Source organism: Melospiza melodia, chromosome 1 (assembly GCF_035770615.1).
Source record: "Melospiza melodia melodia isolate bMelMel2 chromosome 1, bMelMel2.pri, whole genome shotgun sequence".
NCBI lineage: Eukaryota > Metazoa > Chordata > Aves > Passeriformes > Passerellidae > Melospiza > Melospiza melodia.
In genome coordinates this window covers 46,523,586-46,595,345 of record NC_086194.1, presented here as the reverse complement: position 1 = coordinate 46,595,345, position 71,760 = coordinate 46,523,586, and the positions used below count along the sequence as shown (strand labels likewise).

At 40.2% G+C, this 71,760-nt stretch overlaps 3 protein-coding genes across 4 annotated transcripts; 1 reads left to right on the top strand and 2 right to left on the bottom strand.

The window, feature by feature from the left end:
* Positions 1-1,111: 1,111 nt before the first annotated feature.
* On the bottom strand, positions 1,112-8,163 carry LOC134424183 (uncharacterized). The gene is made up of 5 exons (XM_063168155.1): positions 8,016-8,163; positions 5,421-7,313; positions 4,316-4,441; positions 2,343-2,468; positions 1,112-1,149 (listed from the first exon to the last, which is right to left on the bottom strand). Exons 1-5 carry the CDS (start codon positions 8,161-8,163, stop codon positions 1,112-1,114), a joined length of 2,331 nt encoding a protein of 776 aa, XP_063024225.1.
* A 3,389-nt stretch (positions 8,164-11,552) lies between these two features.
* KBTBD2 (kelch repeat and BTB domain containing 2) lies at positions 11,553-25,150 on the top strand. Of its 2 annotated transcripts, none has more exons than XM_063156725.1 (4): positions 11,553-11,712; positions 18,567-19,094; positions 21,834-21,999; positions 22,424-25,150. In XM_063156725.1, the coding sequence occupies exons 2-4, from the start codon at positions 18,925-18,927 to the stop codon at positions 23,957-23,959; spliced, it is 1,872 nt and encodes a 623-aa protein (XP_063012795.1). In that variant the 5' UTR covers positions 11,553-11,712; positions 18,567-18,924; the 3' UTR covers positions 23,960-25,150. The 2 variants fall into 2 exon arrangements, with proteins under 2 accessions (XP_063012795.1, XP_063012804.1); XM_063156734.1 differs by lacking the exon at positions 11,553-11,712 and adding an exon at positions 12,048-12,069.
* Positions 25,151-29,316: 4,166 nt separating this feature from the next.
* Positions 29,317-70,516, bottom strand: AVL9 (AVL9 cell migration associated). The gene is made up of 16 exons (XM_063156710.1): positions 70,383-70,516; positions 54,708-54,828; positions 52,574-52,659; positions 50,346-50,417; positions 49,448-49,537; positions 49,014-49,080; positions 48,335-48,375; positions 47,185-47,223; positions 43,608-43,677; positions 42,456-43,003; positions 39,104-39,238; positions 38,114-38,333; positions 37,053-37,170; positions 36,230-36,283; positions 34,318-34,406; positions 29,317-33,159 (listed from the first exon to the last, which is right to left on the bottom strand). The coding sequence occupies exons 1-16, from the start codon at positions 70,446-70,448 to the stop codon at positions 33,065-33,067; spliced, it is 1,911 nt and encodes a 636-aa protein (XP_063012780.1). The 5' UTR covers positions 70,449-70,516; the 3' UTR covers positions 29,317-33,064.
* Between the last annotated feature and the right edge of the window lie 1,244 nt (positions 70,517-71,760).

The window sequence follows — 71,760 nt, the reverse complement described above, 5'->3', positions numbered from 1 at the left end:
AGGAGGCAAAAGACAAGTTCTGTCTGTCCATTCACCCCACCCTATTTTAAGGCAAACCAGATGGGGTTTTTTTTGGTTTGGGGGTTTTTTTTTTTGGGGGTTTTTTTTTTTTTGTTTTTTTTTTTTTTTTGTTGTTGTTGTTTTCCCATTTTCTTCACTGATGCTATAATTTTATTTGCAAATCATTCAAGATTGGCAATATCATATTTATTCTTCTCACACAGTAATAATAGCCTTCCTAGACATGAAAAAAAAGAAATGCATATTTTTTGAGCTATCCACCTCATCTAGATCAGTCTGTTACCATTATTCCTAAGACAGCTCAGCGCAGACTGAATTTTATCATCTTAGTTCTGTAAAGAGACTTCCAGGGACAGTATCACCTGTAAGTCATAGAAGTCATCAGTAGGAAGTCAGAAAACAGGGCACACCACTAAAATCTTCTGTTTTACCTTTCAGATCCATATCTCCAGCTCAGGGTCTCCATAAAGGACTCAAAAATCTCAAGAGACAAAGGGGAGGAGAGGGAAGCATCACATCAACTCGGTGCTTTAGTTTTAGTCCTCAATCATGAGAGTAAGATTTGAGGAACTGCCTTGAAAGTTTGAAACAGCACTTAACTTCATACAGCTGTAACTATATTCCTCTATATTTTGACAAAAACAAATCCAGCCGATAGAAAAGGATCTTGTACTTATGTCTAGATCATATGACTATGAGATAACAGGGACAGGCTTCACAGACCTGCAGAGTTTAAGGACAGGGCAGCAATAACTGTCATGCTGTAATAGCAGTTGTGCACAAACATGGCCATCTCAAGTTTTTTTTGTTATTGTGTAAAGATGGAACACAAGAAGTCTCAAAGTGCAATTCCATGAAATTTATTATTTAAATAGTGGATGTGCCAGTTATAAAAAGGTGTCTTTGGTGTTAAATACTTCATTCTATTTTAATTGTGTACTCAGTCTTCACAGTGTCACTTCTTGCCCTTTTAGAGTGAACAGCAACTTACAAAATATGCAAGAGAATTATAATCAAATCTTGGATTTATACAAAAAACCACTTTGGTATTCCCCTCTCCCCCCACACACTTCTGCCCCAATATTTGCAATTATCTTTTCTTAGAGAGGGACTTCTTTGTTCCATGCCCTAAAGGTAAAAAAAAAAAAAAGAAAAAGGTTAAGGTATGTATATATTCCACCTCAAAATTATATCAATAAAAAAAGACTAGATATTAGTGATTGTCTTTTCCTATTGCAGGCACTGATGGTTGATACTAGAATTATGTACTCAACTTCCCAGCTAGTATAAAATGTGCATGAGTGGTTTTGGACTTCAGAATATCTCAGCATAACAGATAAGAGTTCCATGTGAAGCTCACATCACATTCTCAGTGTGCTCATATAACTGCATTGTTGAATGTACCCAAGAAACATCAGCTATTTCTGGGGAAAATACAAGGAGTGTTTTGGGATTATGCAAGCTTCCTGGATGCTTTTAATAAAAGCTGGTCAGCAATTAAAGTTTTAAGACCAACGTTCAAACAATCTGTCTTCAGGGCTGGTGCAGATTTTCACTAGTAAGATACTTCAGCCTAAGTTTGTTTCCAAGCTTCCTTACATTTCTAAGATGAAAGTCTAAGCCTTTGTCTATTATATGAGAGAGAGAGACACTATCTTTTACTCATGTATTTCCTGATGGAATATGTGGGTTCATTTTTCTGCACTAACTTACTCTTTTCCAGAAAGAAAACTGATCTTACAGATAGCTTCTTGTAACTACTGACCCTTTTCAATATATAACCTTTTCAGACTCACACAAATGCACAAAAGCATATTTGTTGCTGACTCAAGTTGATTTTGATTTTTCCCTCCACTGTTTTTCCCTGTCCTCCTCCAAAATAGCCAGAAGTTCCTTATTTAGAAAGTTGGAGATCTTAAGAATTATCTATATGCATTTTTGTTGTAGCAAATTGCAAATCATTTGGGCTGAGGCAGATTAGCAACTTAAATAAAAGCACGTACTGCAAAGTGACACAGGACCTAGCACTTCCAAGAGACAGTACAGCAGTCTGAAGAGCAACTAGACTAAAACAGCAGGTTTTGGTGTGAGTTTCCTCCCCCATCCTTACATTAAACAAAGAAGGAACCTAGCCTGGTCAAAGCTGCACTGCATTCATAGCAAGGTGATTAAGTGCTCATAGTTTAGCTTCCCTTTCACCTTTTCTGCATATTTCACAAGCTATCCAACATCCCTGCAGTTCAAACCAAGAAAGATCAGTCCCCAAGATAGAAAAAAACACTTGTAACAGTAATTTTTGTAGCTTGTCACTGTATACCAACCTTTGTGTACACTGTGTTTAGGCAGCTCCCACATTTCTGCTTCTTCCACCTCATGTCTTGTGTCTCTGCCTTTTGAAGGTGGCTTGCCCATTCTTTTCTTCTTTGCTTTAACCAAAGGTGGGCACACTAAATAACAAGATACAAGTGGTGTTATTTCTCCAATGCATAGTCTCAAGGCAAATTTAACCATGATTTTCACCAGCTGGTCTGTGGTGTTCCTCCCTCCCTTTTTTGTACCCGCTTTAAGTAGCGGATAAAATTGACACTACACATGCCAAGCAAGTCTTGCACATCTACAGCATTTAATCACTTCTAACCATAATTCTGGATGCACTGTATTTTGAGTTATAATTTGGATAGGTGTTAACGTGATCAAAAAGGAACCTAGAACATTGGATAATTGTGCCTTAGTTCACTTTTCAGGTGTTCAAGACTAGTTGGTGCTGTCCAAGTGACCCAATTCACCCACTGTCTTTAAAAAGCTTCAGACCTGTGAAGTTAGGCACTACAAGTACACTGGTCAAGCAGTCAAATTTAGTGCATGATATTACTGCTAAAGCCATATATCTTGTTTAGGCAAACCTCCTTACTTGTAGGGCACTTAAATTTGAAAAAGCAAATACTAATATAGGCAACATTTTTAAAGATAATGTAATTTTAATAGCACTTCTGCAGCGTCCACTGGCACAAACAGTGTTCAGAAAAAAACAGTTCCTGCATCCTAACACTGAATGTGATGACTTCTTCCAGCTACCTGGGCTAGAAAAAGAGGAAGAGTAAGCAAGGAATAGACCAAACATCCTTAGTTTGCTGCACCATCTGTGAATTCAAAGATGCAGAAGAGACATGCTGAAAGTTAAAGGTCATTTATGGTTATTTTAGAAATATTACCATATTGTTATACATTATTGTAGTGGAACCAAGAGCAGTGCTGCTAAAGCAAAATTCTTTCAAGCCTTATAGAGCATGCTAGCATTAAAAAACAAAACCCTGCAACACTGATCTCTGCATACAGAAAGCCTCCAATGCAAGAGGCAAATAATCCCAAACCCCAATGTGCTCAAGCAGGAAAGCAATGCAAAGAAAGAACTAAGGAAAACACTCTGTCTACTTGGTTGTTGATATAGGAAAGCTGATGTATATTATCAGTGAACTGAAGAGAAGCAAATCATCTGTTCTGAAGATAGCCTCACACCCCATTATTTGATAGGCTGATCCTGAGACACTTGAAATACATGACCCAGGAGAGTGGCAATCCACACTACAGCAAATTCCACAGCTGTTCCAACAGCACCTACACTCAAACACCTTTGAAAAGCATCAAAACCAGATCTGAACTCCAAGTAAGACATTAACTATAAAGAAGAAAAAACAAAACATTCTGCTTCATGAGCTAAGAAACTATCTAAGCTATTACTTTTTAAAATAACTGTTTTCTTCATCTTTTCCTTAGCTAGATCACAATGATTTGCATTCCATCATTCTTCAGCAGTGACACAACTGTTGGTCCATGCTAGTTTTTCTGAGCATTGGCATATGAAGCTACCACATAGAACTCCCTTCATGTTTTACTGATCAAAATTAGGAGCTACCACTGCACATGCTATCAAGAGTAGCATTATCTGTATAAAGAGATAATATTACAGTTTGTGGCAGTAACAACTTTACACAAATAAGTCTTTGCTTTGGCCACATCAAAGCATTTAATGCTTTGATTTTCTATAAAATTACCTTTAAAAAAAATCCCCAGAAGTATCTCTGATGCATCTTTATTACCATGTTTCAGTTTGAAAAGGCTATAAATATATCCAAGATAAACTTATACACTGACTGAAAGGCATTTTATAAATAGCAAAGCAACAAGGATTAGTTTTATTGTTTTCAAATCTTATGCAACTATCACATGCTTGCTATTTTGTATCATATCCTTCTGGATGTTCCTTAGGAACAAAAACACACAGAGAAAGCTGTACCTTGTTCTTTGCTCCTTGCTGGAGGTGAGAAACTACCACGTATTTGGCTGGTAAATCTGGGTTTAGCACCACTTCTAATCCAGTACTCTTCAGGTGGTATCCCCATGTTCTCTCTTAACAGCCTTCCTAATTAAAATTAAAAAAAAAAAAAAAAATTAAGGTCAGTATTTAGTCTTGGTAATGCTGATGTACTGTTTGATCCACAAGCCAGAATGCAAAGCCAGCTACTGGATCTGATTGTAGGAATCTGTTGAAATAGAAACAGTTTTCTGGAGATTACACTTAAAAATTACAAGACATATTAAGTGTACAGATTTTGAACAAAGAAAATAAAGTTTAAGAACACTAAGCCTGCTATTAGCAGTAAATCACCCTGTTTTGGTTGTTTTTTACAATGCAAGACACTACTAAACAGCAGCCACCTGCTGAAGTGACCATATAACCAGTTGCAAACTGATAATTCTTCTTATTCTCAGTTTACATTAATCAAATTTCTAAGAGGATCTACCTTGGAATAAATAAGATGTCCTTTCCCAGGTCAAATTTAATAATGTTTCACACCAATTTTCTGAAAGTACAAAACTGTTTTTGCTAAGAAAGCAGCAGCTACAATTAAAAAAAAATGTTTGACTCCTCAACTGCAGGAAAGTTACACAGGGTATGTCCACCTGGTAATAATAATTCTGTTTAATGCACCCAGCATGAGTCTGTGATAGGAGAGTCAGACTGTATAAGCTTAAATGCAGAGCTTCTAAGATATTAAGCAACAGTAAACACATAATCCAAATTATCTTAAGCTTTACAAATTAATAAACTGCCATTAATGTCAGACAGTTAAATATATCTAATCTAACACAAGGAGAGTTTCTGCATTATTCTCTGCTAGCTGTAAAAATGCAGAGTCCTTATACAATAGCTAAAAAGTTGCAGCAAACTTCCCTCTGCTTCAGAAAAAAGTATTCTGCAGGACTTCTGGCTCTTGGCCAAATTTGAAGCTGCAACATGCTCTAATCTTCCCACTAGTTTAAGCTACAATATGAAACTGCAATTAGGTGTTCTTTGTGTATGCTACTAATCAGCACTTGGCCCTTAGCAATTAGCTCACCTCTCAAGAATTTCCGTAGCAGTCGCTGGTGTTCAAGTCCTTCTCTTCTTGTCATAGGCCTCTTTCTTCCATAATACCCATAGTCACTGTATACAACTTCATCTTGTTCTCTCTTCTTTGGCTTGTAAACTACACCAATGTTTTCAACAAGCCCACTCCTAGTCTTTATTTTCTCTTGAGCAGGCCAGCTAATTAGTTGTGCTGGTACAGCATTTGTAGGTGGTTTCCAAAGCACTCTCTGGCCAACTTGGTAGAAATTTCCTTTACTTGGCCTCAAGATGCCATATGGAGGGGCTTCTTGAAAGAAATACTCAATTTCATCCATGTCATCATCCTCATCCTCCTCATACTCATCCTCTCCATCTTCATCTTCCTCTTCTTCCTTCACAGAATATTCTTCAGAGTCCTCAACTTCTGACAAACTCTTAGTTGCTTTTTTGTTGGGAGGATCGACTTCTTTCCGACTAGAGGACCTAGAAATGGCTCCCAGCTTTCTACCTTTACTGGAAGTCTCTTTGATCTTTGTGTTTGAAGAGTCGACATCTTGATCATTCAGGCTGTTCACCTGCTCCTTTCCTACCACTTCATCTACGTTAGGGGATCCACCACTTTTAATTTGCTCTGAGCCCTCTGTACTTTTCTGAAGAGTGTACATGCTTTTCTGAAGCACATAGTCAGGCACAAAATAAGACTCTGGGGCATTATCAGTTGATGAGCCTTCCTCTCCAGAGGACATGTCATCAGAAGACAGACTGATTACACTTCGACGCTTCCTTTGTGGCAAACAAGCGTTGTAGGTTGTGTCCATACCGTCCAAACAAGCCAGCCAGCTGCTAGAGGGAGCAAACTTCTCAACTGATTTGTCACACCAAATACTTTTTTCTGTCTGACTTTCATTGGTTGCACTGTGGCTTAAATTCAGCTTTTTCTGCTGAAAGTCATTCATTACCTCCATATTAGATGGAAGCAGTCCTGCTTGTTGAATAAAGCCAGGCTCTTCTTGAGAAGTTTTTGATCCTGCAGACCTTTTAGTGTTACATTTCTTTGCTATTACCACTGGTTGGTCTACACCAACAGATCTTGCCAGCTCTGCGATTTGCACTGCCATGGTTTCACCTGGGGGGGACTTTGCCATCTTTTCTGCATCCAGCTTCACTTCATTACTTTGCACATCTTTCTCTTGCACAGCTTCAGCACCCTGTTTAGAGGTGACAATAGCTTTTCTCTCATCTAAGGAAGATCCTGGCAGCATATTCTCCCCTTCATGAGGGCCATATATCATGCCTTCACACGAGCTAACAGAAAACAAGTCACGTGGCACTATGTTCTCTGGAACTGGTTTACCACTTGCCATGTCATACAATGGGATTGTTTCTTTGAAGGATTTCCACAGCTGAATAGCCGGAGAGCCATTTCCATATTCTATCCTCACTTCTTCCTTCTCAAAGGCATAGCTTCCAGTAGGAAGATTTCTATACTGTGTAGAGCTGGCAGGGTTCTTATTATGAAACTCTCTGTCTACCACAATAGAAGAGCCAAATGAATTTTGTTTCTCTGAAGTACTTTCAGTCTCTGTACCTATACCAGGAGAAACACAGGCTGTATTTCCTGCATCACAACCTTTCGTTTCTGTATGGATATCTTGATGCCTTTTTTGCTTGCTTTCAGGCTGTCTAGGATCAGTCTGTGTTTCTTTTGTCTCCATTTTCTTCCCAGGGCTATTATAATGTCTGAATCTTGTTGCATGATAAAACATAGGGGAAGGTGGGGCAGCATTAAAATAAGGCCTTCTGTTAATTCTTGCATGCACTGGATGCTGTGGGACAAAAAATCGAGGGTACTCATGGAGCGCAACAGAATAAAATGGAAAATACGGATTTCCACTTCGGAAGCCTAGACATTGGTGACAAAAAGAAAAGACAAATATCTTTCTGAAATTAGTCATCCTGAATCATATTTACTTGCATAGACAGGGACAGCTACAAGATCAGACACATTGTAAATAAAACAAGCCACCTTTCAATGCTTAGTAGCAAATCTGGTGCAAAAACAGAGTTCTTCATTAGGGAATAGTTTATCTCAACATCTACACTTTAACCAGAGCTTGTTTTCATCCCTTGGCCAATTCATCAAGTTGTTTTCTGTGCTTTTTTTGGCTATTTCACAGACTATTATAGAGCATGGATTTTGAAAAAGACAGTTCCAGGTAGAAGTTCACGTAAGTATAGCACTTACAAGGTCTATTTAATAATATCTTCCTTATTTTCTTAAGTTTACATTTATCCATACCGATCATGCATGCACATGTGGAATTCATATATACCCACACATATTAATTGCTAAGTATATTCTGGAGCTCTGTGTCTGCAGGATGACCATTACTTAATATTTTGCTTAGCTTCCCTTCTCCAGAAGCACCCACAAGCTACATATTTAAGGCAGAATTAATGTAGTGCTAGAGCTGTCAAAAATCTGATTTATTAAGTATTAGTTAAACTCCCAAGAGGCTCATTAACACAGATACTGCAAGAGCAGGGGAAAGAAGAATGTAGCTAAGTAAGCAAAGATCCCACAGAGAGCTGCTGTTTGTCTTACCTGGAGCAGGTACGCAGTATGGACTGTATGCATAACTGAGGTACCATGGATTTGGATAAGGCTGTTGAGCTGATGGCTGTGCATAAATAAAGGGTCCTGGGTGGTTTGTGGAATATGATCCACTTTCTGAAGTTGGGGCACTATTCATTTTTCTTTAAACGCTGAAAGAGAGAAGTAATCATTATCAACTACTTTAAGAACGGCATGACTTAATTATTTTTGTGCTCTGTCAGAATTTAGCAGACATTCCTCTCCCTGCCCAGAGAAAACATATCCTTCTAAAAGAAAGCTGCTGCCTTCCAAACAGAAGGTAACAAACTGACATGCTATCAAGGTCAAATATTTCAGTTGGGCTTTGCAAAGCAAGCTTTTGTACACAGCTCTTGATATTAGTCCTTCAAGGCAACCTTGTAACATGCTCTAAAGCTACAGAGCTTCAGTAGTCTTAGATGCATACATCTCTATAAGTAGTATTCCAGCTAATTAAATAAAAAAGCCTTCAGTGAATTAGCCTTGAGCAAGAGGCCCCACACACACACAAAGAAAAAAAAAAGCTTCACACAGTCAGACATTTAATGCTTCATGGAGAAAACTCTTCTTAATTTCTTAATGCTAATGCATATGTTGTTACACATTACAATAAGAACTCCATTAATTCAGGATTTGTACTTTATACTATACTTAAGAACGACAGCTAACTAACATAGTAAACCAAGTATTTCAGTGACACCCTGCTTCCTACGCTTAAACCAAATGATAGGTAGCAAAAACAACCCCACCAAAATCCTTATGTAGAAGTTTGCATTCAGAGCCATATAAAATTCACAAGACAGAACTTCCTCCCACACTTGGATGTCTCCTCAGTTAACTAATACTTGCAAGCAATACAACACTATCACACAGAGCTTATAAGCAAGACTATAAGAAATCAGAGGACTCTTAACTCTTTAGAAGATTCAAGCACTTCAAAGCTACAAAAGTACCAAAATTATTTTGAGACCTGTTAGAAATTAGCACACTGTTCAGCCTAGAGTTTCAGAATGCCTTAGGAATGCTGGAGCCCTCTTCAGCTTCCATCTAGGGTGGTGTGGCCTGTGCAGCTCTTGAAAGCACCAAAAAGCCCACAGACTCCCTCAGGCCAAAGAATTACTTTGACCTTTGAGAAGGAGGGTGGTGCAGAGAAGGCAAAAAAAAAAAAAAACCCCACAAAAACAAAACAAACCACCAAACAAAACCCCCTACAAGAACTAATCTATTCCTCCCCCCCTTAGAGCCCCAAAACCTACAGTCCAATGCTGCTGCTGCCACCGCTGCTGCAGCTTACATCCCAGAAGAAACCTGGTTAGGTCCTCTTTATGGCAGGCAGCTGCTGCTTGTCCACTCCTCCTCCCACCTGAGGCTCATTTAACAGTGATGCAGGGAACGTTTTTCCATCATTGTGTGGGAGGAAAATCAAAACACAAGGATAGGAATAGTTGTAAAAGCCTTCAGCTGTTGTACAGAAAGCTAGCAGTTTCATCTTGCAGATGTTTAGGCTGCATCTCTAAGTAAATCTGGTATTTCCCTTTTATAATGTTGGAAATTACTTTTTTTTTTTTTAGTAAATAAAAAAAGAAAGGGAAACATTACCAATCTTTTGATTCAAACTGCAGTTAAAAACACTTCTTCCAGACAAAAAAACCCTCAGAAGACACAAGGCCAAGTTTACATTTACTTTCAGGGTTTACCTGTTGTTCAGTACTGAGTAAAGGAAGCAATGCTCTTCTATCCTAACATGGCTGAGGGGGCTGACAAATGTAATGTTATTTCCATATGCACAGAAGCACTTCTTCCCATACAGTGTACTCCACCATGTGTCATGGGAATTTATGAAATGTGAAGCTGCAGTTTGACTCTACCCTGCCTTTTTACAGGAGGCGAGACTCTGAGTTGCTGCTCGGGAGTTGCACATCTCCAAATGAGAGGCTGCAGGTACAGGGGCAGGTGGAAGGAGAGGAAAGCACGGTGCATGTGCTATGCAGGCTGGTGAGTGGTAAACAAGGGGGAAAACAAGGGGGTATGGTTGCTTAGGGATTGTTTGTATTCCTGTGTTGGGAAGTTCTCAAAATTGATGTGTTTTTTCCTTCTATAACATTCAGATTAACCAACTCCTTTGCACCATAACACAAACCATAAAACGTTTGAGAAAGGTTACTGATCCGTTCCTTGCAGACCTTCCTAGCCAAAGCTTGTCCTTTCCACTGACAGCAGCTCTTGCACTTTGTATGACTGGTAGTGACAGGACAACAAGCAATGGGTACAAAGTGAGATGGGGAATTTAGGCTAGATGTTAGTAAGAAATTCTCCATTGTGAGGGTGGCGAGGCACTGGAGCAGGCTGCCCAAGGACATTGTTGAATGCCCTATGCCTGGAAGTGCTCAAGGCCAGGTCAGATGGGGCTTTGAGCAACCTGACCTGGCGGGAGGAGTCCACGCCTGTGGCAGTGGGGTGGAACTCAATGGTCTTTAAGGTCCCTTCTAACCCTTAACAGTCTATGACTCTCTGACTTGTCTGGTATGTTTTAAATCCCCACCTCTGCTCTCCATCCATCATACTTTCAGCTCTTTGAAGTGCACTTCCCAGCCTTTCTATTGGTGGATGGACCCAAAGAGAAATAAAGAAAATAAGTAACACTGGATGGCTTTTAAAAAGGTATGTGTTCTCAGGATTTTCCTTTCTCTCGTACCTCCCTTCAGCCTCCTGTGCCCCTGTCAATTCCTTCCATCCCAGAGTAAGCTCCATTCCCCACAAATTCTCCCACAGGTGAACTTTGCTTTTAGGGCAGCAAACCCACACTTGGCCAAGGGACATTGCAGGATTCCAGAATGGCTGAAGGACCAAAGGGAGGTCCCAGGGGGAGAGGAGCCAGCCGGGTGTTAGCCCTGGAGGCCTGTGGGCTCCAGGTTGCAGCAAGTCTGGAGCGCAAGTCCCGTGAGGAGCTGGTGTTGTTAGAGAAGGAGAAAAGGAGGCTCAGGGCGGACTTTATGGTTCTCTACAGGTACCAGCGACAGGATGAGAGAAAACGGCACCAAGTTTTGCAAGGGGAGGTTTAGGTTGGACATCAGGGGGGATTTCTTCCCAGAAGGATTGATTAGACATTGGAATGGGCCGCCCGGGGAGGTGGTGGAGTCACGGCCCCGTCCCGGGAGGTGTGTAAGGGAAGACTGGATGTGTCGCTCAGTGCCAGGCTCGGGTTGGCAGTGCGGTGTCCGGTCGCAGCCGGCCATCCCGGAGGCCTTTCCCGAGCCGCAGGATTCGGTGTCTCAGGGGCCGCTCCCCCCGGCAGAGGGCGCGGGGGCCCCGCTCCAGCCGCGGGAGGCGCCGCTGCGGGGCCGCGCGGGCAGGGGGCGCTCGCGGCCGGGAGCAGGGACAGGAAACCGGGGGCGGGCCTGGCCGCCCCCCGCCCCGCCGCGCCCCGCATGCGCAGACGGGGCGGGCGCGGCGCTCCGTAACGGCGGGCGGGTGAGGAGGAGGAGGGGGAGGAAGAGGTGTGGGGGGGGCGGCGGCAACAGCAGCGCCTGCGCGCCCAGGGGCCGCCGCCGCCTCCGCAGCCTGGGAGAGAGACCGGATCCGCCGCCGCATCCTCTTCCTCTCCCACCGCTTCCCGCGGCCGCCCGCTGTCGGGACGGCCAGGCACGAGAGGAAGCGGCTGTCGGAGGTTTGTCCGGAGCGGAGGGGTGGGGGGTGCAAGGATGGCGCTGGCGGCGGCGCTCCCGCGCTCGCGTCCCGCCGCGCCGCGGCCGCCGGGCCCTTTCCCGTCCCCGCGGGAGGAGCGGCCGCCCCGAGGAGGCCTCGGTCCCGGGGGCGCCCGCGGGGGCTCTGCGGCAGCCGCTCCCCCCGCCTGAGCGGGCGCGGCTCCCGCCCGCCCCCTCCCACCGCGGCCGCTCCCGCCCGGCGGCCGCGGCCCCGGGCCCGCCGGGCACCGCCGGAGGTGGCAGCGGGGGCCGTGTCCGCGCCCTCGGGCAGGGCCGGCTCCCGGGAGCCCCGAGAGGAGGAGAGGCCGTGGGGATCGCTCGTAAGCCCGGAGTGCGGCGGTGCTGGAGGACCGGGAAGGTGCCCGCTTCCTTCTGGGGGAAGCAGGAACGGGATGAGGGCTGTGGAGGACGGGACGGCGCACCTGAGCATCGGGGAGAGGGGAGGGATGTGTTTCATTGCCCCTAGTCCGGCATCGGCGCGTCCCGCAGGCAGGAGGGGCCGTGATGGGGGTCGGGGCGTGCGGGGCTCCCCTTTCGCTGGGCGGGTGGGGATGGCTCAGACGCGGGTGCTTGTGTTGGCAGCGCTCGCAGGGACACGCGCTGTGAAGTCTCGGGGGAGAGCAGCGGTGGAGTGGCAGTGCCGGTCCTTGTAGCTGCCCCTGCGTTCCCTACTGATCCATCTCGTTGGGCATGTGTACGCCGTGGGTACCTGCAGTGACCGGGGTGGCTGCCGTGCTCGGACGTAGCTTTAAAAGGTCACATAATTCTTAGTAAAGAGTCGCAATTCTTAGTAAGCTTTTCCGGACTAAATAAACACATAGTATCGCTTTGACGTTAGTCACGTTTTCCCGGCGTTTACCATTATTTCTGCTGTGAAACGGGATACATACCTGCTGCTTTTGAAATAACTTTAATTATGATTTAGAAATGGATTTGTGCTGTACTTAGCATGTGCATTTTTAGAGGTTTTATTGCAAAGCCCCAGCTTGGCTTTTCTACATCGTGTACATCTACTTTGTGATCATAATGGGCCTGAAAGGCTGTGTGCTGTTGTGAGCTCACCTAGGGCTGTAGCTACATGAATTTTGTTCAGATGATGTATTTCAGAGATTATGAAAATGCACACTGAGTATAGTTCTGTTTTTCGGAAATCTATCTGGAGGAATAGGTAATTTTTAGTATTTAGTATTTAATTACATTAAATAGTAAGTGTATACATCAAGTATTCTCACGATTTGAGTATAGGTGTCACACCTTTTTCCAAATTGTTATTGTGTGTCGAGTAGAGGGGGCCCTTTGTACTCAAAGATGTATCAGCAGCATCTTTCAGGAACAGTCCAAAGAGGAAGAAAAGATATTGCTGCTTATTTAATATTTTTGACTGCATTTTAGACAGATGGTTGTTGTTGTTTTTTTCTTTGCTGAAGCAGGCTTTTTTGTTTTGGTCGTGTGATTATGAAACAGACCAGAATTGGTGCAAGCCCTAAAATTTCCCTCTCTTAGTTTACTGACTGTTGTGCTTTGAGAATAAATTTTATATGCATGAGTATGATATCCATTATAATACTTAACCTTTCCGGAGCTAACTTACAATTAATTAAGCTACATTAATGACTAATTAATTTCTTAATGTAGAAATGCTTGAATTTATAGTTAAGTGTCATATAGTGAATATTCAAGAAAATGACATGTACTTTTAAACTGGAATTTAAGTTGTTACATAAAACAGACTAGTTTCATTAATGTACTATAGTTCAGAGGAAAAAAAATTGTTTATGTGGGATACATGGCTGGATCTTACTGGAGACATCCATGGCCCACTTTTCTTCAAAGGTTAATTTTCGAAAACAGGTCAAGTCTTCCACAAAACAGGAACACCCTTGGGGATGGAAACTACCTGTGCTCAGCATAGAAGTCCAGTTGTCAATTTAAGCTGTTGGTTTATCATGTCATAAATGCTAATTTTCTTTCTGAGCAGGTATTTCCTTTAGTGTATAACTTCCTTTAGGAGCAGAACAACAGGAGTGCATTGTGACCAAGCATGTTGTTAACATGGAGTCTGACACTTCTGGTGTCTACTTTCTGTGCAGCTTCAGAAAACTCACCTACCTCAAAGTTGTAACTCACCTCCCAAGCATGATATGTATGGAAAATAGTAGTAGTTTCCAAGTGAATAGTCATTTTCAAGACAACATTGTAGGATTAAACCTTTCCTTGTTTTTAGTGAAATTTCACATTGTTGCCTTATTAGAATCTCCTTGATGTCCTCAGTTTTCTGGACTACTGTGCTATCAAAGACACCTTTGATGGCTTTAGAAGAGAGGAAAACTTCCAAGCCTGCAACTGCTTCATCAATTACCTATTTCTTTCTCAGTGCCAAGGATGCAAATTTGATACATTACTCAAGAATCCAGAGCTTCCAACTCCTTTTTTCTTCTTTCTTTCCTATCTTTGAGATCTATTGGCTAGGTGTGTGGATTTACATAATTGATTCTAATCAGTTTGAGTACTCACATTCCCCCTTGCTATTAGCTGGTATGTTAAGTTTGAAGCTGGCTGGTTTCTAACTCAGAATATCCCTCATAGTAACCAAGTGTTGAAGTGCCTGGGCTGGGCACTGTGCTGCTAGCTGGGAGGATTGCTATCTGCACACACCAGGGCTTGTGTAGTTTGGCTTAGGGTTGTTCAGGTCTAAATTCTGACCTTTTATTATGTTAAAAATAGTGAATGACTCACTTCTTTAGATGTGTTTTTACTTGTGATTTGTATGAAGCTGCCCTTGGATGGAAATAGGATTTTGATTAAAAGTGCACAAAGGTAGTTTTTAAAGTTTGTTTTTTGTTTGGTTGTTTTTTTTTTTTTTAATTAGTTAAAAGTAGATTAAATAAGTTGAATGTCCAGGGAGATAGGTTAGAGTTGTTGAGGGTTTTTTGTGTTGTTTTTTTTTTTTTTTTTTTAATTTTCTTCCAGACATATGGAAAATGAAGTGTGTTTTTAAAGTGTGAATGGCGTTAGTAAAGTTAGAATTTAAGAAGTATTTGATGGCTGAAGATCCAGATGGGAACCTGTAACACTCTCATAGATCTTTTACATGTTTCCCATCATTTTATGGCAAGTTAGGCATCCAATCTGACAGACTAATTAATGGGATTTTCAAAAGGAATCAGAATCTCTTAAAAAACCCCAAACAAAAGATGCCTATATATCTTTTTCCTTGCTTCTAATTTGGGTAGAAAATAAATTAATTTTTTTAATAAGTCCATTTGAAGAATATTATGTCTGTGTATCTTATATGTTTCCCTACCAAACTGGAAATAGTCAATATACCTGTTTGTAGTGCAGCATGTATCAATCAATCTTTGCCTGACCTCAGAAAATAAACAGATTCAAGGAAGGCAATTAATAGCCTATCCCATAACTCATTAACATTTGATGACTAATTTTCTGAATGGTCTCATTCAGATTTGAAGTACATGAACAAGTGTTAACAAGCCACCTCATTAAAATTACTTAAGCAAAAAGGAATAATTACTTAAAAACAAACCCTCTTATCAAGGTGTTACTTAATGTTGCTCTGCAGCTTGATAGGGAGGTACTTTATATCACCTGGTGATTACATGGTTTCATTTGCAGTGTAGCACCCTGTGGCCTTCCAGCCATCCTGCCAGTCCTGTTTGGGATAGCTGCCTTCCAAGAAACAACCCAGAACAAAATGGACACTCCAGTGACACTTCTGAAGAGGAAAGTCTCATTCCTAGAACTTGTATTCAGGGATTATTTTTATTCTGTCAGAATTTCAGTTCAGGATATAAAGCTAACTTTAGCCATAGATCTTCTAATCCAGAAATGAGAAATGTCCACTGCTGCATAGTTATTGGGACACCAGCAGACAGTAGTGCATCTGTAGACATTTTCTCAAGTCCACAGTTTTTCATTTATCTCAGATCCAATGACTGTGAGCCAGCCAGGCACAGAGCAATGAGAGAGATGTTGGGTTGGGACTGGCTAAGGCTCTTGCTTTCCTCCTTTGGAAGTCCATGGCTTTGGACAAGCTGGTTTTTATTTCAATGCCTCAGTTTTTCAGCCTCAAAGTGAGGAGAGTATCTCCTTTAAAATAGTCTTGAACTCTCCAAAGAGGTGTGAGAGGTAATCTTGGATGATTTTCCAGGCACTAAATGATGTTACTACCATTATCCTAATGTTTTGAACAGATTCAATTCTCTTGGGCAAATGACAATGTAAATTATGGCAATTTTGGACCAGTAATTCAGAGATCCTTGATGTATTTGTTTCCATTACAAGGGAATGGGATGTGAGTCCTGAGTCTGTGACAAATACAAAACTTTGTTCTTTAGCAAATGGTTATTGTTGGCAGTGTGGATGTGGAAAACGGGAATCGTGTACGTAGCATGTTCCTACCATGTGCACTTCCCTGGAGTACACGACAGATGGTTTTCTGTAAACCAAAGGCTCCAGCTTTGTGAGTGTATGGTTCAAAGGTGATCCACATCACATAAATGTTCTGCAACAGGATTCCTGTCATCTCCTCAATCTTTTCTGCTACTGAGGGTCGTACTCAAATGTTCCAGTTATTTATAGTAATTAATTTCACAGTTTCAACATGTCTTCTGCTGAACAGGTCTGCTTTTTCAGTTATTGACTGTCAGCAGCTTTCTGCCAAAAATGTCTTTAATCTTACGAGCAGGTGTATATCAATTCCTCCTGGCATCCTTGACTTGTTCTGGTACCTAATGACTGAACCAGTGCATATTGGTTTTCTTTTTTTTCCTGTTTCTGAAAAAATATTTTTATTCTTTACCATTACATCAGAAAAGGAAGTTATGGTATCAATGAGTTCTTTTGCTAAAGCTTTGTGTTACTGATGCTCTGCCCATACAGAGCTTAATCCACCAGCTTGTATTGTTCTTGAAACTTTACTCCTAAGCCAGGACAAACAATGCTGTAGGGAGACTTGGGATACCAGCAGAGCCACAAGCTATTTATTGCTGTGGGCCTAGCACACGTAGGGAGTCTGTGTCTGTAGCTGTTTAAAGTTCAGTGCAAAGTCTGTCAATGGATTGGGTTGCAGGGTGAGCTGTTCCCAGAGTAGCAGCAGGGTGGGCAGTAGTGCAGAGATGAGATGCCACACTGTCTTGGTGGAAAGGAGCTGTGACCTGAGGCAGAAGGTCATGCTTTAGATGGAGCAGTATCTCTATATCCTCCATGCATTTATGGTTTTGTGACTTCAGAGGTTACCTGGAAGGTGAAGGTCTCCAGTCAAGACTTGTGCTGGTATCTGTTATTGTAGCACACAGTAGTATCTACTCCTTCCCCCAGGGATCAAAGCCTTTTCTGTTTTCCTCAATTAACTGCCTTCACCTCAACAGTGAGCATTGGGTTTGACCAGTTGAGCTGTTTTCCAGTTAAACAACCAGGGAACACTAGGAGTTTGAGATTCCTGTTTGTGTATATTTATCACTGAAAAAGATGGGGCACACTAAATTAGTAGTAATTAAAGTGGCATTAATTAAGTATATCTGTTTCAAGTGAGTGGATGTTGAAAGACAGCTGTTTCTGAATTGTATTACAGGCAGGGCTGTGTTGAAACAGTAGATCTTTGGTTTGGCTTGCAGGTATTTCAACTGTCTTGGTCTTACACTAAATCTTATGTTTTTGTGTGGAATTTAAGGAATGTCATTTCACCCAAGTTGTTTCTCTGTTCATCATGAACTGTAGTGATAGTGATATCTTAGACACAAGACAAACATGTCCTGGCTGTTCCTCAGTTCTGGAATGCAGAAGAACATTGCAAGATTAAATAAATCTGGAAGCATTTGATAGCTGTGGTACTCTGGTGCCCATTATGATGGTAATTTTACTGTCACAACTATCCTATTCTTAATTAGGTTTTTGTGTTCAAGTGGAAGATGAAATAAAACCTGACCCTATTTTGAAGAGGAGAAATGTCCAAACAAGATAACAGACCTTGGCAGCCACTGTAGGTGTTTTGAGCCTTGCTATTCCAGCATCCCTTTGCTCCTGTTTCCTTGTTTTTCTTTTCTCCTGTCTGCAGCAGTGAAGCTTACCTGGCTGTATGGAAATTACTCAGAAGGAAAAACAAGGGAATGTGAAAAATTAATAGGTGAAGCCCTTCTGCATGCAGCAGATATATTTAATATGCATTGGAAATATAGACTTTTAGGGATTTTTGTTTTGTTTGTTTGGGTTTTTTTTTTTAATCCTTAGTGCTAGTTCTGCTTCATCTCTACTAGAATGCCAAGGGTGAAATAAACAGGCTGATAATGATGATGAGAGCTTAGTTGGAAAGTGATGGAATGTTAAAATTACTGCATTTATCTTTTTAGTGGCCTGGTATTGATAAGCTTTTAGTAGACAAAAACAAAGAAGCAGAAAAACCTGCTGTTTAATGTAGAAATGGGGGGGAAAGTGGCTATCTTATCAGTGGTTGAATGAAATTCACAGGTGTACTCAGTGGGAAATCTGGGTAGTTCTTTGAAGAGGAATGAAGTCTTACTGAAACTTGTTTTAACTCTCCAGCTTTAGGGGCTGTGTTGACAAAATAAAGAATTTTAGTTTGTGAGTTTAGGTCATATGAGAATTAATGTACAAACTCCTCTGCTTTTTATTTCTGTTAGATACCTTTGTTGCTTAATTTTTTTTTCTTAGAGGGGTTTTATTGCAAGTAATGAAGTATTAATTTAGAAATGTTTATTAGACAATTACTTCTAAGAGGTAACTATGAAAGGTTTTCCAAAATGTGCTAATGTGTGAATTAATTTTATTTTCCTGCTTTCAGTCAGTCAAGTGCAGCCACTGATCACGAGATGTTACCACAAAATCTACCTCAGACTTCACTTTTGTTCATTCAGTTGCTGCGCCCTAGATCCCAACGGGAGCTCTGCAGACACTCCTGAAAGCCTCTGAACAGATTGGGACATCAAGTCACAGCATGATGACCTAATAGGAGGTCAAAGTCTGAAACATTGATTCAGCAGTTCAAGATAACACTGCCCTTTTATCAGTATCACTTCTGAAGGCTACAGATCTCCTGCCATTTCTTTCCTGGCTACTTCAGAAACACTCAGCTGACCTTTCTTTGGTGAAGAAATCTTGACTTTTCTCTCTGGTCCTGGAAATATTAATGGAATACAGTCATGTCTGCCCAGGACGAGAGGCAGATAAATACAGAGTATGCTGTATCCTTGCTGGAGCAGTTGAAATTCTTTTATGAACAGCAGTTGCTAACTGACATAGTGTTGATTGTTGAGGGCACTGAATTTCCCTGCCATAAGATGGTTCTTGCAACGTGCAGCTCATATTTCAGGTGAGTATTCAAATGCTATAAAATCTGTGCTACCTGATTTTAAGTGTAACGGTAATTGATTGACAACGTTTGGCAGAGACTTAAAGATCAGTAACTTAAGTACAAAACCTAAATATCCTTACTTTCCAACACAGAATAAAATAAAATTTCTGGCTTCCTGAGACTAATTCTAGATATTTATTGTAGTTCCTACAATGAGTGTGAGGGGAAAAAAATCACACTTGTGATGGCTCATTTTCTTTAGGGAATTAAATGAGTCTGAAAAATTAGTGAATTTCTTACTCTTCACACTGAATCTTTAAAATACTTAATCTGTTTTTATTTCCCAAGGTAGGATAACAAGGAATTACTGAGATTTGGCCGCAGGAATCCCATTGTCATGTTTAACTGCAGTTTGTTAGTAGAAGCATCTGCTAAAAGTAGGGACTGCTGTGCAAGTTTATGGCTTTCTTTTCTGAATCATCTGGTTTTCCCTGCTCAGCAAAGCTGGAAACTCTTCCCTTGTGCTTGAGTGTTGTGCCAATGCAAGTGAAGTTTTTCTGTGTGGTTTGGGTTTCTTTTTTTTTTATCATGGTCCCCCCAAGATACTGTTGAAATTCTTAGTTCAGTAGCTCTTGTCTTCCAAATGTCCTGGTTTTGGTCTTTTAAAACATTTTTATTAATAAGATATGTTGAGTGGTACCACTTTGTGCAAATGCCTTCATAGTAAGACCTGGATGATGAGGCACCAACAGTTTTCTGCAGTGATTAATCATTTTTGTTGGCAACATAATATCATTAATCTGTCTGGAAGGAATTTTGAAGCTTGAAACTAGTCTGACATCCACACACGTTCTACCTTCCTGATGCATTGTAAAGGGATTATAACTTTTCTTTCCTGTTAAATCCCTGGAAAGTTTACAAATTTGCTTTTCCTGAGACTGGCTCACTGTACAGAACACATCAGAGATGTTTTCTGTACTTTGTCTCCCTTCTTGTAGAAAACTGTGGAAGGATTAATTTATTACTTTTACAGAAAATTTGTCCCTGCTGGCTTTTCTGTTTATTTTTTCATCTCAGATGAATCTGGTTCAACTTTTAGCAACAAGTATTGTGTGATCACTAGATAATAATTATTACCATTGGCCCTGTGCAGATGACATAGTTCAAACAATTTGTAAAATAACAGCCACTGAAAATGTAGCCAGATTTAATGTGGGTGGCTAATCATAAGGTTGGAAAGCTGTCATGAGTCCACCCAGCGTGCTGCATCAGAATGTGCAGTCAAATCTCTTATTCATATGTGTTTGTTTATTATTTATGGAATGAGGTTTTGGCACTGGTTAAAAGAAGTATCAAACTTGTGGTTTTGTCATGTTCTGTTTTTCTTCTCTACTTTGGTTTACAAAAAGATGTTCATCTTCCTAAATTTAGCTTTATTATGAAAAATTGATAGCCTTGAAGGAGGGGGAAGAAAAGCAAAGCATCTTTCTGTGTGATCCAGCCATTGTGTGTGATTGCAGCCAGCTTACCTTCCCTTCCATCTTTGTGTCTGAATGATGTGCAGCCCTGCTCCAGCACAGGCTGCTCAGCGGTGTGTGAGCAAGAGCCAGCCTCCAACAGCTCCCTCTTCCTTTCTGAGGAGTCTCTGTACCCTCTTGTACTTTCTTGTTTATCTTTAAACAGCTGCACAGCAAGTTGATACTCAGTTAGTCAGTGATCCCTCCTAAAATGCAAGTTTCCTTAAGGAGCTTAGAAGAAGACAGAGAAAAGGGGATGGGATACTTTGCTTCGGGAGTGTATCTCTATGTCCCTTTCATCTCTGCAGCCAGAAGCAGGACTAAAAGGTGCACTCACTGTCCCTTGTAACTTCTCTCATGCCTGGTTTCCTAAAAAGAAAAGCCCAAATAAATATAAAGAGCCTTGAACTGAATTTTTAGCACAACCATAAATACCAAACCTGAATCAATATAAAGCTCTTGAAACCAATGTCCCCTGTTTTAAGAAAATTGACAAGTACATGGCTTATAGTACCAGATTGCAGTTAGTTCTTAACTGTGTTACAATGAAAATACCAGGATGGGCAAGAGGTGTGTGAAACATTAAGGAAACAATAATAATGTTTTTAATTGCCTTTCTAGTCTTCTTCAGGAAGATGTAATGGGAATACTCACTCTTTTTTTCCCAGATTAGATCTGATAGGTTTTTCTGTTATTGATTGTTGCCTGCAAATTTGAAGTTTACTGCATGTTTTGATGAATGGTATATAAGAAATAATTCATAAAGTGCTAGTCCTTGCTCCATTTCTTCTCTTCCCAGAGGAGAATCCTTTTTGATATGACTTAGCTCAGTCCATTACATAAATCTGCTTCTTTTGGTTTAGAATCTAAAATCTAACTGTGTATGTTTCAACAGTGTTTTCTGGAGGATATTTCTTCCCTCTTATCACCTATCATAGAAAATATTTAAATTGTGTCATTAAAACTCTAAAATCATTAGCACTATCTGCTGATTAACACAGAAGGGTTTGCATTAGTATAAAGTATTTCTGCAGAAGACACTGATGTTACTCTTTTGATGTTCTGTCCAAATGTTATATTGTAAATAGCAGATGTCAGCCTAAGGTAAATTCTAAACTCCTGGTAACAGGCCTGCAAAAGGACTGTTCACCTTTAGGAGTGTAATCACCAGAGGCTTACAGGTGACTGCTTAAGATTACTCACTGCTGATCCTTGTCTTACTATGTGTGTTTCTCCTCAGAGCAATGTTCATGAGCGGGCTGAGCGAGAGCAAACAGACACACGTACACCTGAGGAATGTGGATGCAGCCACTCTGCAGATCATCATCACTTACGCGTACACGGGTAACCTGGCAATAAGCGACAGCACGGTAGAGCAGCTCTATGAAACTGCCTGCTTCTTACAGGTAGGAATGTTTACAGGAGGAAATAACAGCTCCTGAGCTCTGAACCACTTTATTCTTTATCTTGTTAAAAGATCTTTCCTCTTTAGTCATTTCAAAACACTTTTGCTCCATTCGCTCTGTATAGACAGTTGCTTGCCAGATTTGCTTCATGTAGCCATCCCTCCTTGCATGACAGTCCCTTTGGAAGGCTGGAATGAAACCAGTGTACTTCTAACATTTAGAAAATTAGTTTTGCCAGCAGACATAATCACGTTGTGTACTCGGTCTGTATGAAGCAGCTGAGTGAGTCACTGCTGTATTTTTGTGTATGTATATTATTCCATGCCTGAACTGTGTTGTTCAACAGACACAGGTACTTTATGTGCTGATGCTACATGAAAGCATAGACTGTGTGTAATAGTTTGTGTGTTTCTTTGCATTACAGGTAGATGATGTGTTACAACGATGTAGAGAATACTTAATCAAAAAAATTAATGCAGAAAATTGTGTGCGTCTATTAAGCTTTGCTGATCTCTTCAGCTGTGAGGAGTTAAAACAGAGTGCTAAAAGAATGGTGGAGCACAAGTTCACAGCTGTGTACCACCAGGAGGCTTTCATGCAACTGTCACATGATCTACTGATAGATATTTTAAGCAGTGACAATTTAAATGTGGAAAAGGAGGAGACAGTGCGTGAGGCTGCTATGTTATGGCTGGAGTACAACACGGAATCCCGCTCGCAGTATTTGTCCTCTGTTCTTAGCCAAATCCGGATCGATGCACTTTCAGAAGTAACACAGAGAGCCTGGTTTCAAGGCTTGCCACCTAATGATAAATCAGTGGTGGTGCAAGGACTGTACAAATCGATGCCCAAATTTTTCAAGCCCAGACTTGGCATGACGAAAGAGGAGATGATGATATTCATCGAAGCTGCTGCTGAAAACCCTGGTAGTCTTTACTCTTCTGTCTGTTACAGCCCACAGGCAGAGAAAGTTTACAAACTCTGCAACCCTCCCGCCGACCTGCATAAGGTTGGGACGCTGGTAACTCCCGATAATGACATCTATATAGCAGGTGGGCAAGTTCCTCTGAAGAACACAAAAACCAATCACAGTAAAAGCAGCAAACTGCAGGCTGCCTTCAGGACTGTGAACTGCTTTTACTGGTTCGACGCGCAGCAGAACACTTGGTTCCCCAAGACGCCGATGCTCTTTGTGCGCATCAAGCCGTCGCTGGTGTGCTGCGAGGGATACATCTACGCGATCGGGGGCGACAGCGTCGGCGGGGAGCTCAACAGGAGGACTGTGGAGAGGTACGACACCGAGAAGGACGAGTGGACCATGGTGAGCCCCCTGCCCTGCGCGTGGCAGTGGAGCACGGCCGTGGCGGTGCACAACTGCATCTACGTCATGGCGCACAACTTGATGTACTGCTACTTCCCCCGCTCGGACGCCTGGGTGGAGATGGCCATGCGGCAGACGAGCAGATGTTTCGCCTCAGCCGCTGCTTTTGGCGATAAGATATTCTATATCGGAGGGCTGCATATTGCCAGCAATTCTGGGATAAGGCTGCCCAGCAGTACTGTGGATGGGTCTTCTGTAACGGTGGAGATCTACGACGTGAATAAAAACGAATGGAGGATGGCAGCCAACATCCCTGCCAAGCGCTATTCCGACCCGTGCGTCAGGGCCGTCGTCATCTCCAATTCCTTATGTGTCTTTATACGGGAGACCCACATGAACGAGAGAGCCAAGTATGCCACCTACCAGTATGACCTGGAACTCGACCGCTGGTTCTTGAGGCAGCACATATCGGAGCGCGTGCTGTGGGACCTGGGCAAAGACTTCCGGTGCACTGTAGGAAAGCTGTATCCGTCCTGCCTTGAAGAGTCCCCGTGGAAACCTCCAACGTATCTCTTCTCGCCAGACGGAGCTGATGAATTCGAGCTGGATGGGGAGATGGTTACTTTACCACCTGTATAGCTCCCAAATTAGACTGCACAACTGAGTCTGTGCTCAGTTATAAAATAATAAAAGAAATAAATGGCTGTGAAAGAACAGGTCTGGGGACAGAAATCTCAGAGCTGTCTTTCATGAGTTGTATTTTTATGCCCTACCTAACACTTGCCGCATTCAGTATGAATTAGTGAAAAGAGCAGATATGCTTCTATAATCTCAAATACTATTATCAGATAATTGAGAAAAATATATGTATATCATGAACTTGAGCATCTGACTTGTCTAAAGAATTAATTCTAGCTCTATAAAGTCTCCATTCAGGAAAATTAGCTTAAGGAAAAAAGTAGTTATTGTTTCTAGGATGATGTCACAACTCTTTTGAAAGTATCTTCCAGTTACATTTTAACTACTTCTGGATATTCTGCTTAAGTGCTAGTTATATAATTGTCAGTGTGGCCTAATTAAAGGACTGTGCCGCACTTACTAAATACTAATATCTATGTGGGTATAGTAATGCCATTAAAAAAAAAAGAAACAAATCCCATGGATCTACACCTGTGGTAGGAAGGGTAGATCTTCCATTGTATGGTAACATGCTGGGCAAAGTGACTGCAGGTTCAGTCAAGCTGTATGATGAGTTGCATGTATTCTATTTTCACTAACTTATACCTGTCTATTTAGAATACAGGTCTTCCAAGCAGCTGGTAGATTACCAGGTGTGGACTTAAAGTTGCTGGGCTTGCGATAGGAATTGCCAGCCCTCATAGTGCGGGTCTATGTGGGGCTTTAATCAGTAAATGCCTCCACATTCTGTATTACAGTAACATTGGCTCATGTATATTACTTCCTGCTGCTGATGTATTTTTCCATTGTAAAATGAAGTTTTAGTGTGGATTAACCAGGTCTTTATTTTCTGTTAATTTAATAACAAGCATTACTGTAGTGTGATTGTGTATAGATATCCCTTAGCTGTCAGGTTTTTTACTTTGGGGGGGGAAGCAAACTTCAGGAATATCCTGTGCTGTGTGTGCAGGAGAGCAGATGCCTAGTGCTGCTCTGGCATTAATCCCAGGAACCACTAGCAGTAGCGGGGTGCCGCCAACCTAACATGAACACAGGTGCTTCATGACAAACCTTACTAGCATGTTCAGCTGCATCATGTTCTGGCACTGTATTTTGAATGACATTAATTTATTAAAAAAGACTGAATCCAAATGCCTGAGTGTGCTTTTTGGCTGAAATAAATAGAGTTGTGCCACCCTCCCACCACATGCACACTTGTAGCAAGTTGCTTATTGAAGGCAGCTAGAAATAGTTAAGCTGTAAAAAGCCTGGAGATGAGTATGTTAAGTTGATTCTGCTCACTACTACTCAGCAGAAGCTGGAAATTAGGTATTGAAGTCAAATTGAGGATTACACAGGACTAGAATCCCCTGCTATCATTTTTGTAAATGAGCACTTCTCTGGTTATCGTACAAATTCTGCCCAACTGAAAGCGAAGAACAGCAGGCATTAAGGAGGAACATCTTCTGTAAGTTCAGAACATGGCAGACCTGTTTTCAGTCTCGAGTAATCAAAAGCAAATTTATTTACTCCATTGACCAGACTGTCACTGGCTTTTCCTTAATTGTATTCTATTGCAGTAGATACAACTGCAGCCTTCAATAAAGACAACACCTTTGTATTGTTTGGGCTAGGTCTCAAGGGGCCTTACAAAGTTTTGTCTTGTACAATTATTAAAAGTTTTGACTAGAAAAGGGGCTTTAAATAAGAAAGCTGCCTTATCTAAAACTCTTCCAGATGCTTTGGCATTTTGTGCCATATGAGGATTTATGAGACTCAGAGTAACAATGGCAAGCTACCAATTTTGATTTTTTGTATGAAGGTGACATAACATGTTTGCATTTACCATTACATAAACTTTTTTTTTAACACCTACATATTTTAGATAAGAGGTGTGAGGTGACTCAGGAGCTCCTGCTGATAGGTCTGTTTATATTGCTTTCATGTTGCAAGCCTGCGCAAGGGAGCATACATAAAAAGAAGGATAGATACTCCTTTATAATGCAATTTGGAGAATCACATACCTCAGGCAAAAACACGAGCTGTATCCAAGTAACTGCAGCCTGCATGGGCTGCTCACTTCTGTGGCTCCTTCTCACTTCACCCTACTGTTATCAGGCTGTATTAGGCTTTAGGACAAGGCTTTGTTGTTTTAACTGCACATGATCTATAGCTAGTGAAGGGGCAAAGTGGGCTCATTCTGTTACTGAGTACATTTATCTTGAGTTTAAAACATTATGTGTAGTTTCTTACTGGAGGAAAACAAACAAAAAAAAGTGTACTTGAGTACAAAATAAGAAATACTAAATAGGAAATACTAAATTGCCATGGCTGTAAGTCACAACTGCCTCAAAGAACCTGGAAGAACTTAGTTTTATCCATTTAGGAACATCTTTTGAAATGCAGACAGTCTGCATGGCTTCCTGCTCATCTGCACCTTTTATAATTTTTTCCTGTACATTACCAGTATGTTTTGTTTCTTATGTGGCCCAAGATTATATAGTACCTTATGTAAAATGTATTTGCTATTAATAATATGGCACCTAAAGACAAGACTAGTCAAGTGGTGAACAGTTCTCTAGTGACTGCTGAAGACATACAAGTAGTTCACTTACACAACTGCTTTCTGAGCCAGTATTCATCCCCCAAAGAAAAACAGCTGGCAAATGCTATTCTCCAGTCTAAATTCTTGCCTTGCATAATTGAAGATGGAAACTGTGCAGCCAAAGCATTGTCATCTGCCTGGAAGTGGTCACTAGTGGTAGAATTAGAGAAAGACTTCTGCAGGAACAAAGACAACAGCTGAAAAAAAATGCAGTTCTCATGTCATAAATGGAGCAAATATGATTAAAGCCTCGACAGAGGTCTAACTAGTGTCTCACTACAAAGCCTCAGCCTAATCTTAGCCTATTCAACATGTACTTGGCTTTCAAGTACATTTACATACAAGTTTCAGTGAATCAACTCATGTCCTCAAGCTCTGCTGCATTTGCAAAGTTTGCCTCTTTCCTGGTAAAGCTAATTTAAGCCAGTTCTACATAGTTTCAGTTTCCCTTACCTAAAGTAATAAAAGAAGTGATCTGGCCTCTGCTAACTTTTAATGCATTCAATCATTTTTTGCAGTTGTTTAAACACATACATAATTGCAAGTTTAATTTTTGTTGCAAAGGATCAGCCAGACCTGGGACAGTGAATTGTGCCAAGCTTTGCAGAAACCAGGCTCAGACAGATAGTTACATTTGGGGGGAAAATAATTTGATAACATTTTAGAGATTATTTCAGCATTTAAAGCACTACTGTTTTTCTCATTTCACTTCTCAGTGCCTCTTTAAGATGCACAAGTACCTGCCACACTGCATACAGCTAAGGGACATGTGTGGACAGACCTGCAGACCACTGAACTTAGTCAAGAGAATTTTTTTTTTTCCTCCTTTGTTTCCCATTTCCAGCTACCTTCCAGTTGTTTCCTGTTTTTTTGCTCTGAATTCCTACATAAAAGGAATTATAATTTAGGCAGACTCTGAACAAGGCTCACCCTTAAAACCAGTTTCTTTCCACTTCATGCTTAACATTAGCCACACAAAGTTCTGTTTAGTTCCACTTTCAGAAGGATTTTAAATACCTCCCTCCTACAGCATTTCTCATGAGTACAGTTCAGCAAGGCAGAGTTCTTACAGAGCCTAAAAACTCAGAGGAGGAGTCTGAAGAGGAAAAAAACATGAAACAATTCCCAAAATTTAAGAGCTGACATATGCTTCAGCCAGCTCTTTGGCACATGGCAATATCCATATAGACACACACATTTTTCACAGCAGCAAAGTCAGAAACCACAGGTTATATCACGCAGTATGTTAAGCTCAGTGTCATTTTTTGCCACTTTTTGATACGCCTGGGCTTTTAAATTCCCCACTGTGTTTCTGTGTGCATTTCTTCAGATGTGAGAGAGCAACTAAGTTCCCTTCTCCAGTATTTTCCATCTATTTCATATAATGTGCAAGTGATGTTATTTCCCATAGTTTTAAAGACAATATGACAGCTGTACATCTGCCCTTCCCTTCAAATAACTGTTCTTCCTCCAGTCTAAGCATTCATGCTTGATTATGCTCACCTGATCCAGAAAGCAGTGCCACAGACCAAAAAAAAAAGATTTTGTAGGCATTCTCTGCTACTATTAAGGCAAACAGTAATTGTGCTTTCATCAATATTAGTCAAAAAATTCAAGGGTGGAAGAAAAAAAAAACACATTACTTGATCAGTTGATTTTGAAGTATTATTACAAGAGGAACAATGTATGATCCAACAATTTTGACTCAAGAGAGCTTGAGTTCCAAGTTCCATCCCAACTGAGACTGAGCCACCTGTGTACAGACGTTATGCACAGATGATGTCAATTTGCAGGGAATAAGGTAATCTGAGTAAGGGTCACTATTTAACTGACACAAGTGATCCATTTCCCTATTTTTTATGAATCCAAACACTGCTGCTGATGTTTGTTAAAGAATGAGGTCAAGACCAGAAACATCACAGAAGTAAAGCTCTCTGCCTGCTTTTTTAAGTCAGTCCCTTCTCTAATATAGCATGAAAGACTCGAAACACCAGGAAGAAATTTTTCATACATCTTTAATCATAATACAATAATGTAGTGTTTCTCCCTTTAATGAATAATCTCCATGTCGCCCTTTTTAATGAAAACCAAATACCTGCAAGAAAGTGAAATTGCAGTGCATAAAAAGCATGATGTTAATTTATCTTTCAGTGTCTTTGCCCAACTACTTGCACATGGTCAGAAAAACCTTAACAAATTTTAGGGAATTGCAACCATTCTCTAGACATAACCTTTGTCTAACTCACATCTAAACCTTATCCAAGGCAGTCAGTTTCCTCCTTCTGGAAAACCCATTTACCAAATCCTTCTCAGACAGGTACAGTGACAGCTGCAGTAGAAGTTCTGAAGTTTTCAAACAGCTCCCTATGGCAGAGAACTGGATGTGCAGCAATTAATTTTCACAGCATCCTGATTGTGACCAGATGTCACAATCCACAGAAACTACAAGTTACTTTGAAGCTAAATCTACACCAAAATTTTAGTTGTACTTGAAATTCTTACTGATGTAAGAGAGGTCTGTGACCTCCTGAGGACTTCAATCAATCCACAAGATGCAGCACCCCACAGGGAATAAAAAGTCACTCTAGAGGAGCCTTTTGTCCTAAATTTTCAAAAAGCAGCATCCATAATCAGTTTAAATGGAAGACAAATTTCAAAAATACTGCCAGTGAATTACAAGCAGCTACCAATATAAAAACCAGATGCCTGCAAGTGTCTTCTGGTGGAATTAATTTATTAAAATAATACAGCTTTCTGAGCAGATGGAACTTTAAACAGGCTGGATGTATTTTATTTTTCAAGCAGCACAGGAAAAATCAAATACATTACTTGTATGTTCAATTATCAAGCAGTAGTTCCTATGTTTAAAAACTGCATTCACACCTTCACTTTTACAATTAAATACTGCCACATTAGTTTCTCTGCTTAGTAATAATTTGTATGGAAATCAGAAGCTTGTTTAGGCAAAATATTATATATAATTACAAAGGTGCTTAAAACAGAAGTACAAAGTCAAACAAGTGCAATGTACCAGAACACTGACCTAAAAATTCTAATTAAATTGTGACATTTAAGGAAACTGGTGTGAGATGTGTACAGGAATTAAGGTCATGACATGTAAATGACTGATGAAAGATGCTGAACAATTCAGTCAAATGAAATATAAGGTCAGCAACACTTAAGTCTTGTGGGGTTTGGGGGACTTAAATCTCATTTTTATGCTCAACAGGCAGTTCCTCAAATGCTGGCACATACAAAAAGCTGAGGTTGATGCCTGTGATGAGAGAAAGTTGAGAGGTTTGCTATTGTGTTACCTGTAAGTCAGTCAGCTGCATGCTGACAGCCAGAAATACCTTTGCAACATCAAATCAGGACAGAGCTGTAACAATACCTTCCCAGCTGATTGAATGGAGCCACTATCACCAATTCACTCAGGACCCTTTGCTTCTTACAGTGCAGAAAAAGATATCAGGGCTTTTGAAATGGAAGTCGACTGCCTAAATCTTTCTGAATAATTAATAATGCCTGCCCTGGAAATATTAAAGCAGAGGATAGGAAAATAACTGGCATTTGCATTGGATTTAACTAAAGAGGTTACAAACATTAAGTTAAGAAGAGAACTACATGAGTTTAGAACCTCAGTGGCTGCATGCCTTCCTACAGCCCAAAAGTAAACCTAAGCAAATGTTGGAGAGATAACGTAGATGTTAATGAAGACAACTAATTATGAAGATCACTGCACCTCCACCCACTCATTAAGTCTTAATCACTCTTTAAATCTGAGTTTAAATCTGAGTCCAACTTGCTAGCAGGGTGTCAGTTCTTAAAAAGACTGAAAAGCTTTTTATTCTGTCATTTGTCAAAGGAAAATATTCTTAATCAGGTTGTATGTTTGGTTCCACAACAGAGACAGGTGGGACAGTGAGAAAAAGGCTACAAAGAAGGATATGTCTGATCTTCTTGTGCATAACAAAAATTGTGGAGTGTCACAACAGAATCACTGTACAAAGCAACAAGCAGTCAATGAGGGCACCTCCTTCTGTCTTTCCTCAGATTAATCCACCAGAAAACAAACAAACAAACAAAGGTCAGCTTTCTAATACTCCTAGGCCAGCGAGAGAACCTGTGGGAATAAGGGGAATGCAGAGAGCTAATAAATTTGCCATATAAATTTGGAGCATTTGATTACTCAACAGAGAAAACTCAGCTGAAGAGGTTACAAAGACAAGGATATTGAAAAGGGATCCTTGAAGGTCCTGCTTCTATAGCTTGTACATGTAAATACCAACCACTTGCCTGGCTTCTAGAACTCACCACTGTGAGCTCCTAAGCCTAAATCTACCTAGGTATGCCTTCAGTTGCTGGAATTAGTTTTATAGGTGATCAAATCCTTTATGCACCTTTCTTCAGTCTTCATTAGAACATGGACTGTGACCACTTAAATCCCAGAGTGCAGATATGTTAGTCATTTCACAAAAGCAAGTGTTTATTTTCTTATCTGCATGCTGATTCAGAAAGCTCTAGACACACCATGAATAAAACAGCTCTAGTCTTAATTCACTGCATATAAATAATATCTAGTCTTTTAAAAGATATAAATGTCTATTACAGAGTTGTGGAATAAAACACAAAAGAGCATCAGAAGTTTGAGGAGAGATACAAAGACACACAGATGAGGAGCAATAGCTGCAGTTTGATAGATACATCTTATTTGTGTGTCAGAAGCAATAAATTAGTAGAGCTTTAGGGGCCTTTTTTGCCCTTCTCAAATCAAACTATTCAAAGTGGCTGCTTGTCTTTAGGTTTTCCACAGTCATTCTATCTAGTCTGTCCTGGAAAAAAAATTAAAGAAGGCTTTAAATCAGATCCTTTTCAAATCACTGAAGCAAAAAAACTGACAACCAAGTTGCTGGACAGTGACAGTGTGATGCAAGTGTGGCTTTTCTATTAACTTTACAAATGCACAGAAGGAATTAAAACATAATTTCCTAAAAACATTCGAGCCTTCTTGTTTATCTGTTGTGCAGCTGCTTAATTTTATTTGAGGAATAGGAAATATAACCATGACCACAAATCTTGGCCCCAGAAAAGAACATGGCAAAATGCTGACAGATACTGATGAGGCAATAAACTAAGAGCCTTTTGGTACAGAAAAGTTGGAACACTGGATAATGTAATGGAGAAAATGGTAAAAGTAACACGTGGGGATGTCAGAAGGCATCTAGAGGCACACACATTGCAAGAAAGAAGGAAATAATCTCCCTTGGAATCCAGAAATGTGGGAAGTGCAATACACTTGCATACAGAAACCACCACATGCATGTTACATAGGAAATACAGCATTATGCCACATCTTTTCAAATAAACTATTGTATTTTTTCACGCAAGGATACTAACAGAGCTGCTCTAGTTACTCTCAATTCTAGTGTTACTTTCCTTATGAAAAAAGCAATTATCCAAACAGCACATTCCCTGAGTCCACACAGAAAATCCACATTGCTGATTTTCATTTGGAAGAGTCCTCATAACTTTACTGGGGGGAAAAAAACCAAAAACACACAGAGTTTGCTACTGTGCTAGTTTAGGGTGGGTTTAGTAGTTCATATTCAAATGTGTGCAACTACATCAATGTTGTAATCCTAACTTACAAAACTGTCTATGATCCAATCCCAGTTTGGGAGAAATGCTTTGTAATTCTTTCCCTGAAGAGATCTCTCCAACTGGAATCCCATTCATGTCCCAGGGGAAAAACTCAGCCAAAACATAGGCAAAGGTATGAAGGCTTACTGCATAACATGAAAAAAACTACTGATTTTGCAACTATCACACAGATTTGGAGACACAAAGAGAGCTAGAGATAGATTCATTCAAACAACTCTACATGGATACAAAGGGGGTAGAGGAAAAGAAAAGTCTTGTCAGCCACAGTCTTACTCTGCACCTTGTTGATTTTAATTTGCAGGTAAAAGTGTGAAAGTTCCACCCTTTAAGGGTTGCAGAGATTCTCTCAAATCCAACCTAAAAGACAAATTATTATTTATATTCTGCTTATTTCTAACAAGAATTCACAAACATTTGGCTATCTGGATTGAAAAATAGAACTACTTTACATAAATATCTTCAACATCCAAGAAAATGTACAAATCTAAAGTCAAACACATTTGGCTTGTAACAAGCTCCGTTTGCTAATGTCTTTATAAACGCTCAGTTTTAAAGAGAAGTAGTCATTTTAAATATAACCAATACACTGCAAATGCCATCCCATTGTATGGTGACACTCACCATTCTTCTGTACTTCTAGGGAAAGTGAATAATAACATTCCACATCTGCTTGCAAGCAACATATACCTTATTTTGGTCCTGGGTAGGTAATCTCCACTCCTACATTTTGGAGTGGTCTTTTTACAGCTCAGAGAAAGATTGCACCTGAAATAGTCAGCAGCATTCTGCCAAACCAGCATTTAGTCCCCAAGGCTTTGGGTTGAGTGTGTGAAAGTGGAAAACCATGACGACATTGCTGATTTTGCACTTGTGAAGGCTCCTCCCACAGACTGACCTGCAACACAAAACAAAGATCAATAGCAAAGTGTTATCTTTACTGATTTGCTACAAAGAAATACTAAAAAAAAAAATAAAATTATTCAATCAGTTGTCCAGTTTGGGATTTAGCACAGAGTCTGTGCCAGAAAATATTCGAAGAACTTGAACACAGCAACTCAGCAGAAATGGCCTATGGTGTGCTTTGCCTGGGAAGACTTGGTAGACTTTGGGCTGAAAGGCACTCCTGACCAGAGTGCACCACAGCAAAGAGAAAAGACAGACTCCAACAGAATTAAAGAGAAAGCTAAACAATTTTTGGCACAGCCATTGCCAAACACCTATCAGACCTCTTAATGGATTAACTCCCATTAACTCACACTGCAAGATGACAATGTGATGATGCCCCTGTCCAATGCAACAATTGCTTTTCCAGAAAGTTACAGACTGCTGTGAAATCTGCAGAAACTGACACAAGGACTTTTTCTGATCTCAGCCAGCTCTTGATAGTTTCAAAGTGATATCAAAGTTGAGAATAACTCAATGCAGATGGTGGTCAAAGTATCAACTTCCTGAAGGGTGGCTGTGGTGAGCTGGGGGTCAGTCTCTTTCTCCAGGCAACAACAGACAGAACAAGAGGACACAGTCTCAAGCTGCGTCAAGGGAGATACAGGCTAGAATTAAGGAGGAAGTATTTTACAGAAAGAGTGGTCAAATACTGGACTCATCTACCCAGGGAGGTGGTGGAGTCACCATCCCTTGAAGAGTTTAAAAAAAGACTGGATGTGGCACTTGGTGCCATGATCTAGTTGAGGTGTTAGAACATGGGTTGGACTCGATGATCTTAAAGGTCTCTTCCAACCTAGAATTTCTGTGATTCTGTGATTCTGTGATTTACCAGATTACATGGAATCTCTTACCTGAACATCTCTCTTCCCATATTCACCTCCAGGCCACACTGGAAAAGGGATGTACACTAATTTCTTTACCTAGCTGCTTCTCTTTCTGCTATTACACAATTATGGGGCCTCAATCAGCAGCTGTACCCTTCAACATGTTGCTCTGATTTGTGCATGTTATAAAGTACACTTGGATTAAAACAAAATACAACAGAAAAAGGATGCCTTTCAAAAAAGATCCAGCATAGATGTAAAGTGATTTTAAACAGATTTCTTACCTACAGCTTTTCCTGTTTGTACCACATTCCGGCTGGTAGAAACCATCACATTTCCAAGCTTCTTTCCACGCTCACTGTTTTGCACTGAACTGAACAAGAGAGATACTGAAGACTGTTAGTAGCTGACTTATCATTACTTTCAGGTGTAAATAAACTAGTTAAATTATGTATCATTACACACAGATTTACATAACGTACACATATATAGTTCACATGGTCAAGCCCAACTCCTGCATTCATCTTAGCCACAGAGATCAGCTAGGCAAGCTCCTCAGAAGAGGAAAAGATGCTGCCAGCAGGACAGGAAATCAAAACACCCAATGGTTCATTCTTACACAGCACACTTTAAACCTTTCACAGACTCCATTGGGTTGGAAAAGACCTTTGAGATCATGGAGTCCAACCCAGGTCTGAACACCACCCTGTCGACCAGGCCTTGGCACTGAGTGCCACGTCCTGTCCTTCCTTAAACACCCCCAGGGACAGTGACTCCTCCACCTCCCTGGGCAGCCCATTCCAATATTCAATCAATCTTTCCTAAATGTTTACCAAAATGCATTTATGATCAAAATTGCAAAGTCATATTTTCAGTAGTTTTGGCAATTCTTAGCCCTAAAACATAACCTTTAAAAAGAACAAGTGTAAGTGATCAGTCCTTTTTTTCTAGATAAAGCTTACTTTGTATCTTTGTCCAAGATTAAATTTTTGATCTAGGACAGTTTACACTCATGGTTTTGTTAAAGAAATGCAAGAAAATGACAGACATGATCATCATTTGGAAAGAAGAGCATAAAAGCGATCAGTTCTACTGCACAAATACAAGTCCACAAAGTCCAAGGCTTTGCAAACCCATTAATGTGAAACTTAACAACACATCATGCCTATTCTTTCCCCATTTCCAAAACCTTCAGTGTAGATGGAAAAAGCAGAAAAAACAGAATACACCAAAACCAAGTCTAGGCTCAGTTTGCAAAGGCAAGTAATTTTGATGAGGATCTGGTATCTAAGTCCCACCTACAGAATCAAGGCACTGTTGTAAAAATAGTTATTATTAGAAACATACTATGAACCACTGGTCCTTTTAAACTGATGTCACACTACCCAGAAGAGTTAGTAACTCCCCTTTCAAACAAGGGTACAAAAACAGGCAAATGTTAAAGACACCTCCAGAGCTTTCAAATTAAGACTTTGTAGAAAGATCATTCATTAATCAAAGAGAGAGAGACTGTTGTTTAATGGTCAGCAGAGCTAAGTGAGAAAAAAAATCCATTTTGCCTGGTGCATAAACCCCAGGCTGAATTCTGGCTTCAGTTAGAGCTGAACAGCTATGGAAAAAACAAGCACCACTGAGTGGTAGACTAGAATTTTAAAGGCAGCAGTTGAGATCAACTTAAAATTCAGATGACTCTGGTACAGGAACACTATGCAAAACCCATTTGAAACTTGTAAATTGAAGGAACTATACCACATCTCACTATGCATACATAGTGAACTGAGTTTTAGAACAATGCTTAATTAAAAACCAGCTAATTAGAAAGGGGAAAAAAGCTGTTTTCTCCTAATAATTAGACCTAAAAATCAAATCACTGCTGGAAGTTTTAACAGCTTTAGCTGACAAATTACAAGTAGATGTACAAAAACCTTATAATTGCAATGCAAAAAATCAAGGCTGTATTATGTGAAATCCAACACAAAATAGAGCATTTGCCTTTTTAAAAAATTATTATTTATTTCAGGCAAATGTTTCATCTTTAGATGCGGTGCTGTTTTGCAGCAGAACTTTTGAGTATAGTTTCATGAAGATGGGCAATTTGAATCTTATCTTGTTGAGTTCATTATAGGAACAGTTATGCAGTTATTGATATTTGACCACACTTCTAAAAAATACAAAATCAAAGTACTATGTACTTACTGTGACAACCTTAACTTAACATCTGATACAGAGTACTGGCCCTGGAATGGATGGCTAGAAGAGGAGGAAAAACCCAAGAAAACATTAATTTATTTTTCATGATGAATCTGTATCACACAATTATTAGCTGTATTCCCCTCTGTGACTTACCAAAAAAAAAAAAAAAAGAAAGTTTAAAAGATACTTTGCAGATATACTACTCTATAGCAGTATACTTCATACTCTATAGCTCTATACTTCACAGAAGTCTGGGCTGCAGTGATTGTTCAATGACAGATTTCTTATGAACTACCTAAAAGGTGCCTTCTATTTACAGATGAGATATTAACAACCTTTCCACACTAAGTCAAAAGCCACCTCCTTCCAGCAGCACACAGAAAATAGAAAACATCCCTTAAGTAGACCAAAAGAGCTTTGTAGGTCTAAGAAAAAACCTTTTTCACACTACAGCAATTGGCAAAGTAAAAGCAAACAGAACTCCCTGCAGCAGAGCAATAACCCACACTAAGCAGAACACATGCACAGCCAACAGTGGCACCAAGCCTGGCATGGTCAAATCTCCCAGTGGAAACACACCCAGAACAGGCAGCTCCCCTCTATCCCAGCAGTGACAGCCTTGGACACAGCTACTCCCTGCACACCTGGCAGCAACTAACACAAAGCAGAACCATCTGAGGACAATTCCTGAGGAATGACAAACTTTCTGTAGCTGGGGGCAGCTGACAATCAACTTGAACAACTTTCACTTCTCCTGACTCTGGATATGTTTTTCTTCATAAAACTACTGCCCAAAATTCAAGTAAATACTACAAAGTTTCCTTACCTAGAATTTACCTCTGCAAGAGCTGGATGCTTGTTGCTGTTCCATACTCTGTAGTTGTGGGTATTTTTCCAGGCTGTTACAAATCCTGTTCCAAAGTCTGACAAAATCTTTTCATTGTCTGGTAAATTAAAATAAAGAGAATTTGAAGAAATTCATTAGAGATTTATTAATTACATGACAAATTAATTTTTTTCTTGTAAGAAAAAAAATCATTTTCCAGGCTCTTACCAAGTCCATAACAAAACTCCAGTACTAAAACCTGGATACTTCAAAAATGGTTTATTTTTATTTTAAACTGTCAAAAATATACAGTACCAGGGTAAGAGGGGGAAAAAATCTAAAAATTACTTTTCTTATTTTTAATTCATTTATAAAGCTCCAAGAGCTCAACTGGGAAAAAAAAAATCCAAATTGACTTTTCCTCTGGGGGATGACAGGAAAGGGAAAAGAACGGCCACACAGCAACCAAGAACAAAAACAATTTGCACTGGTCTTGGTCAGATACATTGGATTTTGCTGTACTGTTATTACTCATTCAAATTTAGTAACTCCCAAATCCATTCCAAAACTGCAGTAGGAAATACTGTGGAATGAACTTATCATAACAACAACCCCTTTAAAACACTGAAGACTATAGGAAATAATTTAACAGCCAGCCAGTGATGTAATATGAGTTCCCAGAAAACCCTGATATTTCATATCAATCTAGTCATCTTAAAATATTAATTTTGTCAGACCAAGAACGTGGCATCTTCCAGACTTTAAAATCAGGTTCTCAATCCCGTGTTTTCTCACATATACCACAAAACAAAATGTGAATTTAATTGGTGTGAATAGAGAAAAATCATTGTGAGAATGAAGTTAAAAAAAATGTCTGTAAGGCTGTGGATTAAGGATTAATAACAAGCTTGTCAAGAAATAACAAGGATAGCCAAAGACAAGTGAAAAAGCAGGCTAAAAATGAAACTTTAGGCAGAGGGAGATCCACTGAGAGTAAGAACAGAGCAAATGCTTGACATGTCCACCCTCATCTCCATCCCTAGACAAGGGATCTGTTCTACCTGGTTGCAGCACAGCAGCAAGCAGTGCATGAAGATAAGCACTGAACTGAGCCCTGATCCACTCATCTCCTCCTTCCCATCCAGTGCCATCAAGGAACACATCATCTCTGTTCTCAGTGACGTGCTTCACCAAGTAATCTGAAAATCTCAGGTCAGCAGTCGTTGGGTTCAGGATCTTACGCAGTTCTGGATCGTGGATTTGCACATGAGCTTCTTCTATCTGTTTGAAATGATTCCAAGGGTAAACATTTATCTAAATAAAACTGGTTATACAAACTTACACTACTACATATTGCTACCTAAATCTTAACCTTCATTCCCCCAAAATACCAAGAAGAAACAAATGGCCAAAGAAACAATGAACTAACTATTCTCAGAAAGTCAGATACTGCTCTGATTTACCCAGAATTCAATCATTTCCCTGGCACACAGTAAAAGCTGCTTATTTGACAGAATTTTGCAGAAAGTTTGGCAGGGGAAGCATGGTGCTCTTTGATTATCACCTCTGTTTATTAAGGTGATTACCTATATGGAACCATCTTATGTTACCAGATGCTGATTATACAGTTGTGTCTATTTGCTAGAAGTGGCACAGTGGGTGTTTCAGATGCTGTGTATTTACCCTCCTGATTAAATCAGATGGAAGTCAAATCAGCACCTGCATGTGATTCTCATCTATTTTTGAAGACCTCACTAAAATGCCATGAAAAAACTCATTATATGAAAAATGAAATTATATCAGCAACACAAAAAAAAATTTAACAAGTGTCTTAAAAATTCAAATTTCAGACATATATAAAAACATGGATAGTAGTTTTGCACAGCCTATCTAATCCTGTCCTCTCAAGTCACGGGAATTTAACAAACTTCTGCAGCTGAGAATTTATTTCATATGGAAGGCATTCAGAATTCAGGCAAGCACGTGAAACTGCAAAGCTACAATTAAAACAGCATCTCAGCTGCCCCCAGCTCAGAGGCAAAGATCCTTACTTCCACAATTGCATCACTCAGGTGCTTCTGCTGACGGAACAGGATATTGGTGGCTCCCGCGACAAAGCCGCGGACGGTCACATCCGACAGGAGGTGATGCTGCTGCAGCGCCATGTACGGCAGACACAGGTACCCCTGCAGAACCACAGACATTCACAGAAGTAACATTTTAAAACGTGCCTGGATTCAAAAGTTTTCATAATAAAAGCCAGCATATTTCACCCAGAATGAACCTTGGTTATTACAGTTTCAGCCACAATCATCTGTTGCTCTGCTAGATGACATTTGCAAAGTGAATTGAATTTTTTAGGAGATTGTGTTGCCTTTCAGTTTCAGGATTGAAACTGAAATCCAAAGCAAAGAATGAGAATTTAATGTGTTTGTAAGGCAACAGAATAAGCAGTATAAGAGCAATAATAAGCAACAAGAATGAGGTCTCAGGTCAGTTCAGAGACAAGAAGCAATGGAGATAAGGATTCATCTCTCCAGTAGTGCACATGATGTCTTCTGGTAGTTGTGAGGCACAAAATGCAGGAAAGCTACAGACAGCTATCCACATTTTGTGGGTGGGGATTTCCAGACACCAGAGATAGCAATCAATTTTTGATAAGCATATGCAAGCCTGCTTTAAGAAGGAGAGGACAGAAAGTAACACACTGTGCTTTTCAGCCACTTCAGGGCTGTAAATTCATCTAGTATCCTACGCTCCTATTAAAAAAAAAAGAAAAAAACCAAAACATTTTGAAAAAAGGCTTTGAGCTAGTCATTGAGGGATTATTGAGAGGCAGTTGTAGGTAAATTCCTTTTTAAACATAGGATCAACATACTCCTGACATCTAATTCCAGCTGTTCAACTGCATAAAGCCCAAAGCAAATTTATTCACTGTAGCTAATGGCACGTTGGACAGAAACAAAGAGCACACACACTTTATCACCCAGTATGTGGTAATTGGAAACATATGGAAGAAAGGAGCACAACTACTCCCTTTTGTTGTGTGAGACACACGGATGGCCTTAGAGATGACAAGCCCTTATCAGTAGAGAACAAACAGCTTGTGTCAAAGGAACAACAGCGCTTTGAAAGGAATCACAAACCTAAGATGGAAAGTTTTCAAAAAATACAGCTTAAGAAGCAGGAAAAGAAAGGCTTAATTACTGTATACTAAAGTAGCAAAGTATGGGAAATCTTTCACTGTTTAAAGTATCAAATGTCAGTTTACAAATGCACATTTGTAAGTACAACAACTTTTATTTTCATGAACGTGTTCCATTCTTTTTTAAAAGAGTGCAGATGAAATGACTATTAGATCTGACAGAACTGGTACTAAAGAAACAAGTACCACAAGCTATTTTCCCTTATGCTCAGGTGTACCTGGATAATGTATTATGCCACCTGGCAAAACCTCCTCCCATTCAAATTTGTCAGATTTATAAGTCTTTCCATGGCATGGCATAAAACAACCCTGTGTTAAGAGCTCTAAATGAGATGTAAACTTTCCAGTAAGTGGTTAAAACTGTAACTCTGAATTAGATTTTTCTGCTAACTCAGACATGCAAAGCCCTTTCTGCTTTAATTACACTGGCTGAACTCAAGTGAAAAGTGCCTTTGTGGAACAGAAGGCAAACATGTAGAAACTGTCAGCTTCCTTAAAATTCTTTTCCATTTGATGAGCACAGCAGCAAACAAAAGTTTGCACTTGGAGGCCCCCTTATCAATTATTTTATTCTTGTTTTCCATCTAGTATTTTCAAAGAACTAGACCAAATACAATTTACAGGCTATAGTTCACATTAGACAGACCATGAGACAAACATCAAATGCAGATCTTTGTTGAAAGAACATTTCTAATGGTGACATGAGGCAATACATTGAGGGCAATGACATTTGAGCTGCTCACTTGGGCCCACACAGTGTACTATTGCCAACAAAAGCTACAGGGGGAAAGTTAAACACAATCATAAAATACAATATTCTGCAAGGAAATGCAAATAAACCCCTCCAAAGGAAGAAAAAACACTTTGAACATCAGCAGCTTGAGGAAATAAATCTGAATCTTCTACTATGGGGAAATGTTCATTTAAAAGTTTATTACATTAAAAACAAAACAATGAAATGTACTAAATAACTTCTTGTATCCATAGCAGTATCTTTGAAAGGGATGCATTTTACCTGGTTTTTATGGGAAACCAGCCCTACTAACCAGACCTATTGCTTGTTATCTGACTATGCCTATCAAAGTCCTTAGAGATTCTGAAACACCTGGAGTTCAGTTAGATATCAATGCAAGCTTAAAATTCAGCAGCTCAGCGCCATGTACAGAGAAAGAGACACAGACAAACAGAAAGAGTTATATAATATAATATATAATATAAAATATGTGTGAAATTTCATCTTATAATATATAAGATGAAATTTCACACAGGAGGGTGAAATTTCATTTTATATATTTTTATGTGTGTATATATGTATGTATATACACATTTTGTGCATATATACACATATGCATTTAAAAATACATATACAGATACAAATGAAAAGAGGAAAACAGACTTAGGTGTCAACAAAGGTAGACGTTTCAGAATCTTTGTTTAGGTTAAGATATCTAAAGGCTACTGAAGCACTCTGATCTTGCCCTATATAGGCTAGATCACCAATTCCTCAGAGTAAAAGAAAACTGTAGTTTCTGCTACATACAATTTATTAACCACAGAGGAGATGCAGGTTACCACCACATAAAATTGAAAAAAATTGCAAATAGTATTAAAGCAAAGGTATGAAAGTGGAATGCAAATATGCCTGCAAGGCCCTCTCAAGCCTTTCCACCTAGGGGAGACCATACTCCACATGTTTTGGAGAACCCTACTGTCCACCTGGAGCTCAGTAGCAAAATTATTAGCCACTTCTTGTGGTATTCACATGCCCTCTGAAGAGAGAGAAGCTGTGAGACAAGCAGAGAAGAAGGAAAACACAATTCTTATCTTGCTTGCTGTGCCTGTGTTGTGCTAAACAGAATGCAATATGGAGATTGTTTACCCAAAGTGAGGATGTTTTGTTCCCTTGGCCTATCAGGACCAAGTGTGTGTGTGTGTGTCGGACTGTCACAGGACAGTCAGGAGAGAATCAGAGATGAGTGCAGTGAGTGTGAGCAGTTCTGAGCAAGACTGAGTGCATGGCAGACTCAGTTTAGATACAATGTACATAGTATAGTATAATAAAATAATTCTTTGGCCTTCTGATGATAGAGTCAGATGCATAATTCTCTTTGTCCGAGTCGCCGTTGATTTACAATAACTTCTAGGAAAAAAAAAAAAAGCCTTTCTGAGTTGCCAAGTACCACAAAGAACATGCTTACCTTTGTAAAAATAGCCAGAGGCATCCCATACTGGTCCTCTTCCAGGCCAGACACCAGTCCTTGCACAAGCACCGTGTGCCCCGTGTTTGCCTGGGGCTGCACAGTGATGGGAAGGCCTTCGGAGCTCACGCCTTTGCTCCGAACATTTCCCGCCTGTTCTGACGCTGCATTCTCACGTTCTTCTTCCTTCAAATGAGCCTCCTCCAAAATGCTGGGGTCCAGGGTCTCCCAGTCACTCTCTGAGGAGGCTGGGGAAGCACGGGAAGGAACTTTCAAGCGCTGCACAGCTCCGTTGGAGGACTGAGCTCCATTGCAAGCCTTCTCGGCCTGGGAGAAAGGCACATCTGCTGTTTGACCTTCCAGGGAATTATCTCCTGCCATCTTCCTGTCTCCCTTCCCCATTCCTAAGTTTGCATTCGAAGCATCAGCAGCAGACACAGAAACATAGTCATCTAACCGTGGTGGATTTTCCTGCAAGCCAGCATCCTCTGATATGCTCTTTCTTGGTCTGTAGTGTGAGCAGTCACTAAGACCATGTTCAATCATACCTGGGAAGAACAGCAAACACAAATATGAGCATCTCAATCAAAACTTTAGTGACTTTTGTGGAGGAAAAAAATTGCTTTTGGGTACATAGAGGAAATAATGTAATTTAAAACACTACTCTGGGGAGGGAGGGGTGTTTTAAATAACCCAAACCCTACACTTTCTCTCCTAAAGAATCTGCCTTAACATTTTGCTTTAAGAAGACTGGTTAGAAGCTAAGGATTAGCAAGGTTAGGGGTAATGACTGTTTGTTTGTTTGTTTGTTTGTTTTTATGAGCATATGTGGAAGGAAAAGTTTATATTTCGGGGCTTTAAGGAACTAAACAGGAATGTGTTACTTATTCAGGGGCCCCATCTATGTTACCCACAGGAAATACAGAAAATCCAGTGGCTCCAGTGAAGCACAAGAAATAACCCATAAAATGCAAGTAGTAAGTGTTAGGAGGTGTGTACATAGTACATGGACATGCACACAAGTCACCCATTTTTCAGGCAACATATCAACCTAACTTTATTATCACATGAGTTGATTTCCAAGTGACAGCACAACCTGTCTCAGTTATCACCAGAAAACATAGAAAAAGAAGTTCAAACTTCTTTTCTTACCAGGAAAGAGTGACAAGACAGTCATCAGAGCTCCCACCAATCTATTTACAGGAGAAATATAAAACAGCACCTGGTGGCAGGAGGGAGGACAATGGGAGGAAGACAGAGTGCAAGAGAGGAAAGCAGAATTAGGGAGGGGAGAATGAGAAAAACAACATTATACTTATGCATGACAAATGACACACGCAAACTATTCAAGGCACTGCTTTTTATGCTATATTAGAAAGTCTGCTCACTAACAAAACTTCCTACAACAGGTCAAAGTAAACATTTAGATATGCCTACAGAATCCTTATATAATATTTGTAACATATGTTTTATATATATATATGTGTGTGTGTAACACACTTCTCAGTTATTCAGGTTTTTCTACAGGTTTTTAAGACTTTTTCCAAATTGATCCAGTTACTGAAGAACTGACAGAAAAAAGTTGTTCCTGGCATGCTGCATAAATTCTTGCTCATTTGTAGCACATTAAATTCTCTGTTATAAATCAAAGAGGCCAAATAATCTCCATTCCAGAACACTGATACAAACCTATGCAAAAACATTTCTTTTAAGGAGTTATATTAAGGATATGTAGATAAATTAAAAACAGGATAACTGCTGCATGCATTTATTACAGTAATATTCACGTTACAAAAAAGTTTTTTTTAGAAACAGAATACATGAGTGGTACTAACTTTGGTAAAGCACTTAAGGCATAACATGGGAAAACAGAATCTCCTTAATTAAATCAGAGAGACTGGAATTAGTAAATTAGTTAGGAATTCAAAAGGGGGTGTCAAAGGCTAGCAATGAAAGAAGAAATAGAAGCCAGACTGAATATTACTACTAAAATTTCTTCAAAATATGCCTTCAGGGAAAAAGAGGGGGGGAAAGGAAAAAAAAACCCAAAAAAAAAAAAAAAAAACCCAAAGAACCAAATAACAAAACCAAACAAAAACAATCCAAACCCCAAAAATCCCCACAAAAGTAAATTTGTCCAAAATGCCATTTTTACATCCTTAATCAGCACACAGCACAATATCAGTAAAAAACCATAGATGAGCATTCCAAGGAATCAAGAGTGCAAAGGAATACAGAATAATCTAACTTTACGACTTTGCAGTCCAGTTTAATAAGCAGATGATGTAATTAAAAGTGCAAGTTTGTGGACTTAGCCTTCGTAAGAGACTTCTGCTGTAAGAAAGAAGGACACTTTAGAAGAGACTGATGAATAATAGCTCATGTCCCACTACTGTTTGCCAATCTCCAAGCAAGTGAACTGATGGGACAAAGAAAGACCTACACAACCTTAACACAGGCCAAATGATATTTAGTGGTACCACAGCTGAAAACAGACTCTGTATATTATCCTAAACATACTACCAAAAAAATTGTGCAAGGCAAGTGAATTCAAATACCAACAACCACTGAAAAAGTATGATGAGATGAACAAGCAGCTCATCTGTGGAAAGAGTTTTGGTTGACTCCAATGGGAATTAAAATGTGTAACTTTGAAGATGTTGCTTTATAATGTATGCATGAAAAATGCATGATATAATAGCAATGAACTGCAACAGAAAGCCTATGATACTCCCACAGGTTTAGATTCTCAGACACCAAGCACTCTTAGCCAAGCTTATTTTTAAGCCTACAGAAATAATTAAGCTTATAAAGAAGTACCTTGTTTTAAAGAATTCTATTCCAGTCTAGGTTTTTGTTTGGGTATACCACTTACTTAAAGCAAATACTTTTCTATATTTGTTTCATCAGGTCCCTGTGCCATCTTTCTGTCTATAAGGATTCACTACCCTTCCCAATCCCACTACACAGCCTACTGCATTTAAATCAGCAAACTGGGTGGTCCTGGCAGGAGAAATTGAAATGATCACCATCTGGAAGTAGTCTTCCAGCCTAATAACCACTGAGAGGTGAAAAAAATTCTTTTAGCCCGTGGAAAAACATCAACCAAATTACTACAGATTAAAGGAAATTAGTCTGTGGCATTTTCCAGATCAAGGAAAATTGGCATTACGAATGGCTTCTTGCATATTATATTTAAAGTCTTTGAACACACAGATTCCCACAGCTATTATGAAACTATAACATTTGCCAGAAAAGAGGCAGTGCCTGAAAACCAAAACTTTCTTTTGAAATTTCAAGTGTTGTCTTCCTGTCAGAGCTTAGGGAAAACCAGACACAAAGCAACCTGCAGGTTTGTTCCATAAGCATTCAGTTACTTTCAAAACAATTTTGTATGTTTGAGTAATGTGAACACACTTGGGAAACCCTCTCTCTCCTCTCTTCCTGTGCATTTGCATCTTGTGGTTTGAGCAGTTTCATAAAAGAACTGCAGCTCAGTGAAGTATTTTCTTTGTACATGTCCAAATGCTGAACTGATCTGGTGACCCCTACTGTGCCATAATTGTGTTTTCTCAAGTGTACTTTTGCACAGCCTTTAATATAGTCATCTTCAGCACATGCCTCCTTAATGCAGAAACTGCATTTATTCTCATCAACAAATACTGAGAGCTGTCAAGGTGTATCTGACTTACAGAATTGACAAGTGCAAAAACTTTGGAGAAGCTGCTAGATCTATTTTAAAACAGATCTACTGCCTCATGAAAGATATCTAGGTCTAGGACATAGACTTAAATAAACACCTCCACAACTGTTTTGATAACTTATACATTAAATCCTACTGACTTTCCAGCTGCAGCTAACAAGAAATCCTAACATGCCTTCCCATCACTCTGAAGAAATTGGGTTTTAATACAGCAGGTTCACTGAAGAAAAAGCAGCATTTGGGAAATTGAAACAAAGTTTTAAATTACATTTTTAAAGCAAAACAAAACAAAATCTCTGCATAAATATGTCTGGCAGCTGATACAGTCATTCCACTCTAAGTTCTTGCTCTAGGGCATTAATATGAGCACAGAAGGAAAAAAAAAGTCTTGATTTCACATCTGCTTTCACATTTTGCATATTACACTTCAATTACTAAAACAGCATTGCTTCTGAGGCAGTAAGATAGCCCAAAGCAAGCACTGATCCTAGAATCCAGCAGTTATTACCAATTTATAATCTGAGTTCAGCCTGACCTAACAAGATACAGCTCTCTTCATTGTCTCCTGCAGGTGTCCATGGAATTCAGGTCTGAAAGACACTTCTAGCACTCATTTCTTTTGGTGTGTCTATTTAAAGCCTGAACCAGAACTTCTACTTGCTGAATCTCTATAAAGCTGTGCCTTTTTAGGTACCCGCATTTCCTGTCAGTTCCTCCACACAGGTGCCTATCTGCATCTCATTTGTATCCCATCCTATATTTTACAGTAGCTTATGTTTCTCTGGTCACATTTCATCACATTTTACTTCGGCTGGGATAGAAATTAAAGAAACAAAGTGTGGACAGAATAGAAGTGGAGGCAAATGTATAGGTCAACACACAGCTGTTTCTTTAAGCCTAATAACCTAATTTATATATTGATACAAAGTTGTTGATATGACTTCAGATGCTTCTATTTTACAGATGAAAAATATTTAACAGCTATGCTTCTATTTAAACTACCTGCATCAGCTTACAAAATGTTACCTTTTTCTCTAGAAGAATCAATTTAAAAAGGATCAAGACCTGAAAAAGAAAACAAAAAGAAAAAAATGGTGAGTGAACTAGTGCCATTTCTCAAAAATAATGTGCAAGCATAAGCTCTTATTCAAGGTTTTGTGTTAATCACTGCATAACAATCAAATGACCAAATGCATTTGACCAGTGAAAACCAGTGTTCCAATACCCTTTCTCCACCTGAGCACACACTTAAAAATAGCATGAAATGGGAAAAAACCTCCAAAAACAACCAAAACCTCCACAAAAACAAACTGTATAATTTGAATCATACGTAGCTTAGCAGAAAGAATATGTTGCACAATTCCAGCATTTTAAAAAACAGTAAACTACATAAACATAAAAGAGATCCTCCACAGAATTACTGAAAAAAAATCCAATAAAATACCAAGAAGAATATTCACCTCACCTAATTTTAGGCATCTAGATCACAAGTGGCTGTCCAGATTCTCTACATTAAGGAAAACACAGATGCTTCTGGGATATGATTGGCAGACATCTGAAGTTAAACAAAAATGAGGTCTACCCCAAAAATCTACTGAACAGGTGCAAATACACCATGAAATTCAGATCTTCAAAGTTGTTCCCTTGATGCATCTCAGTTAATAAAAGATTCTAAATGCTATTTGTACTTTAGCTATAGCACATATACTCAATTTCAACAGAAATTAGGATAAAGAAGGACAGGTCTAAGTCCCTTCAAGTTCTGTGATGGCAGAAGCTACAAAATTTACAAAACACAGGAAAAATGCTCCAGCTTGTGTCTGCACAGATGTTAGCAATGGTCTTTTTCTTATATTCATAAAACAAGAAACAGGAAATAGAAACAAGATCACCAATGAGATAGCATTTGCACTTTGGGACAGAACTAAAAAATGTCCCACAAACTTAGAAATCTCCAGGAATCTCTCAGACTAACAGAACTCCTTAGTCTGGAATATGCTTTTGCTGAAGTTACGCAGGTGGAATTGGAGGGAAAAATCAGGAGGCTGTAAATACCAGTACTTAGGAAACAGTCTTCTTACTCCTAGCTCAGGTATGTCTAGATATGTTCATTTTTCTATCATATTTCTATTTCTAAATAGTGCAGTCCTTTAAAAATCTAGTACAGAATACCTACCTTGTGTCTAAAATGGAGAACAAGATCTCGAGGAGACAGACCTGAGACACCAAAAAGAGAGCAATTGTTACAATTAAACAGCTGATGGGGATACTAATTTACTTCTTGCACCATTTTTCAGCATCTGGGAGATACCCATTATGGATTCTGGTTATTTCAATAGCAGAATTCATACAAAATTCCCTTTTTTTTTTTTTTTTTTTTTTTTAGTGGGAGCAAGAATTCATTGACCATAGAGACAAGAATAACATGAGTTAACACCTGTTGGCTGCCACACAGGAACCACTGAGGTAAATACTACACTGTGCATTCAGAAAGCACAGGGAAGAGTCAGAACTGGCTGGTGAGATACCTTAAATAACAGATAATAACACGCAAGCTTGAGCAATTGGATGGTGTGGGGTGCTGAATCTAAAACCTAAGAAGGTATTGTTCACCAAAAGCAGATAAACAGCTGCTAGTCAGACTGTTAGGTCAAGGAGTAATATGGTTTCAACCTGCAACTGACTCCTGCTATGAAAGCAACAATACATTTTACATTTATTTAAATCCATTAATAAAGAAATGCAGACCTCTGGTGCTTAACCTGTTAATGCATATCAACAAATTAGCTCAGGAGAGGCAGGTGTTGTTTAGTGTAACATCATCTCTGCTGCTTTGTACAAAACAAGTCACTTACCAAGATAAACTTGCGACCCTTCTAAGGAAGTATTGCCCAAGGAACTATTCATATGATCATAAAGTTCCTGTAAAAGTTAGAACAGAGGCTAAAAAAAGGTGTTAATGGCATATGGTCACACAAAATCCAGTATGAATAAAATTCACTTATTTAATGATTTTAATGGCTTACTCCAGAAAGAAAACAAAGTTTTACTAATGGAATCCACAGAGATACAGGCTGACAACCACACTTGTATCTCATAACAATCAGAAAGTGGACTCTCTGTCAGATTAGGGTAGTACATTTAGTTCATGTTAAAGTATTACAGGAGCTGAACAACTGAATGACTTATACAAGCACAAGCAGAAGTCATCATAAGCATTAAATGAAAATACTAAAGTTTGTGGCCATACACTGAAAGCTGTTCTGTGTGCATTTTACTGGAAAGTTACCTTTAGGATTGAAATTTGTGAGAAGTCTTTTTCTTCAAAATACGCATGTGTGATGAGTTGCAGCTTTGCCTGAAGTAACCCATACAAAGGCTTGGAAGAAAAACAAACAAAAAGCAAGTGAATGAAACTATTTAGTCACTCATTTTGAACTTTAATCTTCTTCCATGCTTATGTTGCAATACTGACATTTTATTATACACTGAGTTCACGGATGAGCAGTCCTCAGTAGCTAACTCCCAGCATCTTTCTCCTGTGCTCATTTTAAATGATGATAATTTCATTTTCTTCCCATTTGCACGTACCATACCCTCACTGAACATCTTTCTGGAAAAGTAGTTTCCTGCTTTAACACCGTTCATAAGAGTTCCAGTAATAGTTCTTTCTTCAGCTTTAAGCGGAAAAATAATTTCTGTTCCCTGCCTGGTGACCAGCAGCTTCTGATTAATAGGTAGAAATAAAAGATATCTCTTCCAAACAAGAATATGCTGCATGTGTGGCTATCAGAAAACCTCCCTCACACTTGAAGGTGGTGGCCACTCTCACAAGCTACTATGCTAGATGATCTTTGAGGACCTTTCCAACCCTATCCATTCCATGATTATACTAGCCAAACTCCTCATTTCTACCACATTAAACTGAGTTAGCAGCGTTTAAGAAAGATCAGAGTATCCTCATCAATGACAACAGGCAGACACTTTTCCAGTTACCACAGCAGATACCACAAATCAAGGCAGCTCACTCAAATGCCACAGCCTTCCAATTCCATTTTACTCCAGTATTTTGTTACTCTGAAATAGCTAAGACAGATGTTTGAAGCCAAATGTTCCAAATAAGAATATGGAAGAACAATTGTTAAAATTACCTGAAAGTGTTTTGGGAGTCAAATAAACATTCTTACCAGCTGGCTGAGAACACAGACACTTTTCTGTACAGTTTCTCGGGTGATGTCTGCTTGCCGTACTTTTAAAGCCTAAGAAATAGAAGTATTACAGTGTTTTTACCCAAACATAATTTCAAAAATAATTATTTACCAAGTCTAGTTTCCACATACTACCCCCCTATTTAAACAAGATCCTAAAACTAGCTATCTTCAGTGGTGGAACATCCAAACCATGCAACAGTATGCCCTTATGTTTTCACAAGAGATAGGCTGGGAAGGAGGCCACGGGTGTCATCCCCTATGCTAAGGAATGGTGAGATTGTGAAGAACTCCCTCTGAAAAACAGTCACAAACAGGTCAAGAGTTTGTGGGTAGAAATCAAGGACAGCACCTATAAAGGACACCTGGTTGGGGTCTACCACAAGGTGCCTGATTAGGGGGGCCTGTTGACAAGGCCTTGCTCCAAGAACGGGAAGCACTGTGCTCACAAGCTCTCATCCTAATGGGGGAATTCAACCACTTGGATGTTGGCTAGGAAAGCAATGAGCCTGTGGATGCTCCATCCCTGGCAGCTTTCAAGGCTAAGCTGGATGGGGCTTTGAGAAACTTGGTCCAGCAGACAGCATCCCTGCCCACGGCAGGGAGTTGGAACCAGATGATCTTTAAGGCTCCTTCCAACCCAAACCATTGTATGGCGATTCTATGGTTCTACCTAGTAAAAAGGGTCATAACACTGACATGTCAGAGCTGTGTTCTCATCTCATCACATCCAGCAAAGATCCAAACACAGCTGTGATGATGGGCAAAGCACCATTTAAAAGACCCTAGTGTGAGAAAAAGTCAATAGGAAAAGGAAATGGCATTCTAACTCAGGGGGATGTATGGGAGAGAAACCACAACACATCACTTGCTCTTCTCTAACATCATCTGTGAAAATGGACCAGATTACAAAGTCTCTGCTTAGAAATTTTTTGTTTCATATTCAAGCATCTTTTTTGAGCCACTCATAAAATAAAAGCTTATCCACAAAATAAGCTACATTCTCAGCCAGAACAAATGGTCCCAGCACTTAACAGCAAACCAAGAAATGGTGAGGGCAGAACACACACAAATGATTCACTTAACTGTACAAAACAGAAAATGTATGGACTGCAGCCCACACATCAAAAAGGACAGATGGAGAGAGTGTTAGAGCTGTCATATGAAACACACTGGGTTTTATTCTAGTTGTTTCAAAGAGTTCATTTTAAACATCTATTTATCTTCTTAACTGGTTACTAAAAAGCATAAACAGGAATCAACAGCATAGTTAAATACAGCAAGACTCTAAATCACAGAATACAGTGAAGGCTGGTGCAAAAATAATGAGTGAACAAAAACCAACATGGAATTTAGTTCAAAAGAAATGGAATTAAAAATTGCATGAGTAAAATTTCTCCTAGAGCAAGAAAAGGAACTTGAAATATAATCAAGATGTAATTAACACAGAAAGAGAGTATATAAACAAGTCATATATTCAGAGGGTGAATCAAACCCATGTGACATTCCAGATTATTGGCAATTCACTGAAAAAAATAAGTAATTTTAAAAGAAAGTTGTATTAACTTCTCAATTCTAAGTGCAGAGATCATACTACCATTACTATTTTGAAAACATGGAATGATTTGAGTAGATCGAATACCTAATTTTCTCAGTGTGATCACCTGCACACTGTGGCTCTCCTCAATTTTCCAGTTTTACTGCTAAAGATGGGTATCACTAAGTAGCAACCCTGAATGGGAAGATTCCGGTCTACTCTACAAGTGTACATTTGGCAATGGGGGCAGGTGAAGAGAAACATCCCTACATTTGCATGGCTAGATCCCAGGAAGTACTCAAATGGGGAGAAATTTCAGCTTTTTCCACCCAAAAGGCCTACTGCCTGAAAACTTAGCTTTGCCACGTGACAGACAGTCAGTTGAGTTTTGCTGCTGGGTGCTGATGGCTAGATTGGCTCTCCAGAAACAAAATGTATTTTTCAATTGCCTCAAACATTTCAGAAGATCACAATACACCTGCTGATGTATGGGACAGTATACTTCTCAGGTTCTGGAGCTACATACTATGACCACTTTCAAAGACTTTTAATGTAACACAATCATGCAGCTTTTGCCTGCTGGTGTAATGCAAGCCACTGAATTTTAGGTTTGTTAATGCACTGAGCCTATCATTCATTAATATAATTAATTTCCAGCTTGGAAGGTTACCTTTGCTTCAATCTGCCGATAGCAAGAGACGCCATACACCGTGGTTCGATCCCCGCACCTCGGAGGCAGGTGGAAAAACACAGTATCTGGAAAAAAAAAGACAAGATTATTTGGTCATTCACTAACAAGAGTTTGGTATATTTATTTACAGCATCCCTTAAAGGTTTACTGTACAAAGTACTGGCAGACACTTATTTCTAAAAAAATAAAAAGGAACAAGTTACCTATAAAGTTATGTCTGGACCCAAATTAGTTTTCACATTGCAAGACAATTTGTGGAAGAATCTCCAGGTGTGCAGGACAGCTTCATGTTTAGCTAGACAAAGCCAACATTGCTTTTCAGAAGCAGCTGCTGGCAGCAGAGAAGCACCACTGAAAGCTACAGGCATGCTGCTTTCCCAGTTCAGCACAAAGGAGCAAAGGCAAGGCTCTGCGAGTCAGTGTGTACAGCTCAGAGTGTGATGCCACTAAGAAGGCAAACAGAGCCAAGATAGGGAAAAAAATCTCAAACAGCAAGGAGGATACACACAGTTGAAAGGTTAGAGCAGCTCCTACCTCTGCCAAGGTAGATATCTACACCACCACCAGCACTACACTACCATAAAGAATTTGTGAAACCTAGTCTTACAGAAAATAATTAGTGTCTCTGTGCAAGTGCAAAATGAAAAAGAAAAGTATCTATAAAATATTACAAGAGAAAGACTTTTATGGCTTGAGATATACACACACACACTTATATACACACACACCTGCTGCTACTGCAAAAAAGTTGTTAAAGCCTAAGCAAAAGACAGTTGTCCTCTCCTTTCAAAACATGAGTGAAATCTTTTTTGAAATCAACTATTAATTTTTTGTTAGCTTCATAGTAAGAACATTAACAGGAGAGACAATCCCACATGCATTATGACCAACAGAGAGGGAGACTTCTTATAACAAAGCTTACCACTTTGATCAAGTTTATATTCTGGAGATCACCCTAGGGTTTTAGAAAATCTCTATGATGATTTCCTGTACCAAGTCATCCTCTTTGCACAAATGTAACTACCCATAGGCATTAGTTTAAAACTCAAAACCTGATATCTAATAAAGTTACAGTAAATGAAATACAATTATGACGAGAAAATCTATTTGCCTGGTTCAAGTTCATGTGTATTCTTGCCTACAAAACACAAGGATATATATTTCCCCTTTGTTGCCAACTCTTTTTTGTCCTTACAAAAAAATAAACATTCATATTCTTCTAGCACAGCAATAAAAATGCTCAAAGTTGAGTATTAACTGGAACGGTACTGAGACAAGAAAGAGCAGGTAAATGCAGCTGCATTTGATTTTCCTACCTTTGAATGTTGTCTGCTTTTTGTAATGTATTTAACAATGCAGAAATTCAGCAAAAATCGTGGCCCAGAGCAGTCAGAGACACTCTTACTGCTGCTAGGAAAGATACTATTTTGATAAACTTCTTTTGTTTCCAAATGAGATCTCCAAAAGCTGGACAATAAGGAAACTAAGTATATCATGTTAAAAAACTAAACAAATTAAAAGTAGCATTAAAGTGTTTCTGTGATTTTGCTGTTTAAAGTGACTTCCTTGTCTGCTGTGCAGAAAAAAAAATGAAACAACTGGACACAAATAAAAATGTCAGGGGTAAACAGAATTGCTAATAAAGGAATAAATACAATACTAAAAAAATTTAAAGTGCCACAAACTTGGTGGTGACTATATGCCAAATGGATGTTTCTATCTTTATTCTGCCAACAAAAACCCTTTTAAAGCTCACACCAATATACTGACATGGCTTTCCACGACTTGTAGTTCATTTTTAAGCACCTCTAAATTAGTGAAGGAGTGTTTCTTCAACCTTCAAAGAACTTCTGAGAAAGCCAGCAGCCTTGCTTTGTGCTAGAACTATGCAAAATTGATATGTAACCCTGAAGTTTTTACTAACATCTGGATGTAGGAGATACACCTTTACTTTCATCTAAAGGAATATATCACTGCTAATGTATTTTGTAACTTCAACAAAAAGTGCAGGAAGTATAATAGTAAAAAGAATCACTGATCAGTTGTTCAGATATCAGGTTTTTTCTTTGGGCTGCAGCAAAAGTACACACAGCTTTTCTCTCTCATTTCTCACCTTCCTGATAGTTGTGGGCGCCATCTGGTAAGGCAAGAAATGGCAAGTACTTCCATTCCTCTGGTAAACTGTGGCTGTCATGTCCTTCTCCAGGTTTTAGGGGAGGATAGGAAAATTCAACCTAAACAAACAAATGAAAACAAAGGGGAGAGAAAGAGAGAATACATTACAGTTACCATACAAGCAAGCCTCTATGATTCAGTCTAGCACTTTATTCCTATCAATATTATGGGGAAAAATGGTTTTCCTCCAACTAGCATTTCTTGTCTCTTCCTTCACCCACAGACTGACTTGTGTGGTTTAACTAACAGGCCTTGGGCAGATTTGGCTTTTAGAGTCTAATTCCTTTCCCTCAAGAGAAATGAAAAGAGATCTTCCAGCAGAAAACAGCACCCAAGAGCTGAATATCTTCTTCCCTGTGGGTACAGAGCCAGCAGCACATGCCACACCTGCAACAACAGCAGGGGTCATTGCTGGGGCACACATATCCTGAAAGCAGATTTGACTTCCCAGCCCTTCAGGTGCTCATGACTGGGTAATGCTGACACATGCAGGCCTCTCTTTTACCCTGCAAGACATTGAATTGTCTCAGAAACTGTACTAACAGCAAAACACTGGTTCCTATATTTTTATGTACCTGACTGCAACATTTTTTACACAATGCCCAAAAGTATCTCCTTTCTCTTTCACTAAGAAATCCTGCGTTTCAATTTTGCCTTTCATTTAATTGCCATTGTCCTTTTTCCTAGAAATAGGGACAACCTTTCCATTTCTTGCACTACACTACACATCCACCACAGAACCCCACCATCAGCATCTTTACAGTGCAATCTTCTTTTCCTGTGGAGACCTCTCTGGTTTTCCAGCCACTTCCACCAACTCTCTTTCAGACAGCATTTCTTAATTCAGTGAACAAAGTCTAAGCACAGATTTCTCAGTAAAAGAAACTGTTTATTGATACTGTAACTTCTCTCCAAGGATATTTAGTTAGTGAGCATAACTAGTGAGCTGTAAAATGTATGTACACATGGAAAAGAAAAAGCACAACAAAGCAAGCATATAAATAATACTTGATGGATAATAAAATAGTAATAATAAAATAGTAAAAATGAATAGCAGTAATAGAATAGTAATAATACTAATAATAACATCAAAAGAAAAAACCTGTGAAAGATGAAAGTACCAAGGAAAAGTGAAATTCTTCACCTTAACACACGATGTCACTGTCTGCAACTGTTGCCAACTTGACAAAAAGGTACAAAGGACAAGAAAACACCAGGAGAAATCAGCCTTGCTACTTGTATCAATTTCAAGTTTTCTTATTCCATGTTATGGTGGGTTGACCTTGTCTGGACACCAGGAGCCAACCAAGGCTGCTCTATCACCTTCCTCCTCACTTGGGTAAGGGACAGAAAATATAATGAAAGGCTCAGGGGTTGAGGGAAGGGCAGGGAGGGCTCGCTGACCAGTCACTGTCATGGGCAAAACAGACTTGGCTTGGGGAAATTAACTTTATACAAATAAAACAAAGTAAGATAATAAGAAGTAAACCCAAATCTTGAAAATACTTTCTCCCCACCCTGGGGTGGGTTAATCCCTTCCTGGACTTAACTTTATTCCTGATTCCCTACCTCCTCCCCCAGCAGTGCAGAGGGATGGGAATGGCTCATGGTCAGTTCATCACATGACGCTGTCTCTGCTGCTGCCTCCTCCTCAGAGGGAGCAACCCCTTCCCCTGCTCCAGCATGGGGGCCCTCCCCCAGCAGACTGCTCCATGAACTTCTCCCAAGTGAGTTCTTGCCACAGGCTGCAGTTCTTCATGAACTGCTCACCAGGGTGGGTCCCTTCCACAGAGTGCAGTCCCTCAGGAACAGATCCCAGTGCAGGTCCCCTCTGGGGTGACAAGTCCTGCCAGGAGCCTGTTCCAGCACAGGGTTCCCATGGGGCCACAGCCTCCCTCAGGCTTCTGCCTGCTCTGCCATGGGGGTGTCTACAAGGAGATCTCTGCTCCTCCATGGACCTCCCTGGGCTGCAGGGGGTCAGCCATGCCTTACTGTGGCCTTCATGGCAGCCCACAGGGGAATCTCTGCTCCCGGGCCTGGAGCATCTCCAGCCCTTCCTGCTTCACTGGCCTTGGTGTCTGCAGGGCTCTTTCTCTCACATACTCTCACTCCTCTCTTCTCTGGCTGCAATTTGCTGCTCTGCAATAACCTTCCTTCTCAAACACAGGAACCCAGAGGAGCTACCACCACCCCTGACGGGCACTGACCAGCCCTGAGTCTCTCCCTGGCTCTGTCAGACATGGAGGAAGCTTCTGGCAGCCTCTCAGAGAAGCCACCCCTGTAACCCCCTGTAACTATGAGGAACCCAGAGAGCCTTTTAAACAAAACATGCCCCTAAGAAAAAAAAAAAGATTTCTAAATGAGAGACAAACACTGGAATTAGCATCCATACAAGGAGCAGAGAAACTGTCTGCCACTCAGTATGCACATACAACCTGAGAATTCCCTGCTATCCTTTTCAAATCACCAAACTAAAATGGTAGATAAAATTAAAATGGTAGAAATGTCACATAAATGTCTGCAGTATCATACCTTTTGCTGATGTTCAGATTCAAAGTGGCTGGCTGAAAACAATGTTTACAAAATTATTACTAGAATCTTGCAGGAGTAACCTTAGCAATAAATATAGCACAGTTACTAAGTTTAAAACACAGATAGTCAAAGAGCGTCTACACTTAGGTCCTGACTTGGGTATTTTATTTCACTGCATGGCCAACAGAGAGGGATTCAAATTCACCTCTGGAGGAGTTTCTTTCTAACAAATACAGAAGAAACCCTGAGTTCCCTTAGATTCCAGCAAATACCTTCAGTGCATCATTCCTGACAAGGAAATACTTTAGGGATTTAACACATCATTGCTTCCAACCAGCTTCAGAATTACCACTGTATTTTGCACTGCAGCCAAATAATTAATTAGGAGACAAATTTAAAGGAAAGATGGGGAAGAGGACTCAAGCTCCATGAAAAACATGTATTCAGTAAGGAACACTACTTTTTAAAGAGCAGAATAAAGCTGAGAAATCTGGCTCCTGTGTTCTTTTTACAGTGTGAAATTTGACGAAGAACTACTTTGTTCTAGCTCACAATATGCTATCAACACCTCTGTTGCTATCAGATAATCCCAGCAACAGGGATTTCTGCAGTTCCAAATTCACTAAATTGTACAGGCATTAATAACACTGATGATAATCTTGTTTTCTATTAGTTGTCTTCTTTTAAAAACCGGTTTTATTATAAATCTCTGTATGCATGTGTGTGTATAAGAGAGAAGATTACAAAAGCAGTTTTAGTTTTGATTTGCCTGAGTTAAGTGGCCTTAAATACTCTATTTTACACTTTATGATAGTCCTGATTTACATTATGACATACTATTATTTCTCCTCCTCCCCAAGAGGATCCATATAGGACATACCCTGGTTTCTAAGGAGGAACCACATTCACGTCATTTAATAGAATTGCTGCTGGCTGAAGTTCCCAAAGCATGGAAGTAACAAAGAAACAGGAAAAGGAACAATCCAACAGCAGGAAGAGCAGGCAATGAAGCACTTCTTTCCATCCTTCCTCCAACTTAACAGTTGCCAGTGATGAGAAAGTTTGACTTTTTGATATCAAATAAGCAGTCATTGCAGGTGGGAGTCATGTCAGCTGAGTGTATGTCAAAAAGCAAGATCTCTGAGGCAGTTTTCTTAAGCATTCTGCAAAGTCAGAGAAAACAAACACCTGCAGAGGGTGATTCATCTGATCTGTTTCTTTTGACCATCTCTGAAGAGAGCTAGCTCTAAGTCTAATTTGCAGATGACTGACTTAATGCAAATGAAACTCACCCTAACTGTTCCCCATCCTCTAGATGTTCTGCTTGATTTCTCCAGCTCAATTTGCAGACTTGCATCAATTGCAGTTAGGAATCCTTTGCACGGAAAGAAACCATTATTTCAAAACCAAAGTATTACAAGAACATTGAGCAGCCTTAAAAAATATGGCTAAAACCTCACAGTTATTGAAAATTATGAAACCGAGCAGTGCACCTGTATAGAGGTGGCAATAATGGGGTAAACAGAATTTCAGTTCTATTGTTTCTGAGTTTTCAAACAACTGGAGTCTCAGCAAAACCCTTCCCAGCCTGTGTGTGCAAATTACAGAGCAGTGCTGCTAGGGAAGGCAACTGAAAATGTTATTTTCTTATCATTTTCCACCTTAAATCCAAGAGAAACTATGACATGGGGAAGAGATGGGACTACTGAAGAGACCTGTCTCATACCTCTTTTTCACCCTCTTCACAGAATGAAGAAAGAGGAGCTCATTTTTTATTTAAATATAACAGCTTGTTATGTAAATCCATCCACATATGCATGTGCATGCATAAACATGCACTTAAATGTCCCCGTCACTTAAATGTCATTAATATATGTATCACTACAAAAATGCCTGCAAATATGAGAAATAAAATGTAAAAGCCCAGTGGTCAACAGGAACAAAGATATACACACAAGTTTTTAGAGCTGACTGCCAGAGAAAATTTTACAGGTTTTTGCCACCTTAATTGAATTAAAGAAGACTCCTCAACAAGATGAAATTCAATTCAAAGCTGAACTCCTGAGAGACTTCAAAATAAACTACATAAAACATGAACTAGTATCTCCATGCATTTCTTCCTCTTCCAAGTGTCAGGGATCTCCGTTCCAACTGGAAATATTGGTCACGCCTGTCAAGGGGTTTTGATGGCAATGCTTTTTGCCTGTGCAAACTGTCATGTTCTCTAAGCAGATGGGTCCTGATGGATTTCAGAACTAAAAACAACACAGAATATTGTCTTGAGGTTTAGGGGAGAAATAAATAACTGTGCTCTTCACTACACAGAATACTTCAACTCTTGTAAATCATCAAGATTGATTATTAAAATAAAATCTAGTTTATAAGAACTCCTTAAACAGAAGTACAACTGAATTTCTGGAACTAACATTTTTTATTTTTCTGGAATTCTGCTGCATTAACTAACCTTTAAAATGCAGTTTGCATTGAACCTAACAGTTTGGATGCAAAGCACCAATGAACACACAATTCTAGTGGGGAGAAAAAAAAATCAAGGCAATTTGGTTTTGTTCCTTCTCTTTAAAGGTACTTCCTAGCCAGAATAAATTTACTACACATTCATTAAGTCACAGTAAGAAAACATGAGGGCAGACAAGGAAAAATACATTTAAGTTTCTACGTCTAGGAATTAACATGATAGTTGTTTAAGAAAAATGCATCGATGGTGTCTTCGACTAAATTGCAAGTACACAATAAGAAGAGAGGTTTAAAAAGGACACTGATAAAAAAGGGATTTCCAAATATATGGGCATGTCCAGCTAAACTATTGCACTCAAACATTTGACAGGCAGTTGGCATTAATTTTACACTCAGGTAAGCTTGTTCTCCTTATCTGTGAAAATTGCTTGTTAATCAAAGTAGAATCATCAGTGAGCACCAAACAGTGATAATTTAAAATGTTCTAGCAAGTCAGTATAACCTTCCCACCCTGCTCACTTCATCTACTATCACATTTGAATTACAGTCACAATATAAGGTCTCCATTTTAGTATAACAGGTATTTTGGTAGATTTATCTTCAGATAAGTTATGAAAAAACATCTGGACCCAAGTAAGTTTTTGCATTGATACAATGGAGAGATTATTTAATCTCTAAAAAGTCTGAAATCTTTAGAATGACAGTGTTATTTAAAGACTCAGGACACTTTCAGTAAGTTATAGAATCTAATTTACAGGAAGCAAATCCATTCCATCCTCTAAACAATTGCTTTGATTTCTCCCATTGCTTCAACTGCAACAAACAGGTTGGATAATTGCTTGAAATGAAGAAAAGGAGATCAGCAGAACCCACTAATTACATTTCTATTTAGAGAATCTTTTCCTTTCAAAAATCTTTACAACACAATTAATTTCAAGGATACCAGCCCTCCTCTCCAAAAAAGAAAGGCAGAAGTATGCTAAAGAGAGTATAACTATGCAGCAGTAATCAAAAAACCCCAATAGATAAAAATTACACCTAAAACTTGATACCTCTTTATAAATAAGTCAGTATTTGTTCTTCACTCAAAGTAGGGATTTCTAAAATCAGTTTTTATAATTTATTAGTCCTAGCATAGCCAGACCCAGAGAAGAACAGCACAGCAATGACCTTATCTGAGTCACCATAACAACTGCAGCACACAGCCAAATGAAAATCTAAGAGCATTGTTTGTCTTTCAGCACTAAGAACTATTTATTACTTATATAACAATTGAATTTAAATTACAAACTTCCCCCATTTTTGCACAGCAGAACCTACAGATCAGGATCTGCAAGCTGAAGAGCCCATTCACATGACAATAATGCCTGTGCAGTAATATAATGACGTCTAACAGCAGAGTTTTAAATATATGTTATAGATTTATATAAATATGAATATTTGTAACTACTATGTATAATACATGTATATATGCATGCAAAAATATATATGAAGTATACATATAATATATACTTACATAAATATATATTTTAAATACACTATATAGACAAATAGCAACAGCAAAAGAAATCCCTGTATTACCAGGAGGCAGGGCATAGTTGCTTCTATCCTTTCAGCTCCTGAAGCTGGTACTTGCTCACATTTCCATACTGCTAAAGCCATAGAGTGGCCACTTACACAAGTTTTAAGGCACCATCTGTAGGCACAATATCACCATTCAAATTTGCTTCAAAACCTCTGACTAGGTTAGCAAAGCTCTGACTCTTACTGAGGCCCTTAAAAGATAAAATAACCTGAAACACCAAAACCTTTGTTTTCAATGCCACGCTAGCATGTATTCTAAGCACTCTTTCCAATTATTTAACACTTTATTTCTATAGTCATAGAGTTCAAGCCCTATATCAATACTGTGCTTTGGAAGTTTGGCTCTTATTAGTCTCTTCAAAGAGACACACACACTCTGCCCAGAAAAAGAACTTAATACTACTGCAACCATTCCAGCCAAGGGGACTTGCTAGGGAATTCTGTGCCATGAAGACAAGGTTTATACATTACAGAAAGCAAGAACTCATACAAGATGAATTCTGGCAAGAGAGAGCAGCTTCCCTGATTAAACAAGCGAGGGCAGCCCAATCTCTACCCCTAACAAAGATGCCTGTCCAACCCAGCAGCCAGGGCAGACTGGAGTCAGCAGCAGCCAATTGTTCACCCATAGATCAGCTCTTAATGCCCATCTTGGTGCCCACTGGCTCTTGATGAGCACACCCAGCCACAAGGACTGCGGCATTTCCCCTCTCCAGGGACAGCACTCACAGCTCACACGAGACTCAGGCATGCAGCCTTTCCTCAGCTCAGCCGCGGCTCCAAAGAGCAAGGAGGGGGCAACAAGTTGACAAATGCTACACTGAATCCACCTTCCCCCGGGAAAATGTAAGGACCAGGACAGCCAGCACACTTCTAAGCACTTGGACTCGTGGGTTTAGAAACAGCCATTGAGTGTCACACACCCAGCACCTACTGCTGAACCAATGCAGTCCAAGCGAGCCATCACTTGGCCTTAGGAGCCAACAAGCATTCAGGCTCTTTGCCACAGGACATCTGAGGGGCCCAGAACTGCTCTTAGTCAATTTGCTCCTTCCTCACAAGTTTTAACATCAGAATTACTCCTGAGAGGCAGCAAATCTGGTTCACTGCCACACACGAGGCCGAGAAGGTGCACAAACACAGTAACACAATGAAGCACAGAACACACCACTCCGCTCTCAGTGACCCCAAGGAAGCAGGCAGCCAGCCCCATGTCCTGCCCCCCAGCAGGCTGGGGCAGCAAGGAACTTGCTTTCACATCTTGTACCCACAACTTGCTTTGCTTTTAGAAACAGCATGCTGCCTAGGGGTATTAATTCAGCACCTCATACAAGCTATAAAATGGATTACCAAAATTAGGCACAGATCATGAATTCAGGTGATATTAGGACAGGGAACACAAAGTGGAGACCTGCAAGTTCCAATTTACTCCTGCTGGAGTGACCTCTGTTCAGTGATTTTATAGCTTTGAACCTCCCTCTATTCTACCTGTATGTAAATTACATTGCCACCTCTAGTGCTAAGAGTCCAAGTCACTGTCTGAAAACATTCTGAACAGGGAAATGAAAGGTGCAGCAGAAGTACAGAAATACATGCTTTATTGACTTGGCATTCATTCACTTATTCAAGAGAAAGGCTGAGATTCCTGGCACAGGATATTTAAATAACTAGTCAGATGTTAAGACACAAACAAAGAACAGACAAATCATAAGATGAAAGTTAAGTATGGTGACTATGGGAAGCATTACATAACTGCAAATGGGTATTCAGGAACCTTCTCTCAACTTGCATATCAGGGCAACTATGGAAAAAATATCCAGTATGGAATCCTTCCTTCAGTATGGAATACTTCACTTCCCGGGCAGCACTTCACAGAAGCGACTGCAGGATTATCAAAGTAAAGGGTTCTTTGAAAAACTAGACAAAGAAACAAAATAAAGAAACAAACTAATCAACCATACCACAAAGTTTTTCTTGAACACTGAACACCAAGTATTATATAAGTGGATTCAACAGTTATGCAGAAAATGGAACTCATCATTAACTCTACACAAGAGATCAGAATCTGCAGTATTGTGTACAGAAGTACATGTGTACCAGCAATTCATTGTGTATTTAAAATTATTAGCACCCCATGCCAATTAGAGTAGCCTTACAAATAAAAGCTAAAAGCCTCTTTAAAAGTTACAGACTGTTGAGCATAAAATCCACATATTTTAGACAAAAGATTAATCTTTGATACTTGATGTATGCTATGATTAACTTTATTAGAAGATTTCATGCTCATAGTGGTCCTTTAAAGTGCTTTAATATTATTAAAGCAGTGAACAAAATCAAAGGAATTGTGCTAATGTTTATAGGTTATCATCAATAGAAATAGGAACAAAGCAATTCAGCTTGATTCCAGCTTAGTTCCTTTTCAACTTATTTTTGTTTCTGTTGTTCCATTAACAAGATCTTGTTTAATCACTAGACAAGATTACCTATTGCATAATACCTGCATGCTGTGCTCCCCTGAAACAAAGACACTGGGAATTTAAACACAACAAAGCATACACTTCACTTGCATGTTTAAGAGCATCAAGCACATCTAAGAGAATCACAGCAACTACTGGAGTGACAAAGATCAGGAAGGGAAAAAAATAATTCTCCAGTAAAGCAGAGTCTTAGAAGAAAGGCAGCAAACAAAACAGGGACTAAGACAGGCTGGAAAGTTTTCCCCTGAAACTTCCCACCCATGGAATCTATGGAAGAGAACAACTTCAGTATTTCCCTCTTAAAAAAACGTGCTACAATCAAGAGTGCAGCAGACCTGGAAACACAGGCAGTTCACAAGAGCTGATAAGAAGCGCAGACTGACCTTGCTCATTATTTAGACATCTCCCAGTCCTCCAAAGTCAAGCCTAAGGTGCCAACATTTCTGCTCAAAGACACATTCCCAGGCACCTGGGAAAAAGGCCATGTGCACAGACTGCTCAGGCCATGTCAGGTGCCAATTTCTGCAGATCACAACAAGCACCACCTTCCAGAGCTCAAGTATTTGAAGCTCTCAAATGATGAAGATCACATACACAATTCAGGAAGAATTAAAGGACATTCTCCCCTCTCAAGTATTATATTCAGGCTCCTCTCTTAAACTGGGTATCAGCTGTTTCATTCCTGATCTTAGGTTTCCTTTGCATGCCAAGAAGAAAACCTCTGGTCAGGCAAGAGAGGGGGACTGCTCTTCAAGCACAGTCCACACAAAAATAGTCTCACACATACAAGCACTCAGACACTACTTTGGAGAAAGCAGGCATCACATTTATGCTATGAAGTTCAGTACCTTGAAGATCCTTACAGCAAACTTTAGGATTCCATGGAAATTTGCCTTTTGGTATTTACAGTAATCCCTTGCCATGTCTGTGGGAGTTTGAAACGTCATTCTCCACAGAAGTACAGAGAAGTGGGTCAGGATACACTGCCGTTATTTCACAGATCAAAGATCTCAGGCAAACAAAACCGACCGGCAGCGCGAGCACTCCAGGACACACATGGCACTTCCTCATTTTCCTACCACTCACAATCCAATTTTTTTCCCACAACACAGTAAGAAAGGCATATATTAAAGAGAGCCAAGAGTAAAGTGGAATAATTTTAAGCTCTTAAGAGGGTACATGAGACAATGGTCACCTGCTGCACAAGGTCAGCAGTGATGCGCTCAACTGCTCAGTTGAGCAAGTGCAAAAAAGGTGGGCCTTGCAGCAAATAAAGTGAGATTCTGTATGGCCTCACTGCTGGTGACACAGTGCCCGAGTTCACTCAGGTGTGATTAGCTCAGAAGCCTTGCAGCATCAGGAGAAGGCAGGTCAAGCACTGCAGCAGCAAAAGGACCATGCCCTTTCTCAGCAACCAGCCAGGGGGTTTACAGGGATTTGTGCCTAGCTCTCCTACCCACAGGTTTTTCCAGCTTTGCTGAAATGTTTCCATCCTCTCCTTTACAAATACATCAGCTCTCATTTTAACTCTGCCTTCAAAATTAATTATTTCTAGAGTACTCGTGATATTTTAAGCCCTCCTACACCCTCAGAGACTATTATCTCTCTGCTTCTCCATGTAAATAAAGCTTGGAGACAGAGCTCAAGTGACGGTCACAGCACACGTGATCACAACGGGAGAACTGCACCTCAGGACTTTCAGTCTTCTACCATGACTATAAATCAAAGGTCTTTCAATGTATTTTCTAGTTAAGGTCTGTATAAGTTGCATTTTTGCTTAAGACTTTTATTACAAGGTAGGTAAGGACCTTCCACACTAGTTAATGCTTTCAAAAATTAAAGCGTTGTAAGGCAAAACAGGTGCTTTATCACTTGCTTGTAATGAGGGAAAGTATTTCATTATTCCAAAAAAAGCTTTCTCCTTTTTTGCTCTGAAATCACTAATCACTCACTACTACAGTTCCTCAAAATACTGAGGAATTTGTTTTCAGCTGCTCCAGTAGAAAGGTACAATTAGTCCTGAATCACTTGCCACTCTACACTGCAGCAGATGAACAGAACCTGCTGCAGTAGGTAATGAGCTGAGCACCTACAGACACCCCAAAACACATCACACCATTTCTGTGGCAGACTTACCTGACTGTCACTTTGTGCCCCAATGCTTTTGTGCCTTGAGTCCTACAGAGCCTGAGAAGTGTGCAGAACTCCTACTACACCAAAACTGTTTCACATTTACGGGCAAGAGTTTGAGCAACTATGAAGCACTGGTTTTGCTGTTACTTTTTCCTGAGGCCATTCCTCTTATCCATAGCAAAGAGGAATCAAAAAAGGAACTTTTAATGTTTGTAATTTCATTTCAGATGCATAAAGACCATGATTGAATGCATACTGCCCATGAGTTCTGCCCACTGTGGGACATTTACTATTTAATGACTCACTGAGGAAGGTTCCCATAATAAGTCAGCCAGCACTTACAAAGCCAAGAAACTTGTCACCACTCCTGCTTCCTGCCAATTGCCATTCCCTTCCTTAATGGGCCTGTTGAAAGTGTGTCAAACACTAGGTGGACCTAGCAGTTTGCAGCCAAGTTTCTCCTCCCATTCTCTGGACACTGCCATAACTACCTCTAATCCTTAGCAAAGAGACAGCAACCAGCACTGTTTGCATATCTCCTTGGATTCACAGTTCAACTCAGTAACTACTAAGGGGTCCAAAGAAACAGCATGGCAATCTGCTCATGTAGACAAACAAAAGCCTGCAGGTTCTCCAAACATTTACTCCATACTTGCTAGAGAAAACTCCTCCCAATGTGTTCACAACTTTTAGTGCTTTCCTTTTCAGACAAAAGAAAGCCTTCCCAACAGTGAGTGGCAACTCCCAAGCTTTTAACAACTGCCTAGGTAACTGGATCTCCAGACTTAACAATGTACACATGGAAAAACTTCACTTTATATCTTACATTCCAGCAAAAATGACCCCCAGTTAAACAGTCACCCCTTGAAAGGAGCATGAGGAACAATTGTGGCATTCATATTCCCAGTCCAAAGGCACACAGAGATTCTCTGACTCTCCTCTTTCAAAAACAAATGCATATGGATTGTTTTTCCAGTCTGTGAAAGAAAAAGATATTCCTATACATTTCCAGACGGCACATCAAAGCCTTTACATGATACACACTTTAAGTTAACCAAAAGGAAGAGCTGTACATTTCAACTGATGAAGCTTCAGAAGCAAAGGCAGCTAATGAAAGAACCTAGCATCAAGAAATCCATAGAAATCCTAACCTCACATGCATTTCCTAGTAAGACTACAGAGAAAAGAGGTGGGAACAGAAACTGAAAGGAGCCTTCTCAGGCAAACCAGGTGAATTCCTGTTAGGCAGCCTAGCTCTATGATCTTTCCATCTTAAGCTTTCCAAATTCACTCTGAGTGATGTCCATTTGAGCACTGCTGTAGTGCTCCTTGCTTTTCTGCACTTCACAGTTTCAGTATGCAGTCTGCAGCACATGCTCAGACAGTTCCTATCCACTGGTTCTTGTGCCAACACTCATTTAGATTAAACATGTGGTTTCTCTTCCTCATGGTTAACTTTCCAATAGTTCTTGGAATGCAACTACATGTAAGGCAGTGTTTCAATGAACACTTCAAAGGCCATTATCAATACTTTAAAGGTCATTGAGAGCAGCCCTGTGGAGAAGGATTTGGGGGTGAGGGTTGACCAAAAACTCAACATGAGCCAGACACGTGCACTTTGCACATTGTAGCCGAGAGAGCCAACCACATCCTGCGCTGCATCCTAAGGAATGTGGCCAGCACGTCAAAAGATGTGATTCACCCTCACTGGTCCTCTAGTGCCCTTGTGTCCGTCCCCTGCAGCTGTGCATCTGGCAAACAGAACCTGTGAAACAACTACCTCAAAAGCAACCCACCAAAACAAGGCTTGCTTTTCTGGTCACCTCAGTTCCCCATTTCAGCTTCCCACAACTGCCTCTGCTCACCAGTTGTGAAGAGGCAGGAGAGGAAAAGGGAAGAATGTTCTCGTACCTACAGAGGTGAATGCAGCCTCCAAATCTACTTTGTTAGCCCAGCTAGGGAAGCTCTTCTACATTCTCCTTTAATACAGACTGCCCAGGGACTATCTCATCCAGTTCTGGAAGAGAGAATTCAAATCCCTTTCTCTGAAAAGTGGATCAGAATTTACATGCATTGATAAACATTTTATCACACAATAGGATTACATACATTGTCATTCTTGCCCTCAAATCACACTACTTTGGTGACTTAGCCTTGATCACATGTGGTCTCATTTCTCTTCCAGGCATTTCTCTGTGTCAATTCCCAAGTTTATACTGTTATTACTTATTCCCATTGCACAACTTCATAAGGCACCCCACTTTTATCAATCCAGTATTCCTTATTGTCCAGCTCTTGCACAACTTTCCAGTACTTCCTTTGAAATACTGATTCCTCAAGTTTGCCTATCATAGTTCAACTTCATGGTGTAAACAATACCAGCACCACTTTTAATCTTGAGAAACACTTCTTGCAAGTACCTTTCAAACCAATTGTTCCTCTTCTGACTCAAATCTGTTTCTGCTTCCTCTCCTTCATACTACTCTTTACCCAAGTACCAGCTCTTGCACTAATTCTCTTGTATCTCTGCCTTAAGAATAAGAGTGATCTGTTATCAAGTTCCCAGCAGATTAGAGCTACTCCATTTCTTTCACAGAGAAAGGAATTCAATCACTTATTCTTACAAAAGATGCAGGTCAGTCAAGCATGATCTATCTTTAGCAAATGCACATAGGACCCAGTCTACTTAGTTTCATGTTGTTAATTAATTCTTTCCTTCACAAATTCCCTGGAGTCTTGCATACTACCGATGTCAAACTCATTAGGCTATAGCTGTGCCACTCCTCACCTCCAGCTCTTTCAGGAAACATTCTCCAGAGTTCAGTAAAAAATCTGCCAAGTCAGAAGTAGGATACATTTAAAATTAGATTCAAGCCTGGTTGTGGTTCTACTGCTGTCACTTTATTCCTGCAGTTCCCTCCCTGTGACTCAGCTACCTTGTCCCCTTCCCAAACTGCCTTCCTCTCCAGCTGCTCCAGGTCATTTCTTGAGATAAAGAAAACTTCAGTTCAGAGGTATTCCAACCTAATTTTTGACAACACTTCAAAATGTACTTCTATAAACATTTTACTGGCAATAAAAAAAAAAATCAATGCTATTAATTTATAGTTTAGTGGTTTGTTTGGGTTTTTTTCCTTTTTTTTTCCTTGCATCAACACCACTTAATGTGCAATAAAATTAATACACACTGCAGAAGAACAGAAGAAACAAAAGCCTAGGTCTTTTCCAAGAGGCCAACAACAAGGAGAGGGCAAAAATATGCTCTTCCTCCTACAGATATCCAACTAAGGCTCATCTTGTAACAGTGTTTGACAAGAAAGTGCCTGATAAATATCACAAACCTCACAACCCAGATGATCTAATTACTTCACAGGAACTGATCCTGTGAACATCCACATGTGAACAGCACCCAGACACCCTGAGGAGAAAGGATGCACTTGAAAACCATGCACATGAACACAAACTCATGAAATTGAGTTATTGCACCTTAGCCTCTGAGGAATTGCGCTTGGATTTTTTGTTGAAGCAATAATTTAATTCTCAGCTATCTTGTGTGGAATGTGTTTATGTCAGATGAACCCTTGTGTAACAATAGCCATCACATTGATTATGTCTTGGCAATTTTTATAAATGGCAAGAACTCGCTACGGAAGAAGACTCACTGGAAATCCAACATTATGTCTATCTGCTCTTGTCATAGCAAAGCAACTGTGTGGGCAGCCCAGCTGGGCAATCGCATCTCCTGCTTCAAGGGTTAAAAAAAATTTAAAACAACCACAACATGAACCAGCTATGAAATACATGACATAAAATCCTTCTACCTTACAGGCCACATGAAACAGTCAAGCATCTATGAAAGCAGGGAAGAGACAGGCAAAGAAAACCTAAATCCAGGACAGGCTTATTTCCCTGAGGCTGTTTGGTACAAGATATACCTGAGCACTCAGTGATGGGCCGGCAGGGATAGAGGAAGGTAGATTAAAACACCATTTGGAGTCTTTTCCTCAGGATTCTCTGTCTGAACGCATCAAGCACGCACGACTCGAAACAGACACGGTGCCACGGTGCCCCTCACTCCCGGAGCTCCGCCTCGCTGCCGGCGGAGCGCCGAGGCGGGGCGGGAATGGAGGCAGCTCCATGACCACGAACTGCCCGGGGCGAGCCGAGTCACGGCCCAGCCAGGCATCCCCCGGCCGGGGGAGGCCGCGGCCAAGCGGGGCCTCGCCGGCTCCCAGCCCGTCCTTCACCGCCCCCTGAGCAGAGCGAAGCCCCCCGGCCCCGCGGGACGCGCCCCTCCGGCGGCGGCTCCCGCAGCCGGGCAGGCGCCGCTCGGCGCGGGGGAGGGGACCGCGGGAGGGCCGGCAGGAAGCAGGAGCGGAGCGGAGAGGCGAGGGACACCCGCACCCCCTCACCTGGCAGCCCTTCTTGTGGTGGAAGCCCACCACCACGATGTGCAGCACCGGGCCCCGCTTCTCCATGGAGCAGCCCGGCGATGGCCGCGCCGGAGGATGCCGCCGTGCCCGGGCTCTCGCTCCGCCCCCCGGGGTCCGGCGGGGACGCAGCCCCGGCCGCCTGCGCTTCCGCACCGCCGGCCCGGGAGGGCGGGCACGGCCCTCAGCGCCGCCCTCCGCCCAACCCTCCCGGAGCTCAGGGCTAGCCAGCGTGGGAAAGGTCTGTGCGATCGGCCAGTGCCGGTCCTACGGATTAGTGGCAGCCCGGAGGGAAGGCTGGGGGCTGTCTCAGTACAGTTTAGTCAGGTTGGTGGGTGAAGGTTAAGACTGAGGAAAAAACATCAAGGAAAGGCTTCTTCCCTCAAGGAGGGAACCTCCAAGAGGAGAAGGCTCAGGGGGCTCCTCATGGCTCTCTACAAAGCCCCTGAAAGGAGGCTGTACCCATGCGGGGCCGGTCTCTTCTACCGGGCCTGCAGTGAGAGGGCGAGAGGGAATGGCCTTAAGATGAAACTGGGGAGATTCAGATTACATATTAGAAAAAATAATAAATCAGTGTTAATGTGTTAAGGCATTGAAACAGGCTGCCCAGGGAGATGTTGGTGTCACCATCCCTGGGGTGTTTATGAGGCCTCTGGCTCTGGGTGATGTGGGTTAGGTGTTAGAGTGGCAGTGCTGGGTGGACACATGGACTGGATGATCCCGAATGTCTCTTTCAACCTTGATGATAATTTTGAGATTCTATAAACATGTCTTAGCATACCCTAGAAAGAAGGCAATTCTAAGGTTTGTCCAAGACTACAGGCAAATTTAATGTGAGAGAAAAAAAAAATTAAAACTGTATCTTCCTGCACTCACACCATGCCACCTCTTTAACACCTTTGTTGTGATTCAATTCTGACTGTTTGAATCAACAGCATTTGGTAGAGGCTGTACTCTTAATAATTAAAATTCTCTGGGGAAACTTGAGGAAGATAATCTTTTTGAAAGAACTATAAAAGAGTAGTGCTTAAAGAAAATCTCATCACTAACACAGTACCCAGGGGCTCAAATTATAACAATACAGCATGCAATCACATATTGTTTTTCAGCTTCAACAGAAATGTTATAGAAAACATATACTGCAGGGAACACAGGATAAACTACAAGGAGCAATCCTTCTGGCAAAGGAATGGTTTCTTATTAGTATTGGGCTCTTACTGACAGTTTACTATCATTTAAAACCAGAAAATTGCATGCAATATTGGCCATTATCTCCTGCAGTAATGAGATATCCCCCCAAAGATTCATGTGAGTGTTTATGGTTCATTCTCATTTCATTCAGGAAAGTGCAGTCTGGCAT

Bases quoted from the DNA above. Each gene is read 5' to 3' on its own strand.
- AVL9 (XM_063156710.1), bottom strand. From the start codon at position 70,448: ATGGAGAAGCGGGGCCCGGTGCTGCACATCGTGGTGGTGGGCTTCCAC. The intron at 47,224-48,334 runs GTAGGTATTCTG...TTTCTTTTTCAG, and splicing joins TTCTCCATTTTAGACACAAG to GTCTTGATCCTTTTTAAATT. The intron at 33,160-34,317 runs GTAAGAAATCTG...TTTGTGTTGCAG, and splicing joins ACAAACAGGAAAAGCTGTAG to GTCAGTCTGTGGGAGGAGCC.
- LOC134424183 (XM_063168155.1), bottom strand. From the start codon at position 8,163: ATGAATAGTGCCCCAACTTCAGAAAGTGGATCATATTCCACAAACCAC. The intron at 7,314-8,015 runs GTAAGACAAACA...ACCAATGTCTAG, and splicing joins ATACTGCGTACCTGCTCCAG to GCTTCCGAAGTGGAAATCCG. The intron at 2,469-4,315 runs GTACAGCTTTCT...CTTGTTATTTAG, and splicing joins AGCAAGGAGCAAAGAACAAG to TGTGCCCACCTTTGGTTAAA.
- KBTBD2 (XM_063156725.1), top strand. From the start codon at position 18,925: ATGTCTGCCCAGGACGAGAGGCAGATAAATACAGAGTATGCTGTATCC. The intron at 19,095-21,833 runs GTGAGTATTCAA...GTTTCTCCTCAG, and splicing joins ACGTGCAGCTCATATTTCAG to AGCAATGTTCATGAGCGGGC. The intron at 22,000-22,423 runs GTAGGAATGTTT...TTTGCATTACAG, and splicing joins AAACTGCCTGCTTCTTACAG to GTAGATGATGTGTTACAACG.